This window comes from Humulus lupulus, chromosome 5 (assembly GCF_963169125.1).
Source record: "Humulus lupulus chromosome 5, drHumLupu1.1, whole genome shotgun sequence".
Taxonomy (NCBI): domain Eukaryota; kingdom Viridiplantae; phylum Streptophyta; class Magnoliopsida; order Rosales; family Cannabaceae; genus Humulus; species Humulus lupulus.
Window position 1 is genome coordinate 55,891,595 of NC_084797.1, and position 72,089 is coordinate 55,963,683.

General features: G+C 39.8%; 1 protein-coding gene across 2 annotated transcripts; it reads right to left on the reverse strand.

Annotated features, from left to right (window-relative positions):
* Positions 1-26,544: 26,544 nt before the first annotated feature.
* LOC133834840 (probable polyamine transporter At1g31830) lies at positions 26,545-51,830 on the reverse strand. 2 transcript variants are annotated; one of them, XM_062264596.1, is made up of 2 exons: positions 51,462-51,830; positions 26,545-28,415 (listed from the first exon to the last, which is right to left on the reverse strand). In XM_062264596.1, the coding sequence occupies exons 1-2, from the start codon at positions 51,663-51,665 to the stop codon at positions 26,940-26,942; spliced, it is 1,680 nt and encodes a 559-aa protein (XP_062120580.1). In that variant the 5' UTR covers positions 51,666-51,830; the 3' UTR covers positions 26,545-26,939. The 2 variants fall into 2 exon arrangements, with proteins under 2 accessions (XP_062120580.1, XP_062120581.1); XM_062264597.1 differs by lacking the exon at positions 51,462-51,830 and adding an exon at positions 28,951-29,153.
* Between the last annotated feature and the right edge of the window lie 20,259 nt (positions 51,831-72,089).

Here is a 72,089-nt window from a genome sequence, read left to right on the forward strand (position 1 = left end):
TCGGTGTGCACTTTATATACGGAGAAATACCTTTCTCCTTTCTTTTTCTTTCCCCCTTCAGCCTCGGGGTTATTTCCCTCGCTCTTTTTCCTCTTGGAGGGATTCTCCGAGGTTGGCTGTGGAGCTGCTGGGTCAGCCAAGGTTGAGGCGGAGTTAATGTTTATCATTGTAGTCTCGGTTTGCGAGGTCGCTTTGAGCGTTGACCTCGCCTCCTCTACATTGACAAATCTCTGCGCCCGTCTGTTAAACTCGGTTATTGACCTCACCGGTTTCCCTTGCATGTCATCCCAAAGGGCACTTCCGGGTAAAACACCAGCTCGGATAGCCATCAAGTGCCCACTGTCATCCACATCTCGAGCTCGGGTGACCTCTAGATTAAATCTTGTCAGGTAGCTTTTCAGTGTTTCGCCCGGCTGTTGTCGGACGTTAGTCAAAGTGGATGCCTCTGGTCTGACTCCCATCATAGCTCGGAACTGCTTCTTGAAGTCTCTAGACAACTGATCCCATGAAGTTATCGAGTGTCTCTTGTACTTTTCGAACCAACTCTTGGCAGGTCCGGCCAATGATGTTGGAAACAACATGCATCTGAGCTCGTAACCTACGTTACTAGCTCTCATAATAGTGTTGAATGTACTCAGGTGACTGCATGGGTCGGTTTTTCCTTCAAACGCTGGGACGTGAGGAATCTGGAACCCTTGAGGAAACTGAGTGTTAGAAATATGTGGAGCAAACGGCTCGAGCTCCTCGTCAGAGTCCTCATATCGACCATTCCCTCGTTCATTCTTTAAAAGCCTAAAGGCTTTTTCGAGCTGGTCGATCCTTTCTTGGACTGGGTCCTTAGGTGGTGTCTGGAATTGACAGTCATTGATCATGATTCCAGGCTCGCATCTCCGTGAGGGATCTCTACGCCCATTCAGGTGATTCCTTCGGTCCGGATTTGTCTGATCTCCCTTCCCCCTGCTCTGATTCAGATGGTTTCGCAGGTCAGGACGATTCTTGCGGCTTCCAGTATTTTTATGACCTCGGTCGTGTTTACTGACGGACCTGGTCTCTCCGGACTCGTCACTGGTGAAACTCATCGATCGTTCATTTCGCGATGGGTTCTTCCCATGTCGCCTTGTCTCCGCGGTGCGAGACCGGGACGTCTGACTTTTCTCAGATTGTGCGCCTCTCCGCTCCTGGAAAGTCTCCCTGTGTCCTTGTCTATCCCCCGTACGCCCTTGATCCTGATCTCGAATAGGTTGAGCGTTTCTGCGGGGAGGTGAAGGATATCTTATGGGAGACGGAGGGAACGGTATAGGCGACGGTGGCTGCCGCCCTTGCCTCGGCCTAGAGGGTCCAGAATTTGCCCGAGATGGGTCAGTCGCATTCGGTGCACTACCAGGAACCTGAGTCCGAGCCTCGATAGGATCTCGGTTATTCTCAGTTCCTGTAGGCACTTCCACAGGTGGATTAGGCGGGACCCGAGCTCGGGTACTCCTCTGGGGCCTAGGAGGAGCAGATGGCTCTGCTGGTGCCGGAGGTTGAGTCGGCCTCCTTGTGGAAGCATCTTTTCGTGGACGTCCACGGGGCCTCCGGGGAGGAACATGCACGTCCCTTGGAGGAGGGACTTGGTTTTCGCGCGGAGGCGGGGGCTGAGCCACCTGCGCCTCTGTGGCCATCCTAGTCAACTCCTCATTCCGTTTGTTGGCTTCTGCCAACAGCTATTTCAATTGCCGGTTTTCCAATTCTACAATAGGAACGTAACGCTCAGGATTGTAGTACATATCCTCATCCCTCGGTGGAGGCGGTGGTCCCCAGGAATCGGAGGACCCACTTCTCTCCTCAGCATCCGGGTTCTCCATTGGTTGTTTTCCAGGACGCCTTGGGTAGCTTTCATCAGGGGTGTTCTGATTGTTTGTAGCCATGAATCTCTCAGGGATGAATGCTTAAGGCTCTCAATGAAAGCACCAAACTATTGACGCCATTTTTCGTCAAACACTGAAAGAAGAGCACGTAAACAATGAATGGCAATGGCTAAATGAAATAAAACGAATCAAACACGCTATTTTTACGTGGTTCAGCAGTTAATCTGCCTAGTCCACGAGTCTCTGTTATTAATCTCAAGATTGTCTCTGAAAATTCTTAAGCATGAATTCTTCAGAGTTTTCTCTCAAGGATCAGAATTTCGGTCCATTACAATGGTGCATGGCTTCTCTATTTATAGAGAAGGATGCAGAATACTATCCCACATATTTTGGGTAGTTACTCTTTTGTGAATAAAATAAATGGCTTTAAATGTCTATAATCAGATATAAAAGGAAACGCCCCTGAAGACCAGGAAACGCATAACTGACCTAATAATATCCCACGATTCTTGGGGATTTACATTAATAAATGAGGATTACATCTCATATTTATAATACTTGTAGATATTCAAGGTGGTTATCGCGTATCTCTAAGGCTTTAGCATTCCGAGATCACGTGTCTTTCGAGATCGTACGTACATCGAGCTCGAGACCCCTGATCCGAAGTCGTCCCCGAGGATGAGTGTGTTCTCGGAGCTACCCTTCGAGATCGAGATCGTTTCGAGGTCACCATATTCGAGGTCATATATCGTACTTTGCAGGCTCGATATACAATCCTGGAACATACTCTAATCCTTACGAGACCATTCGTTGCGAATCCATCTTTCGAGGTCACATTTACCATGGCTCGAAATCTAGGTATAATAGGTATTATGCCATGGGACATGTGATAAACGGCCTAAGAGTGCCAAAATCAATATTTGCGCACAGGGCGCGGCTTGGCCACTGGTAGCTGAGGATAGCTTAATATTCACTAAGCTCGGTTTAAGCAGGCCGGAATTAGTGGGGTAAATAGGGGGTGCGACCTAAGGGCGTCGACCCTGTTTATTATGTGAATTGGTTATAAACATTTAGAGATGAGTTTGGTATGCTGAATATCTATTTGTATGAACACTATGGATTGTTGAGTATATGGCTATGCTTTATGAGTTAGTTGATTACTGATTTGCAAATTGATTGGTTAATGATTATGCTCTGTTATCTAGTTTCTTGTTGGGCCTCGGCTCACGGGTGCTACGTGGTGCAGGTAAAGGCAAGGGAAAAGTGGACTAGTCCTGAGGTGGAGAGCTTTGGGGCTGAATGTACATAGTCAGCTGGTCGGCCGCCACGGCCTAGGAGTGATTCAGGACGAGAAGAGCCTAATTTTCTGTTTTTCCCTTAGATTGGCTAGTAACCGTATTTTAATCCTGTAATTTTGTAAAGTGTCTTTTAACGCTACTACTTTTGGGATCCCATATAAAAATGTTTGATAATAAGAAATGAAACTTTTGAGACCAAAATCTTTTAACCCTAATTCAACTGTAGTTTTAGTAACACGTTTCTAACTAAATGACTTGATTAGCAAGTCTTGCACCTTCATAAACACATAGTGTAACGGTCTTGGCTATCCAGGGAGTTACACATGGCCAAGCCTTACAGCTGCCCATTGTACATTAGCACAGACTGGTCCGCGTACGCTTCTAAGGGGATCCTAGGGACAGGATCTGTCAGAGTAGTGGCAATACTGTTTCCTAGGAATAGTGTACATTCCATGCATACCCTCTTCTGTAGGTTAGTTGAGGGGACCAACTACCAGATTTCATGGGGACAGGTCAACATCGGGGAAAGCTAGGCTTGCCCTATCCGGACGTTTGGTCTGGGTTCGTTTAATAATGTCCCGGTTCACTTACTGGAGTCTTGGTTCGTTCACTAGGACTCCAGTTCATTTTCCAAAATGGACATCGTGACACTGAGTATCTCCCCTGGATTCTTGATAAGGTCGATCTCCATCGACTAGTTAGTCTGCCACCTCAATTGGCATCCCGGAGGATGTAGGTTGGTCGAGACCGGGAAGATGAGTCACGCTTGGATCTTAGTCCTGGTTCCTTTTTTATGCTCACGCCCATTGAATGTTGTTGGGCTTGATTGTGCTTGGGCTATTAGGGTTTCCTCCTTCCCCGTTCACCAGGTTAAAGATGGGCCCAGATCTCTTAAGAGGGCCATAAGACCCATTGGGTCATGCCACGTGTCACAGGTGGACAACAAGGATAACATTTACCCCCCAAGTATTCATCTGTGTTCGCATGATAGAGACTTGCCTCACTCTCCCAAATCAATATCAAATATCATGGTTCGTTTACCAAGAGCCGCGTTCATTTACTTGGGGACCATTTGGGTGATCCCCATCCTTTCAAATTCCCAACAACTCAAACATATGTCTCCAGGTTGATGTTGTGTCTGTGCCACTCGCACCATAAGATCTGGAAAGAATCTTTTATTGCCCAAGTGACCGATGGGTGTCAACGCAATTCTCAAGACGTCTCGTATGTACAAAAAAGGTTTATTGGGTACTCGAGTGGGCTGTTTAATACTTCTGTACTATCCAGAACCGTTGGATGGGGGTAGTCCTGAGATCTTTAACATGGACCATTTGATGAGGTAGGTGCGGATCAAGGATTGACAAATCCACGATTTAGTATTTGATTAGGCCAATTAATGCACCTGCATCATCTGGGACCGTCAGATGGGGATAATCCTGGTATCCCCACTATGGACCGTTAAATCAAATAGTGGATTTTTACCCTATAAATACCTCTACATGCTCATTTCCAAACTTTACTCATCCCATATATTCAAACTAGAAAGCAGAGAAAGCTTCGTATGTCCAACATTGCCGACGAGATTCTCCGGCGACTGATACACCCTCTTGTCCACTTATTTTCGACGAGACCTATTTGTGTTCAACCAGCAGACAATCTCGTCTCGGTTCACACATCTGGGAGTGCCAATGAACTACTACATCATCTTCTCAGGTTCAAGACCGAGATTCTGCAGACGTTGTCGCCTGAGATTCTACAAATTTCAAATCCAATACTTCACAGTAGGTTTTCTGGTCATTTCCTCAACTTCCTTTTTAGTTGTGTTTTATTGTCATGTTATTTCTGCATCCATAAAATTGTTAGGGTCGTGACCACCGTGTAGGGTGGTTCTAGGTAGGATATTGGTAGACATGAACCATATATTTTCTAGGTGATAACTGATATTCGTCTGTTTATCCCGGATCAATTCGAACGCCTCAAGACTGTTAGGGGTGAGTTAGGAAAACATTTGACTTTTAGTTCCTAACTTAAGATTATGGGATCTCTATTGGTCCAGGATCTGGGTTCGAAGGGGACCTCTCCAAGGAGTTTTAGGAGAACCCCCGTACCTCAACCAGTTTTCTTCTGTTTTGGTGCTAACTGCTTGGTTCTCGTTTTCTTTGTCGCTTACAGGTCCCTGATCATGAGTCGCGGTGTGACTTTTTACGCGGAGTACGTTGTCCAGGCGGGCCATATAATCCTCCCACTGGCAACACGTGGGAAATGGATGGGGAGAAGAATGAGTTTCAAAATTACAGAAAGTTACACCAGCTGGAGAAAGCCCTCGGAGTGGAGTTGACTCCGGGACAATTCTACAATCGGCTAGCCCGGGAGGAGGAGAAGGCCCATACTGGTGTGGGCATGTTTGGGGCCTGGAGCATAGGCCATATCAGCGCGGGAGCTACTCTCCTGCTCCACAACTATTTTGCGCGATTTTTCAAGTTTATGGGGATTGTGCCCTTCCAGCTTCTCCCCTAGGTGTACAAACTGCTTGCGGATGGCGCATATTCTCTGCATTGAAGAAGATCCTAGCGCCCACTCCCACGGAAGTGTTGAACTTTTAAAAGTTGGAGCCATAATTTAACTCAAAAGACAAAACGCGGGACGAGTTTTACAGACTGAAAGCCTGCGGCATCACTCTGGCTCCATTCAGCACATGGAAGCACCCCCCGGATGTCAGGCACTATTGGTTCATGACATCCAGGTTCCTCCTAGAGAAGAATCCCACTTTGGTGCTGGACTTCCAGCGTGTGGGTAAGTCATTTTTCTTCAATTTCAATCCAGCCTTTTGTTTTGTTTATTGGAGACTCACAATCCTGGAAAACAGGTCCATATGCTCTGACCCGGCTCCGCGAATCGATCTTGGAGCGAAAAAAATTCTATGCCACTCTGAGTGCCGAAGAGCTGGACATGGGGGCTTCATCACTACGAAGAACCTTCAGATGGTTAGGTTGATTATCGTGAACCAGTTAATAGATGCTCCTAGCTTCTAGGGGCTGTAGTGCGAGAGGGATCCTGCCCTGAGGGAGTAGTTGGCCCTCATCCACATCGAGGCAGTGGAGGCCATAGCCAAGGAGGACGCGAAGAAGGTGAAGAAGGAGCAGGCCCATCAGGCAAAGAGGGTAAAGTCCAAAGAACTAGACACCCTTCTCGAGGGAAGGCAGCCTAACACCGAAGCTCCCGAGGCTAGCATTTCGGGGCAAGGTAAATCGCCTCCGATTTTAACTTATGCCCCTCATTTTGAGGGCTTAGTTAGGAATAGGCAACAGTACCGGGATTATTTGACCAGGATTGTTAGCAACATGGGGCTTCCTTGCCCCATTGCTATAGACACTCTGACCCTCATGCACTCGTCCTGTTTCCTCCAATACGGTAGCTTTTTGGACCTGGATGACATGGGGGACTGAATTCATTCTTTCGCCATTGGAGAGTTGAGTCGTGCCCATTCCATAGATGAGGGTTCGTCTCGGAGGACTTTAGACTTAAATGTTCCTTTTATTTTTTACTGTTACCCCCCCCCCCCCCAATTCATTTATTTTATTGATCAGTTTTCTTTTTCTATCTATCTCAGGTGATCCAGAGATGTCCAATCTTGTAGCCAAGATGAAGGAGATGATTGATGCTAGGGCGGCCGTAGCCAAGGCTTCGGCGAAGAGGGCCGCCTAGGGCCCGGCCAAGAAGAAGGTCATGGAGTTGATCCTCGGGGATTCAGAGCTAGTCCTGGAGGCTTCCAATAAGGATCCAGCTTCAGGTCCTGTCCCGATGGCACACATCAAAACGACCCCGCCCCAACCTGGTCCTCTCCAAGTTATTAACTTGGAGCAAGAGCCTTCTGAAGGAGGTGGGACGGACAAGAGGAAAGCGGACTTAGTCACCATGGAGTCCTTGAAGCGGGCCAAGAGGGCCAAGACCAAAGATCCAGCACTAGCTGAGGAGCATTCCTCCAGGGAAAGCCTCATTGTTATGCAGGATGTCCCAGAGGCTCCAGGGCTTCTTGTCAACCCAATCCTCCCCAAGGAACGGGACCTGGTCCACCAGGAGGAGAGGATGAAGATGGTGTCCCAGGCTTGGGATGACGGATGGGACAAACAGGACAAGGTGGCTCGGGCCCTGATCATCCGGCAGAAGGTGGAGTTTTCCGTTCGTCTGGAGGCCTTCAATGCTCTCCAACAGATCATGGACCAACTTGTAGCTGAGGTTGGGTTCCGGCCTAAGTTGGGTCAGGACACGGCTCCGCTTGCTGCAAATTTTTTGGCCCAGGTGGGGGCTACCATGTCCACCCTTCAGCTCAAGCGATATGCCACCTTAGCCAGCCAGGATGCCCTTTTTATCTCCCAGTCCATTCTTCATTAGGCCACAGCAGTAAGCCATATGCCCGTCAAGTCTTTTATTTTACCATATTATTCCTTGTAAATTTTCTAACTTTGATTTGTTCCAGGATGCCTTGTTGGCCCATAGGAAGGCGAATCAGGTGGTCAAGATGGCAGTGAAGCTGGAGACGGCCTAGATGGGGCTGGAGGGGGTCGTTAATCAGCGGGAAACTGCTAGGGAGGCCCTTGCCATGGAGGCTGCACGGATTGAGGCTGAGTGTGAGGAGGCTTCCCAGGTTGGGCTCAGCACAAGGAAGTTTTGTCCAGGAAGGACGTCGAACAAAAGAAGTCGGTGGACAACCTGGAACCAAGCTTTGGAGGGCATGGTCTAGCTGGAGATGAAGCAGAGCGAGGAGGCTCGCCAAGAAAGGGATCAAGCTGATGAGATGTTGGCAGTCACTTTTGATGAGGCCATTTACATGGCATGGCTCCAGGACAAGAACATGAATCTCCTCCTCTATCCGGATCCGGCTTCAAAGAGAGCTGAATTCGAAGCCAAAGAGAAAGTTGATGCAGCGCTCCTAGCTGAGGACCAACAGGGTGAGAATGCTCTAGATGTCCCAGATCAAAACAAAGCCTAGTCCTGGGCCTTTGTATTTTAGTTAGGGCTTCCTTTCTGTTTTTGTAGTTGTATTAGTTTTATGGACACTAATGCGTCCAAGAAATTTTTTATTATTTGTATTGTTATATATTGGTTTTTCTCTACATAATGGTTCCCACTTTGTATTCGTTTATTTCTTTCTTCTAAATTCACTAAGTGTTTTATCATTCTGCATGAATCCAAGTTGAATATTGGGTCCTGGTTCCAATTTCTAGGACCACTAGGAGGAATATTGTAGAAGGTATTTAACCACCACTAGGAGGAATATTGTAGAAGGTATTTAACCTATCCTAAGACCCACATTCGGGTCTTGATGGCCTGGACCGTCTTTGACTTAACCAAAATAACTTAACTGATTTATCCCGACTCTATGATTCAGGTTCCAACGACCTAGACCATTAAGGAGTTAATAACTATCATCCAATTTATTTGTCCTGACTCTGGTGTTTAGGTTTCAATGGTTTGGACCATCAGAGATTATTTGATTAGCTTATTTCGAAGCTGAGGTTTAGGTTCCAATGGTCTGGGTCATTTATAAGACAAACTTTAACCAATTTAATATTCATGTTTCAATGGTTCTGGGCTATTGTAAGGAGGACATGAATATGGATTCGTTAATCTGGGACCATGTTAGGTCTAGACCAATTTTTAGGAGTTGGGTTTTGAACCTCCGGACCATATAGGTCCGAGGTAGGATTGGGCTTTGAGCCTTGCATCTTGTTTTGGTTGAACCCACCGATTTTTGCACCCCCAGTCTATACGAGTCCGGAACAGGACTAAGCTCTGAGCTTTGCATCATTTATTGTCTTTATTCTTGGACTTGTGTAAATGGCCTTACCCCCCAAGTGACCAAATAGTGTAGTCTTAGGTCACTTGTCTATGTAAAAATTGAAGACGGACGCGAACTTTTTTCTTTCCTTACAACATTTCTTATGGTGTTTTGTATCCACCACTTCCATTAAAAAAAATCTGCCTAGGGCATACATTGCTAGGAAAAAAAAGTTAGAAAGAAACAGAATTAGATCCTCCCAACTACTGATAGTACTGTCGGAGGTGTTCTGCATTTCAGGCCCTTTGGACCTCCGTTCTGTCTAGTCGCCTTAAGCGATATGTTCCCGGACATATTTTATTTTGGATTTCATAGGGTCCTTCCCAGTTTGGTCCCAGAACCCCCACTCCTGGATCTTGAGTTGCAGGGAAGACTCTTATAAGGACTAGATCACTAGTTTCAAACCTCCTACTCTTAACTTTAGAGTTAAAGTGCCTAGCGATCTTTCCCTGATACATCTTCAGCTGCACCTGTGATTCCTCCCAGATCTCTTCGGTGAGATAAAGAGATTCTTGGAGTAAGGCGTGATTCTGGACGGGATCGTATGTGTCCCGTCTGTGAGATGGGACCGCCATTTCTACTGGGATGACTACTTCACATCTGTACACCATTGAGTAGGGAGTATGTTTGGTTGATGTTCTTTCTGTGGTCTGGTAGGCCCATAGGATGGGGGTAATTCTTCCGGCCACTTGCTCTTGCAGGCTTGTAGCTTTTTTTTTAATGTTCCCTTCAAAATATTGTTCATGGCATTCATTTGCCCATTTTCTTGAGGCCTTGCGACCGGGAAGAAGCTTTTGATGATGTCATGTCTTTCACAAAAGTTGGTGAAGTGGACGCTATCAAATTGCTTCCCGTTTTCGGATATTATTTTGTGAGGGAGGTTGTATCGGCACACAATGTTGTTGATGATGAAGTCCAAAGCCTTTTTGGAGGTGATAGTGCTCATTGGTTCATTCGACCCACTTGGTGTAATAGTCGACGGCTACAATGGCATACTTTATTCCACCATTCCCAGTCGGGAGGGAACCTACTAAATTAATTCCACAAACTTTAAAAGGCCAGGCACTGGTCATCAGGGTTATTTTCGTTGGAAGGGCTCGCGGGATCTACGCATACCTTTGGCACTGTTCACATTTGCGGACATAATCAACACAATTTTTCTTCATCGTTGGCCAGAAATATCCTTGCCTTAGGATTTTCTTGGACAAGTTGAGTCCGGCTACATGATCTCCGCAAAAACCTTCGTGCACTTCGTGCATGATTGTAGTCATTTCTGTCCCGGATATGCATCGAAGATAGGGCATGGAAAACCCCATGCGATAAAATTTTCCATCCATCATGATGAATTTGGGAGCCTGGTTCTAAAGTTTCCTAGCGGCAGCCCTATCCGCGGGCAATTCCCCAATGGTTAAGTGTTGGATGAGAGGGCCCATCCAAGACGTAGAGTAATCAATGGCATTGATGATTGCGAAGGCTTGAATACTAGGCGTGGGTAGATGGTCGATCGGGACCACCCCAGAGAGTTCTACTTCAACATCCGTGGCCAATTTTGCCAATGTGTCTACAAACACATTCTGTTCCCTGGGGATTTGGCGAATGAAGTATTTCTGGAAGGATTGGAGTAACTCTCAGGTTCACATCACATAGGTGGCCATCTTCTCCCCCTTCGTTTAGTATTCCCCTGAAATATGTCTGACCACCAGTTGGGAGTCGCTATAGACTTCTATATTTGCTACTCCTACCTCCTGGGCCAAGCGTAGTCCAGCCAGAATGGCCTCGTGCTCAGCCTCGTTGTTTGATGCTTCGAACTGGAAGCGTAGGTCACTTTGCAACTGGTGACCTTGAGGGGATATCAAGATGATCCCGGCCCCAGACCCATTTTCATTTGAGGCTCCATGTACGAATATTTTCTACAAAGGCATTATAGGGTCAACGAGTTCTTAATCTTCAATTATCCCAGTGCATTCTAAGATGAAGTCGGTCAGAGCCTATCCCTTGATAGAAATCCTGGGGATGATTCAGGTTTCTATAGCACTTGTCGTAGGGGATGGTTCATTAGTACCTTAATGGCGTTGGCCTGAACATAAGGAATCAGCTTCCTGGAGGCTGTTAGTAAGCAAAATGTCAGCTTCTTGATTAATGGGTATCTGGACTCCGTGCCCAGCAACCTTTTTCTTATGTAATAGACCAGGAGCTGGACCTTTCCCTCTTCTCGCACTAAAGCGGCGCTGATGGCATGTTCCAACACTGCCAAATATAGGTACAATGGCTCCCCATCCACTGGTTTCGACAAGATTGGCGCTTGGGCCAAATGTTCCTTCAATTTTCGGAAGGCCTCTTCACACTGGCCGTCCATTCAAACCTTTGCCTTCCGCGAAGTATATTGAAGAATGGGATGCACTTATTCGTGGAATTTGAGACGAAGCGGCTCAAAGATGCTATTCTTCTCGTCAAGCTTTGAACATCTTTGTGCTTCCAAGGTGATGGAATCTTAATCAATGCTCTGATCTTGTCCGGGTTGGCTTCTATTCCTCTCAAGCTTACTATGAAGCCCAGAAACTTCTTGGAGGCCACGCCAAAAGTGCACTTTTTTTGGTTTAGCTTCATTCCATACTTCCGCATAATGGCAAATGCTTCTGCCAAGTCATCTGCGTGTTCGGCCAAGGTCTTGGACTTGACCAACATGTTGTCTATATAGACTTCCATGTTCTTCCCCAGTTGGTTCTAGAACATCTTATTGACCAGCCTCTAATAGGTGGCCCCAACATTCTTAAGCTCGAAGGGCATGAGGACGTAGCAGTATACACCATTTTCTGTCTAAAAGCTAGTGTGTTCCTGGTCTACTACATGCATTGCGATCTGGTTGTAGCCGGAGTAGGCATCCATGAACCTCAATAACTCATACCCGGATGTAGCATCCACCACTGGTCAATTCGGGGCAGAGGGAAACAATCTTTTGGGTAGGCCTTGTTAAGATCGGTGAAATCGATGCAAGTCCTCCACGTCCCATTTGGCTTCGGTACCAACAGCAGATTGCCCAGCCAAACAGGATACAGGGCCTCCTGGATGAAGTTGATCGAGGACAACTTCTCGACTTCTAACTTGAGGGCCTCTGCCCTCTCCACCCCTAGGGGCCTCCGCTTTTTCCGGAAGAGAGTTGCATTTTCGTCAATGTTTAGGGTGTGACATATGACGTTGCGGTCGATCTCGATCATATCTGAATGAGACCAGGCCAAGACATCCAGGTTCTCCTTCACCTGGGCGATTATGGTATCCCTGACCTCCGAGTTCAAATTTCTCCCAACTCGTAATAAGGATATTAGTTATAATCAACATGAGGGAGGTCCTTCCATCGTACGCGAGGTCAGGAATGTCCCACCTAACTAAACTCGAACATGGAGGGACAACAACCCATCAAACGTGTACAATAGGATGGGAGCTGTTGAACAGCCCCTAGCTAACCTAGGGACCAAGGACCTAACCCTTGAGAGAGTGGATTTGATGGAGGAACAGATAAAGAGAAGCTTATCTGGAAAAGGAATGGACAATTGCGACTTAGATGAGGAGCTCGAACCTTTCACTCCAAACATTGCAGTAGCTACATATCTTATTGGCTTTAGGATGCCGAACATACTGACATTTGATGGAAACATTGATCCATCTGATCACCTCGAGAACATCACAATGATGATGGCACACAATATCGAGCTCGATCTAAGATGTATCCTGTTCCCTGCAACTCTGGTTATACTTGCCAAACAATGGTTTAAACAATACAAGAAGCATTCGATAAGCTCATGGAAGAAGTTGTCTTTCGAGTTTAAGAGAGCATTCTGAGCTTCATAGGCAACTCGTGTAGAGGCTGATTCATAGGCTAATGTAAAACAGCAACCTGGTGAATCACTGAAAGCATATCTGAACAGATTCGCCAGTGTTGCAGCACGAGCTAGGGACGCTGATGATAGCTCCAAGCTCATGGCGATGAGGACAGGAATCCTGGTGGGAGGCGACCTATGGCAAGAACTCCAACGAAAAGGAGTTAAAAGTGTATATGAGTTCTTGGTGCGAGCTCAGGAGTGGATAGACCTGGAAGAGGCGCGATCTGTTGTCACAGGAACCAGCCAGGCCCCTATCTAACCCGCTGGAGCGGTGACAGATGTTGCAGCTACGACTCAACCTGGTACCCAGAATAACCAAATGGGAAACAACAAAAGGGGAATGGTGAGGGCGACCAAAACAGTATGAAGAATAATAAGTCTATGGAGAAATTGAAGCCCGTTTATGCCACCTACACTGACCTAATGGACACCTGGGAACATATCTTCCTAGCAAATTCTAATCGCCTCCCATGGAAGAAGCCAGAACCTTTAAGTTATCAGAGGGTGAAGAGAGACCCCTCAAAGCTCTGTCGATTCCACAATGACATCGATCATAACACCGATGATTGCCGACGGCTGAAGAATGAGATTGAGACTCTCATTCGGGCTAGACCATTAGCCTAGTACGCCCGAAATCAGGTAATTCCCAATCAACCTGCCGAGCAGAATCCTTATCCAACTATGGAAGCATTGACAGGTCAACCTGGAGCTCAAACGAATTTGGTCAACCCTCCTCCGATAGTAGGAGGAGATATAACTACTATTGCCAGAGGACCTCATTTGGCGGGCACGAGAAGCGAGGCCCAGAAGAGGTATATTAATGATTTGAAAACTCATAACGGTGTGGAGTTTTTCCCAGAGCAGTGATTATCGAAACAACAGTGGTTGGAAAAAAACCAATCATTTTCATGGAAGAGGATGCTAGCCACGTTCAATTCCCACATAAGAACCCGCTGGTGGTAATTGTGCAGCTCGCTAACCGAAGGGTACGGAGGATACTGGTGGATAATGGAAGTTCTGTAAATGTGCTTTTCAGGTCGACCCTAGAAAAGATGGGATTGTCTGTAACTGATTTGAAGGCAACCTCAATGACTCTATACGCATTTTTAGGTGAAGGAACGACGGCCATAGGGGGATCGGATTAGTGGTTACGCTGGGAGAAGAGGCACAAACTGTCTCTAAAATACTTGAGTTTGTGGTAATCAATTGTCCGTCTGCGTATAACGCAATTTTGGGACGTCCCAAGCTAATGGCTTTTGAGGCCATCACCTCGATCTGACACTTGGCAATGAAATTCACCTCAACCTCGGGGATATGCACAGTAAGAGGAGACTGGCTCACCACCAGAGAATGCTACAGCATTTCTATGAAGGGAAAATCATAACCCGGGCAGTAGATGATGGTTATAGAAGAAGGAATCGATGAGGTTGTTCAACGGGATGACATTAATCTACGGGTACGTGAAGACATGCCTGAGCTTAAAGCAATAGAAGAGCTCGAGGAAATAAACATCGACCCTGGGTCGAACCTTTAAGAGTTGTCAAAATTGGAAAAAATCTTGAAGCTAAAAGGAAGAAGGAGTTGGTCGAGTTCCTAAGGAAGAACCTGGATGTCTTCATCTGGTCACATGAGGATATGGTGGGATCCGAGTATAATAATGCATACCTTAAACTTGGATAAGAATGTGCCTGCAAAGTCCCAAAAATAGAGGCTTTTGGGGACAATACGATCTAAAGTGCTAGAAGAAGAAGTAGCTCGCCTACTTAAATGCGGATTTGTCAGGCAGGCAAAATACCCAATCTGGGTTGCTAACCCTGTGTTGGTCCCGAAGCCAAACGGGAAGTGGAGAACTTGTACCGATTTCTCCGACCTCAACAAGGCTTGTCCCAAGGATTGTTTCCCTCTACCAAGAATTGATCAATTGGTAGACCCCACGGCCGGTCACGAGCTCATGTCTTTCATGGACGCGTACTCTAGATATAACCAGATTGCGATGAACCCTGCAGACCAAGAGCATACCAGTTTCATGACCGAGCATAATGTATATTGCTACAAAATTATGCCATTTGGGCTGAAAAACGCCGGAGCTACATACCAACTGTTGGTCAAGAAAATGTTCGCTAACCAGATCGGGAGAAACATGGAGGTGTATGTCGATGATATGCTCGTCAAGTCAAAGACTGCTAGTAACCATGTGTACGACCTGGAAGAATGTTTTGGCATATTGAGGAAGTACAACATGAATTTGAATCCCCAGAAGTGCACTTGCAGAGTTGTGCCGGGAAATTTTCTAGGCTTTATAGTCAACACAAGGGGGATAGAGGCGAATTCAGAAAAAAAATCAGGTCACTGCTAGAATGCCTTCGCCCAAGTTGTGTAAGGAAGTATAAAGCCTAACTGGAAAGGTGGCTGCTTTAAACCGCTTCTTTTCAAACTCCACTGACAAGTGTCTACCATTCTACAACTTGCTCAGGGGAAACAAGAAATTTGAATTGGCGGAAGAATGCGAACAGGCATTTCGCGATCTGAAAACACACCTAGCTTAACCCCTCGTACTGTCAAAACTGACATCCAGAGAATGTTTGTTTCTTTACCTGGTCATGATAGAAAACACAGTCAGTGTTGTGTTAGTTTGAGAAAAAAAATCGGGCGTAGAAACTCGTATATTATGTAAATAAGAGGCTTCTCGGAGCTGAATCACGGTACCCATTGATAGAAAACTTGTGTTATGTCTCATTTTGGCTTCAAGGAATCTCAAGCCATACTTCCAGTCCCATTCTATTCACGTCTTAACCGACCAATCTTTAAGGCAGGTTTTGCAAAAGCCTGAAACGTCAGAACATCTATTAAAATGGGCCATCAAACTTAGCCACTTCGAGATATTATACATGCCACGGACGACAATCAAGAGCCAAGCCCTTGTTGATTTTGTGGCTGAGTGCACAAGTTTTGAGGACGAGCTGATAAGGGAGCTGGCGCAGAAATTATGGAAAATCTTCGTTGATAGAATGTCAAATGAAAACGGATCAGGAGCTGGGATAATCTTAATCTCACCTGAAGGACATCGGTTCCATACAGCTCTCAGGTTTGGATTGGAAGCATCTAATAATGAAGCGGAATATGAGGCCTTATTGGCGGGGCTAAGGATGGTGAAAGAGCTCAAGGAAAAAGCCATCCAATGTTATAGTGACTCCTAGCTCGTGGTAAATCAGATATTGGGGGAATGCCAAGCTCGAGGCATCAAGATGGCGGCCTATTTGACAAAGGTAAAGGGTGAGTTATCTGAGTTTGAGTTTAGCTTCGTTGAGCAAGTACCCCACGAGCAGAATTTCAACGTTGATGCTCTGGCTCGACTCGCTACCTCCAAAGAGATAGATACATTGAATGTAGTTCCAGTGGAGTTCTTGGAAAGCCCAAGTATAACAGCAAAAATGGTTGATGTCAGAATGATTGACATAAAACCGACCTGGATGACTCCCATAGTGGAGTACCTCACAGCTGGAAGGTTACCTGATGATAGGAACGACACAAGAAAGTTGTTGTATCAAGCTCCGTGGTATGTTATGATTGAGGGGATCCTATATCGATGAGGGCATTAGTTGCCCCTCCTACGATGTTTTCTGTCCGAGGAAGCACAAACTATTTTGCAAGAAATACATGAAGGCTTCTACAGAGACCATGCTGGGGGGAAAACCTAGCTCTAGAGGTGCTGAGACAAGGCTATTTTTTGCCCACTTTGATAAAGGATCTCGATCTCGTATGTGCAAAAGTGGGACAAATGCCAACGCTTCTCCATAGTTGCCCAATCTGCTCCAGTTGAGCTAACCATGATCTCATCCCCTTGGCCATTTGTAGCATGGATAATTGACTTAATTGGTTCCATGCCAACAGGAAAATGAGGAGTTCGTTATGCAGTAGTCACAATCGATTATTTCACAAAGTGGGTAGAGGCTGAACCTTTGGCAACCATCACCTCGAAGAGAGTCCTGGATTTTATTGTGAAGAATATCATATATCGATTGGACTCCCTAAAAAGATCGTATTAGACAAAGGAACTCGGTTCGATAGTGATCTATTCACAGACTTTTGTGAAAATAGGGCATAACCAAGAGTTTCTCATCGGTAGCATACCCACAAGCCAATGGGCAGGTCGAAGCCGTAAACAAAACCTTGAAGGCAAGCTTGAAGAAAAGACTAGATAAGGCCAAGGGATTATGGCCCGAGAAGCTCCCACAAGTACTCTGGGCCTACTAGATCTCACATAGAACCTCCACGGGACATACCCATTTTTCCCTAACCTTTGGAAGCGAGGTTATGCTCCCAATTGAGGCGATGGTGACAATCCACAGACAAAAGACCTTTGATCAGGATCATAACCACGAGCTACTTAGTGCATCCCTCAATCTAATCAAAAATGAGAGGCGTCACAATTACAGCTCCCCCATTATCAACAGAAGATCACTCGTTATTTCAATTCAAAGGTTAAGGGTCGCAGACTCGGATTAGGCGATCTGGTTCTCTAAATGTTCTTTTTGGCAAATAAAAATCCCAAGGATGGTGTGTTAGGGCTGAACTGGGAAGGACTGTATCAAATCGTAGAGGTTCTGCATGAAGGAACTTTCAAGCTAGCCCGGCTAAGTGGGGAAATAGTGCCACGAACCTGGAATGCCCTACACTTAAAAAAGTATTATCAATAGTTTCGCTATCTTTAATGTTTTTAGAATTACCATTTATATAAGGCTTAATTATAAAAGCCATTTAAGTTCAATAAATAACAATTTTTATCATTTTTATTATCACGAGCTCATTTTGAAAAGCATCCAAGAACATTTATATGTTCCGGTTGCTTGGGGGGCACATAACCGAAGAGAGCTTTGAAGAGAGTTCAACTTATTCGGATAAATATTAAAACCTAGATGTTGGGAAAAATTGATTATTCAACGACCCTTTGAAGCTCGAATTTTCAAAACTCCTAACGCGAACTAAGTTTGAGAAACCTTTAACAATAAAACCCTGGATACAACCAGGTCCGAGGCCTGATTCCTAACAGGTACAATGCTATTAAGAAAATTAAAAAATCCTGGATATAACTAGGTCCGAGCCCTAATTCCTAACAGGTATAATGCTACTAAGCCAACTAAAAACCCTGGATATAACCAGGTTCGAGGCCTCATTCCTAATAGGTATGACGCAAATAAGCGAGCAAAATCTTAGGATACAACTAAGATGTTGATAAAATCTATCTCGATCTAAAGTCAACCCCTAAGATTTCGAATGTACAAGAATCTAAGTATTCATAAACATGAGAAAATAATTGACTAAGGGAAATACAAATATATCACAAGTTAGCTGTATATTCAAAAAAAATATTGTCATCTCAAGGAGAAAAACCTCAACTTGAGCCCAAAGACAATTGTTTTGGTCCCAAGGGACTTAATTACAGAAGCTAAAAATAAAAATAATGAGCCATTGAGGTATGTCATCTCACTCCAATGAAGTCACTTCCTCACCATCTCCCTCAACAGCTTCAAAGGCTTCGGCGGTCTCCGATGGTTCCTGTGAGAACCGAATCTTGAACCTGGCAAGATATGGTTCCCACAACTCGGGCAACATAAAGGTGAAGTTCCTATCTTTGTTGATAGCCTAGCAATGCTAAAGCATCTCCTCCATTTGAGTCAATGATTCCACAACTTCCTCCTTGGCCTTGGCCTCGACCTCGATCAGCTTTTTCTTGAGTTCTTCATTCTCGGCTTGAAGCTAGTCCACGTGACAGCTTACATCCACGACCTGATTTTGGGAGGCAGACGGGATGGCTTTCGCAGACCGCTCGCTCTCTTAGGAAGAAACCAGAGCAACTTTAGCAGTCTGTTCGCCCTCTTGAGCCGCACTCAAGGTAGCTCGGAGATCCTCTTCCCTGCCCTTAACCTGAGCAATTCCTCAAAATTGAGTCAGGACAAACTGCGGAAGAATAAGATTTGAGGACATCCTCAGGAGTATGCTCTTCTATAGCCCTTAATTCTCTGGCGTGGGCTCTGTAAGCATAGGCGGCCATATGGCTTGCCACCTCGTACACAGTACCCCGAAAAGCCTCGAGGATCTTGTCCAGGTTGAGTGGCTTAACCAGAATCTAGACAGTGGGAGCCTTGCCTTGGATTACTTGAGGATTTGAGGGAGGTACGTGTCAAGGAAGGGGAGGAGGAGTTTGTTGAACCGTGATTGTTGTTACCGGAGCTGAGGGGAGTTTCTTCAGTGGTTGTTCTTGGCTGGATCTGGTAACTTTGTCTTTAGCTAGAGACTCGGTGGTGCCCCCAATCTTCGGAGCTATTTTCTTTGTCACTCTGGTCCTCTTCACCACGGGACCAGCTCCGGCCCCGCCGGCCTTAAAAGTACCCCTCAAACTCGGGGCTTCTGGCAACTCCATCTCTTCTCCTGAAAAAGAACGAACGAGGATTCAGATTAAAGAAGTAACTATTCAAAGTATTATAAACACAAGAGAAAGAGCAAGAACCCTACCCGTCGAGCTAGGGGGAATCTATTACAATCAACTCGGGGTTATCAATCGAGGTGGGCACAACCTCTAACTCTTAGATTAATGGAGGTGGGGGAGAATCTAAAATTATGACCTCCTGGGTCCTAGGGTGTTCAGGTCCTTCCTCGGGGCTGGACTCATCTACGTATTGCCTAAAACTAGGGGCATATACACTCTGACACAGGGAAGATCAAGTCCTACGGTTTGTACCATACTCTTCAAAAATGGTGGACCTAAAATTGAGAGTGTTGTCAACCACGATGGTACCTTTGGGGTAGCTGTGGTCATAGCGTACCACCAAATGGTCCACACACTGGAGGAGGGTTGTGTTTATGTAACGACCCAAATTCGCTAATAAGGCTTAAGGGCCTTGATTAGCGTGCCAGGAGGGCATGATGGGATTTATGTGTGATTTTATGAGTTAAATGCATGGTTATGATTTAAAGCATGTTATATGACTAATTGAACATTCGAGATGCGTGACTACGTGGTTAGTATGCATGTTAGGTGAAATAATTATGCATGTAGACCCCGTTTGCATGATAGGGGTAAACTGGTAATTTTAGCCCGCTGAGGGCATATATGTGATAATTGTATTCTGTAATTTGTACCACGTGAGTGTGGTATTATTATTGTGATGCACGTGCCGAGACGGTCCTAGAGAGCTAGTTTACTTAAGAGTCACAACGGGATTTCTATACCCGGCTCGGGAGGAGCCTAGGGGTACCTTGGGAATTTTATGTTTAAGTTGAGGTTTAGCGGGTATTGGTTATTGGTGATTGAGTAACCTGGGTAACCGTTAGTTACTGCTGAGAGTAACAAGTTTAGGTGAAAGAAATGGTAGAATTGCAATATAGGAGAAATGACTAGTGTGCCCTTGAGGTTTAGTTAGCAAAGGGTTTTGATGAAGGGGTAAAATGGTCATTTGGCAAGGGGTTTAGACAAATTTGAGCTGTGTTATAGGGGTACACGGTTTGGGCTTGGCATATATGTTGGGTTTTGATAAAATTAGAAAAGAAGAAAAGAAAAGCTAGAAGAAGAAGAAGAAGAAGAAGAGAAGGAGCTGAAATTTGGAGACTTGGAGATGGATCTAGGAAGCAAAGAATGAATTCTCCACTTGAGGTAAGAAGTTTTATGCAAATTTAGGGCTTGTTTCTGTTTTGATTTGAGAAATCTAAAGCTTGAGTTGAGTTTCTAGGTTTTGTATGAGTTGCTGAATTTAGGAATCTAAGGGGCGGATTTTGAGAGAGATTGTGTTCTTGAGCTGGGTTATGATGTTTATGGGATGATTGAATGGTCTACTTGGGGTTTTGATATGGTTTTGGGGCTTAGGTTTGAGTTTGGGATGATTTGAGATTGTTTTAGTTCGGAAAAAACGCAAGAGAAAACCCAGAAAATCTGGGTTCGCGTATGAGCGTCGCGGCCCTGTTCTTGGGCGCCGCGGCGCGAGGTTGCATCAGGAGGAGGTCAGGCTGCTGGGCGCCGCGGCCCTTGAGGGGAGTGTCGCGGCCCTAGGCCATTTTGGCAGGCAAAAATTCTGGTTTTTAGGGCTTTTGCCCGGGGACTCGGGGGATGGTTCCAATGTATTGTTTTAGGGATTTAGAGGTCCCGAGAGTGCGGGATTGGTCCCGGGAAGTGGTTTTGGGTTGGTTAGTATTAAAGATTGTTTTGTGTGTGTTGTGACTAGGATTTCGGTGAGGCTCGTGCTAGAGGACCGTGCTTGTGGCCTTGGTGCATCGGAAAGCTCAGAATACAGGTAAGAAAACTATAACACCCGTAGGATGGGGCATGGGCCCATAGTGTGATTGCGGGGCACGGCCCTATATTGCATGTTGCATGATGAGATGATTGCAGGGCACGGCCCTATATTGCATTACATGTTAGGGTGCAGATTTAAATGAATTGATATTTGTTTGAATGTTGTTTGATTTATGCTATATATGTGATTATAGTGAAATGAACGGCTATGGCCGAGGGCGGCAAGGCCGAGATCGACAGCGGGGCCGGAAGTAACACCTAGCACATAGGATGCTATGGTCAGGGTAGGACCCAGGGGATACGGGTGGTATCCCTACGGTGAAGACTGAGACCCCAGGCTTCGGTAAGGCTTCGGGGGCGGCATGGCCGTATTTGTTTAGTCTAATGGTTGACTTGTTTATATGTGGATTATCTGTTATGATAAACTGTATAAATTGCATATGTTATGCTCTGCATGAGTTTTCTTGCTGGGCTTCGGCTCACGGGTGCTCTGTGTTGCAGGTAAGGGCAATGGTTGAGTCAACCAACCATGAGTACGGAGAGCGTGAAGCGACGCGTACATGTTTGGCCTGCCCGACTGCTTTGGTTGGGGGTTTATTTGAAAATGGCTGTAATAATCTATGATTTTGGAACTGATCAACTGTAAACTTATTTCAAGATGTAAATAGTTTTCAAATCTTACTTTGGGATCCCAATTGTTTAATGCTAGAATTTTTTATTAATTCAACGCATTTTCAAAGATTACAGCCTTAACTTTTATTAGTCACACTTTTGTTTCAAAACCTCGGTTAGCGAGTTCATTGCACTGTTTTGTCTTAAAACTCACTTAGTAACGGCTCTAAGGAAGTAGGGCGTTACAGTTTAGGTCAGGATCGGTAGGATGATGACTAACGAGTTGATTAGGGTTGAATCGAATTATTCTATAACTGGCAGCAGCCCGATCTAACTCTCTGTATGAGTATGGGTATCCTTGGCCGAAGGGGTCGGCTGCTGCCCCGGACACAGCTCATTCTGGGTTAGGCTCCTGATTATCCTCAGGAGCTCACCTTTTTTGCACCAGCGGTGCCACGTCTTCCTCCTCCTCAATGTCTTCATTAGCTGAAAAGGCTTCTTGAGGATGGGGGAGCTCGGGGATGACTGAAAGAGGAACTCGGGTCCTGAGAGCCAGCGTCTGGACCTTTCTGATCAGGTTGCGGGCCACCATGGTGGTGTCATTCTTAACCTGACGGTGGTCTTTCTCTGACAGAGGAAGACTAGACAAGGTCTCATATTGACCCCCAAGGGTCTCAGATTGCCCTGTCCTTGAAAATATAGCTACACAAGGAAAGAACTTAATCAGAATAAAAAATGTGTGTGAAAGTGATAAAAAGTTCACGTTCTAAATTCATAAAGATAGAAGACTTACGGGGATGGTTGAAGTATTAGTGTTCGCAATTCTTGAACCCATTTGACATAAAGAACAAGTCTTTATAGTCATTTGGGTGGCTGGGGAGGTCGATGACGGATGCTGAGTTGGGAAAACAAGTGAGGTAGTAAAAATCGTCACCTCGCCCTTTCTGGTCGGGACTAGCCTTGAGGAAAAAGAAATACATAATATCCGCTGGAGTGGGGACCTCCCACTCGTGCCTTAGAAACAAATATTTTAACCCCGCCAAAAGTCTGTATGAGTTTGGTGGGAGCTAGAATGGAGCTAGGTTGACATAGTTCAGGAAGTCTACAAAATACTGGTCCAAGGGGAGGAAGACACCTGCCTTCAGGTGTTCGTCACTCCAAGCTCCATAGTTATCTTTGAGAGGGGCGCATCTCTGCTCTCCTTCCAGCACAGGCCGAGCATGGAGGCCATCAGCTTCCGTCTCAATCCCATGACTCAGTAGGATCTTTTTAACTTTCCCCTGAGTCGTGATCCGAGATACTATGTGCTCAGCCTCGAAGAATGCGTTGGGGTCGACCATGATTTCCCTCTCCATCACGACGTCGAAATGAGGGATGGGAGAGCCAGAGGTAACCTACTTGCCTTTGTCTTGGCTCCGAGCAGAGTAGCTCGCGGTATTTTTTTTTTTTTTTTTTGCGGGGGCTATAATTTAGATCGCCTGATGATAAAGCGGCCTATTAGTGGCGACCTAAGATGATTACTAGCTATGGTTGTGGAGGTATGGAAGTCTGAGGGTTTAAGTGGTTTACTTTTGGGATCTGACAATTTATACGAGCTAAGATGAGTCCTAGCCTCAACATGTGGTTTCATGCTTGGTCCTAGGCCACGCGTTTTGATTTCTTAAAATGCCCTGATACTCCGGGATTCGTGTGTAAGACTCGTCAAACCTACTACTTTTCTTTTGAAAGAAGTTTAATGCAAAACTGCTTAAGGAATCATAACCTTTAAGCTACCCAGGACCAAACCTAAAAACCCTTCAGCTTCTACACCCCAAATAGGTATTCAAATCGATTTACCAATAGAATTTTCTTTGAAAAACCCAGAAAATTTGCGCAGTTTGATGAAATCCTTATTTCTAAATTAGCCTAGTATCGTTCATTTAGCCTAAACCGAACCATATTTCCTATTTACACTCAGACGTAACCTAATCGACATTGAGCAAAGGATATTTTTCACAGTAAAAAAAAACTCATTGGAAAGCAAAGAATTGAAAAATTCATACCAGGTGAGGAAATACTTACAGTCTATATGATCAGATTAAAGAAAGTGTCGATACGTCCACAAGAAGCTCCCTGAAAGCTTCTAAAAATCTGAAAGGCAATGAAGGGATTTTGGGAGAAGTTGGAGAAGAAAAGGGAAACTTTGTTTTTGAAAAAGGAAACTTTTTGAATGCAAAGGTGGTGAGGGTTCAGGTCTGATCACCCTATTTATACATAAACTACATGAATCAATTGGCCATCCGATTGGGTTAGCTCGAGATCCAAAGGCCAAGATTAAATGAACCATACGACAGCAAAAAGTTGACAGGTTAGTTGTCATAGTCCTTGAAACCCGAACGGACGCCAATTACAAACATACTCAGGAAATCCCCCTATAAATATCAGGAATAGTGGACATGGAAAGGGACAGTCTTTTTGTATTATTGAAACTCTACAAAAATTGTGAGAGAAAATCAATAATACTGTCTCGTGGACTAGGTGGATTTTAACCACTGAACCACATAAAAGTTATGTGTGGACGAAGTGGTTCTTATTTTGTATTATGGTTTACAATTTAGTACTAATATCCCTATTAGATTTCTTAATCTACTGTTGGTGAAAAACTGCATCAACAATATATAAATTTAAATGAGTCATATAGCTTTTTAATATTGAGTGTATTTTATGTAAATAATTTATTAATTATTCATGTTTAATATAAGATTTTTTACAACTAAATTGCCAAAAAAATCCATATAAAGTATAACTATTTTAAAAATAATTCAAGCAAAACTTACCCATATGAGAAAGCCATATTTTTATACATTATTTTTTTAAAAGCCATATTTTTAAAAACTTTCCTTAAGCCATATGTATTTGGTTATCAACTGAGTATGATAATGGTAGGGAAACTCTCTCAAATAACCTTCATTTAACCTTATAATATAACCATATACCCTTCTAAAAAAAAAATCATGTGAAAAATTCTCAATGCCCTTAGGAGAAATAATCACTTGTTCTCTTCTCCTCTCACGATTTTGCACCCACTCCCACCATATTTTTTATTCTTTCTTTCTCCTCACCTCACTCATGAATTGCAACTAATATCTTTATCTATTTCAAATTTTTTAAATTTCTCCTCAAAAGTTATCATAGTTGAAGGAAAAAAAATTGATAATGGGTAAGTGTTATTATTGTGTATAAGTTATTGGTGTGTTATATAATGATTTATAGTTGTTTTTCGAACTATTAGGGTTTAAAAATTTGTCAAAAAATGAATTTTATGTTGAGATAACAAATTTCTAAGTGAATTATGCGAAGTGGGATTTTTATGTTCGGACATCATTCGCACATGGTTCGGACATCATTCACACATGATTCCGACATCATTCGCACATGGTTTCGACATCGTTCACACATGGTTCGAATATGGTTCAGACATCGTTCACATATTGTTCATACATCGTTCGCATATGGTTCGGAAATATGTTCCACATGGTTCGGACATCGTTCGTCGTTCGGACATGTGTCCAATGTCCGAACCATGTGCGAAGCATGTCCGAACATAAAAATCCCAGTTCGCAGAAAGCACTTAAAAATTTGTCATCTCAACATAAAATTCATTTTTTTGACAAATTTTTAAACCCAGAATATTTCGAAAAACAACTATAAACTATTATATAACACTCATAACATATACACAACAATAACACTTACCCATTATCAAAAACTATTTTTTCCTTCAACTTTGATAACTTTTGAAGAGAAATGTTAACATTTTAAATAGATAAAGATGTTAGTTGCAATTGGTGAGAGAGGTGATGAGAAGAAATAATACAAAAATTGATAATGGGTGTGGGTGCAAAATCATGAGAGAGGAGAAGAGAAAGATAGATTATTTCTCCTAAGGGCATTGAGGACTTTTCACATGGGTATAAGGTTAGTTTTGTGAAAAGCTTTTAAGATGGTATATGGTTATATTATAATGTTAAAGGAAGGTTATTTGGTGGAGTTTCACTAATGATATCTTCTCTTTGGAATCTAATCTATTGCAAACTTTCACATAAAAAATGTCTACTTATCAGTATCAGATACTAGCTCAACTGATCTATAAACTTTGATGAAAAGTCGTTTCATTTAATTCCTTTCTATAATCCTCATCATTCTTCAAGTGAACAAGTAGCTAGTGGCCGCATGACTAGGCAGCATAGTCATGGAGCAGTAGCCACTACCATAGTACCATATGACCTTATTTCTTATGCAATTTGAATTTGGAAAACTAAAATAAAGTACTCTACAAGTTGGGGGTTAGTATCAAACGCAACTCTACACAGTTTCCTTTGCCAAGGTGCCTCTGTATCAACACTGATATTTTATTCAGGAAAAAAAAAAAAAACTCCTTTGTATTAATATAAAAAAGTATCAACACTGATATTACCTAACACTCTTATGTCACTCTTACTACAAAAAATTTATCTTTTGTAAATGATTTTTCGGGTAATAAAAATTATGGACATATAAAATACATTACTTGACAAACTTGTGAATTTTGTCGAGGATATCCTTTTGTATCGACGAGGTTAGACTGTTCATAAAGGACGACCTTGTTTGATGACACATCATCAACAACTATAATTGAGGAATAATTTATTTCTCCATATGGTCAGACTCAGACTGTTCTTTCTATAATTGAGGAAGTCGTAATAATCCAATCTAGGTGGAAGTTGCTTGTAAACTTTAACTAGTAATAAAGTAGGGAACAAAGTTACTTAACTGAGCTGCATTAAAGCTCTTTCATGATGAACGACCGTATTAAAAGGTTACATATTACAGATCTGTGCCAGTTATAAAATCTAATGTACATATTTGACCCAAGGCAAAGCATCACTCCACTAAAAACAAGTTCACAACACTACACCATCACCATGGTATCATGGTGCTGATTTTCAAATGTTTCACAAATATTTCTATTTATCATCAATCTAAAAACTAAGATGACAAACAGGTTTATCATCATTCTAAATGCTAGGACGACAAACAGCTTTATAATACAGACCTGTAACTCCGTACTTGTTTACTAATTTGATCACTTAAAGAAAAGCTGCCGTAGATTGCTTCCGGAGGGAAGTGACACCAAAGTAGTCTTAAGGTGTCACATTTTCATGGTCTAAGAACTTGGTCATCTATTAAGGAGTCACTCTCTTGACGAGCAACATTCAGATCTGGAAGATCAGTGCTGGTGGAGAACTTCAGCCATCCCTTTTTCTCAGTATGTTTGAGACAGGGCTCAATCATAAAGCCTATAGCTATAGCACCCAGGCTTACCAACAACACCTTGACTGAAGAAAGAACCAACACAACACAGATTAAAATGGTTGGAGGAACACACATAAGAATGGCTCCCACAGTTCCCACTGGTATTTTGAAAGGACGGGCTGCAGCTGGGTGTTTTATTCTTAACCACACAAACGCTATGAACTCCAAAATCATTCCAAAGCAGTACAAGAAGTTTTCTGCTGCTATAATCTCTTGAAAGCTCAGCCAAGATAACAAAAGGACCCCAGAAGCTGAGAACAATATGCCAACCAGTGGGGTTCCGTAACGAGACCTCTGGGCAAAGAACTCAGGCAGCATCCCTCTTTCTGCCATTCCTAAAAGTTGGAATGAGTCACTGCTCATTTCAGCGACAAACATCCCCATATTTGACATTGCTGCAGCCCCCTGGATCCACCATCTCAACCAAACTCCCCCAATGATTTTAGCAATATCAGAGAAGTACCCATCAGTCCATGAATGACGATCAACAGGAACAGCCCCAGTACCAATTAAGAGGGGGAAGAAGTAGGCAAGAACTACCAAGATCAAAGCATAAAACAAAGCCTTTGGCAGAGTTTTCTTTGGATTATGTACTTCACCTGCAAGTGTACTTATTGAATCCCAATAATTAAGATTCCAAAACAGAGTGTTCAGATACAAGTTCCAGTTCACATTGTGTAGATCTACCTCCAGCCATCTTGAAGGCTCCAACTTTGGGATCCCTATAACTCCCATGACCACAAAAGGAAGGATTGAAAAGATCCCCAAGAGAACAGCTACCCATCCCACAATGGTTAAACCCCTAAAGTTCATGTAGGTAAGAATCACTGTCAAAATTAACACTGCTATGATTCTCGGAAAACCGCCACTTATAGCCGGGATTGCATACTTCAAATAGTCCAGAAACAGAACTGGGTACAAAGCATTATCTATAACACCACTTAACCATTTCATCCAACCTTGCTGAAAACCCCAGAAGGGGCCCAGGGCAGATGATACCCAGACCACATAACCCCCATTCTCAGGGAACATGGTACCCATCTCTGCAGTGATCAACGCCTCTGGGATACTCCATATTAATGGGAAGACCAAGAAACCAACAAGAGCTAGAAGAGGCCCAGCTGCCCCAACACTGTCCTCGACCCCGAATGGCCCTCCAGAAACCTCATAGAATATCAGGAAAACCAGAGGCAAAACTGAGACTTTCTTGATATTATTACTCCTAGGGGAATGTGCTTCTCCTCCAACAGAAACATATTCAGCATCACTAATCTCTCCCATTGAAACTGAAGTTTGCCTGTTCTCTGGGCTCTTCAATTTCTGCATTTAGAATCAAGTTTTGAACATGATACGTAACTGGAATTTTTCTAGTTCAGTTTTACAATAAGGGTAATTGATAAAAGGAAAGAAGTAACTTCAAGACAAGATCTTTACAAGTCAGTTTGACTTTAACATGTTCGTTTTCATCCTAAACTTGAGAGTACTCAAAAAATTACTGGAAATATAATTTGAGGGTTTGTTGGCTCAAATCAAAACACAATGAGTTTAATGTACTCAAAAGAAAAAAGAAATCATGATTATGATCCACAACATTAACCTAAATCTCAAAATTGTACTCAACTTAAACATAAAACAAGATCAGATGGGAAAATAAAAAAGACTATGAAAAACCAGACACAAATATGAGTCACCATTAAACCGCAATAAAAGTAAGATATTTGAACAAATACTTCAAAACGAGATAGCAAGCAAAGTAATCCCTCAAGAAAGAAAGAAAAAAAATAATCAAAGAAAGGAACACAAACGAGTCTGGATTGAGAATTGTCTAAGGGAGACTGGAAAATAGAGGACAAACCACGCAAAGGCAGCGATTATTGGAGTGCGTTAGTCTGGGTTAGATAATCTCCGCCATTGGAGGACCAGGGAAAGCTCGTAATATTCCCGAGAGACAGTTGTATACTCGGTAAAGGTTCATTACATATATTCTTCAAATAACGGTCTTCTTTTTTCTTTTTCTTTTTTCTTTTTGAGTGAAAAAGCTTCCTTTAAGTTTGTTGCAGAATGATTTATAAATATCATAAATATAAATAATAACAATACAGAAGAAAAGAAAAAGTCTCACGTGCCGATTTATTTAATATAGAAAATATTGTGTTAGGTACAATCTATCTATATATAAAAATTACAATATATGCTGTCCACATATTTTATATGGTAGTGTTGTTGTATTTTTCTTAAATATAAATAATAGCGTTTCATTGGATTTGTTACCCCTAATATTATATACAGTAAAGTGTTACTTTTTTTTTAAATAATAGGTATTAATTTTAATAAATATAATTGATTAAGTCAAATTATTATCAATGTGTATAATATTTTTATGCATATTTTATATGCATATATCATTACTCATACAAAATATAGTGATCACGTGATCAAACATCATTTATAAATGTAATAATGTTGAATGCCCTAACAACTAATACCATAACTTACAAGCTTGAAATTGGTAGTATTTACTTACTCATATTAAAATAATATATTTTAGATGCATATATCATTACTCATACAAACTATAGTGATCACGTGCTTTAACTTATGATCAAACATCATTTATAAATGTAATAATGTTGAATGCCCTAACAACTAATACCATCTTGAAATTGGTAGGAGTAAATAATATATTTCCTTAGAAAAATGAAATAAAAAATAATTAAATAATTTAGCAATGCAATAAAGTCTAAAACTAAGAATTTTTACTTTTATGACAGTTGCGTTTGGGAGAATTTATATAGCAAGAAACTTAGCTGGATCACACAACTATATCATTCTTTATTTCCTCACATGTAGAAGCTATTGCTCTTCTAACAAAATAGTTTTGTGAGATTCACAGGGATGGATCTAGTTTTGGAAAACGTACAAAATTATTTAGATTAAATAGGTTGTTAATCAGATCTTGAAATTCCTTTCCAAAAAAAAAAATTATTCTGATCTTGAAATAGATACTCATGACTTTATATCCTAAATTTAATTACCATGACTCATGTGCCCTTGTAGCACTAATTAGATGAGCATCATAACAAGCCCTTCCACAGAAAATAACAAATTATAACTAATTAATTAAAAAATATAAAAAGAAGACTTTCTACTCTTCATTTGAAGATCATAACTAAGTTTTTTTTTCCTCGAAACCTAAAGTTAGGAGTTAGGAATAGGGATGGCCGCCTTCAAATCCTCCATAAAATATATAAATATTTATATTAAACAAAAAAAAACATATATATGTTTTCTTTTTAAATATATATGAGAAGCAATTGTAGTATGCTCTTTTTTTTTTTGATACACCGTTGTGTCTTTTTTTTTTTTTTTTTTATATAATGATGTATATTGTAGTTATTTAAAACATTTTACAAATTTTTAAAAAATTAAGATAATATATTTTATAAGTGTTTTTTTTGCTCCATATTTATTTTTATATATATATATATTTCAGGATGAATTATAATATATAACACTTTTATTTGAGTGTGCCTTGTCAAAAGTTATATTTAATAATTAAAAGCCAAGTTTTGTGCACCACTATCACTTTTTATCATAATATTAGAAAAACCTAATATTTTATAGGGGAATTTTCCTAAAGGGGTTTCACTTTAAGCCCTACCGGTAGAGCTCTCAGTGTTCTTAACCCGTGAACAGTTTTTCGGCGCGATTTTTTTTTATGACCATGTATATTGTAGCTATTTAGAGCATCCTGCAAATTTTCAGAAAATTCTAGATAGTTTACAGTACCGAAAACTAAGTTCAAACATGTTGTCACACGCGTGATTAATTTTTTTTATGCATGTAGAAAACAATATGTTTGAACATAGTTTTCAATACTGTAAACTATTTGAAATTTTCTGAAAATTTGCAGAATGCTCTAAATAGCTACAATATATACGGTCATAAAAAAAAATCGCGCCGAAAACTGTTGACGGGTCAAAAAACACTGAGAGTCCTACCGATAGGGTTTAAAGTGAAGCCCTAAAGAAGAATTGCCCATATTTTATATTTCATGACAAATTTTTACTGCCGTTTTATATTTATTAACATTTTTTTTCTATTGTTTACATGTGACCACTTACTAGAAATATATATTTTTTAAGGTATAGAATTTTATTCACCTGGTTTGCTTAAATACACCTACACTTTTTTTCAAAAAATAAAATAAAAACCTTAATGTTTTTTTTCAGCAAAAAACCTTAATGGTTTTAATATTACCAAATTACACTTAATTCTATTACAAAATAGTCCCTTAAAAAAAGTTTTGGACAAATTTAATTTTAATACGAAAATAATATTCCTCAACTATTTTATATTGTTTGGTAAAATACAAAAGTATAATTTAGTATTATTGAAACTATAAAAGTATAAGTGGGTGTATAAACAAAACCAAAAAAGTAAAATTGCATATGCTATTTTTTTTTAAATTATTTTTTTTTGTTGAAGAATTTTCAATAGTTTGAGTTTTATGTCAAGTTTTTTTTAATTCAAATTTTTTACTTTTCACTAAACACGTATACGTTGAATATGATGAATGAATCTAGATCTTTTCTCACTAAGCTGTAACACGTGCCTTATTTAAGATTTGATAGGGATGAAGGTTAGGATGTAGCACTTTCAATGGGTACTTTTCTATATTACTCAAACAATCTCATAAAAACACTACTTTATTTATTTTACCTCACACTCTTACATTATAATATACATTAATTTATATATTTTTTTATTTATATCCTTTATATATATTATATATTTTTAATATATTTATTATTTTAAATATTTTCTTCAACTATTAATAATATTATTATACTTTTTAATATTTATAATATTTGCCTATATATTGTATCAAACCATTAATATTGTAATATTATTATAATATAAATTATTTATATATTACCTAAAGTATATATAATTGGTAATCAAATCCAATTAAAAAAATAATAATATATTACAAATTATTATTTAGTGTTATTTATATGGAGAAAAAGAGAATATATTATTGTATATATGAAAAAAAATATATATTTATATATATCCAAAAAGAAAGTGAGTGAGAATAAAAATATTATTTATATATATGTGGTGAAAGAAAGAAAAAATATTAAAATATTTTTTTATGAGCTCTAAAGCTTAGTTTCATGTGAGACGTGCTATGATGAGGTATTATAACTCATCTAATTCTGAGTTATTTTAAGAGTTTTGAGCTATTATAGCTCTTCAATTGGGAGTGCTCAAGAGAAGAGTTTAGAGATTTGGAGAAGGAAATGTTACACTGGTATAGAGTGAGGGCTTTAGTAAGGCAAATGAGGTTTCATCTCAAAATTAATTAATGATAAATGAAGTAATTCATAGTCTCATATTATTTCAGTGAGCAAGAGAGTGTAGAAATAAAGAGAATCTAGAGAGAAGAGAATGGTGGAAAATGTGCTCTACTCACTCAATGAGCAAAGAGCTTAACTTCATATACATAGAGATTGATACATTACAGTAAGGTGTTAGAGTAATAACGGAATAATAACAAACTAACCAAATTATATTATAGGTCCTAACAACTTATCTCTAACAGCCCCCCTCAAGTTACACTGTGGTATACAGAGTATTAACTTGTCCCAGTCGCATCTCTTGATTCTGAAGCATGAATTGTACTTCTTGGATGGTGATGGAGTCAGCACGTGAGGTTAGATTAACAACCACAGATTCATACTCAGGTCTGAGACCTCCAAGTATGTAAAGAGCTAATTCTTCTTCAGAAATACGTTGTCCAGCGACAGATAAAGAATCGGCAATATTCTTCATCTTCAAGATGTATTTATCAATGCTCATAGATCATTTCTTAGTAGTTTGAATCATGAAATGCAGTTGAAGAGTTCTGTCCTTTGATCGAACAACAAATAGACTCGCAAACACATTCCACATCTCATAAGCAGATTCACAGTGAACAACATGTCCGATCATAGCCTCAGAAAGTGAATTCATTAGCCAACTCATTAGGAACTGATCACATCGAATCCAATGATCATAAGCAGGATTAACGGAAGTGGTACCTTCAAGAAGACGAGATGGACGAGGCATGGTGCCAAGCAAAATGCCATCCAAGTTATGAGCACGAACATCCGAAAGAACGGAAGATCGCCAATACGAGTAATTAGTCCGATCCAAGCGGAGATTCAGCGGAAGGAGATTGGCAGCGAACGGTAACGGAGCAGCGATTGGTGCAGAAGAAACACCAACCATCAGTGGAGCGGCAGTCGCCTGAGCAAGTGAAGATGATGGTGCAGAAGAATTGAACTCCATGGGCTCTGATACCATGATTCAGTGAGCAAGAGAGTGTAGAAATAAAGAGAATCTAGAGAGATGAGAATGGTGGAAAATGTGCTCTACTCACTCAATGAGCAAAGAGCTGAACTTTATATATATAAAGATTGATACATTACAGTAAGTTGTTAGAGTAATAACGGAATAATAACAAACTAACCAAATTCTGTTATAGGTCCTGACAACTTATCTCTAACACATATGTTGGTTGATATCCTTAAATCTATTCAATGTGAGACACTCTAATACTTTACGTTGAATAAAATAAAGAAAACGCCGTGATGGAGGGAAAAAGAGAAATTGTTTAAACACATAAGGGTGTGATTGATTCTCAACCCAAATACAATTTTAAGTTTTTGAACACTATAATATAAATGTGCCCACATATTATTTGATTGGTAGACTACTTTTAAAAACAAATCTAAAACAAGTTTTTGAAAATAAAAAAAGCATTTGCACATAAAATCATAAAATAAAATTTTTATTGTTTTTTACAAATCCACAACTTTTTGACTAAAATAAATGAGGCCCACTTTTATTTTAGATATAAAATAACAAATCAATCAAAAACTTCAAAATTTTAAATACTAATTTTAAAATAGAATTTTTCAATACTATAAAATAAACTATTCAATTTTTTTTTTTTAAAGTGAGACTCATTATTCTTAAGTGTAGTTTAAGATACATGATATATTATTGTGTATACTTAGAATGTGCAAAATAAATACGTGGCCATCATTTCTCTTTTCTAAATATATTATCATTACTCTTTTATAAATATATTATATGGGTACTTCGATTAAAAAAAGGGAAATTTTAATTTATATGCTTGATAAAAGTTATAATTACAAAACAAATGCTAGGTATATTAAAATTTTCAAAATAATGCTAATTTTTTGTACTTTACCCAAAATGTCATTACCATTTCTTACTCATTTTTCACTCCTCATTTCTCTCTTCTCTCTCTCTCTCTCTCTCTCTTATTTCACTCTCTCTCACCTCACACCACCACCAACACCACCACCACACTAAATATTATATTTCGAACAAATTTGGACATGATTTTTGGGTTTTTTTGGCGATTTTTTTTCAGATCTGGAACTCTGAAATCTGCAGAAAATCGACATTGCTCGATGGCGGTTCGATGGTGCTCGATGGGACCTTCAAAATCATGATTTTTCATGAAAAAATGACTTAGCTCGATAGTGGTTCGATGGTAGCTCGATGGTGCTCGATGCAATTCTTGCAAGAGACATAATTTTTCACTCGGGTGTCCGTTTGGGGTGATTTTTTTTTATTTTGGGTATTTTTTCAAGATCTACACGTTTAACATGTTAATATGCACATTTGTGAAGTGTAACACTTGTAAAAAAATACAAAAGTGCAAACATACCTCATGTTTAAGACATCTTTTGGTATATTTTTAAGTTTTGAACTTCCCAAATGTACATATGAGCATGTTAAACGTGTAGATCTTGAAAAAATACCCAAAATAAAAAAAAATCACCCAAAACGGACACCCGAGTGAAAAATTATGTCTCTTGCAAGAATTCCATCAAGCATCATTGAGCCATTATCGAGCTACCATCGAGCTAAGTCATTTTTTCATGAATATCTTGATCTTGAAGGCCCCAGCGAATGGTGGCTCGATGCCAACTCGATGAGACCTTCAAAATCATGATTTTTCATGAAAAAATGACTTAGCTCGATGGTGGTTCGATGGTTGCTCGATATTGGCTCGATGGTGCTCGATGCAATTCTTGTAAAATACATCATTTTTCACTCGGGTGTCCGTTTGGGGTGATTTTTTTTTTATTTTAGGTATTTTTTTCAAGATCTACACGTTTGACATGTTAATATGCACATTTGGGAAGTTTAAAACTTAAAAATATACCAAAAGATGTTTTAAACATGAGGTATGTTTGCACTTTTGTATTTTTTTACAAGTGTTACACTTTACAAATGTGCATATTAACATGTCAAACATGTAGATCTTGAAAAAATACTCAAAATAAAAAAAAATCACCTCAAACGGGCACCCGAGTGAAAAATTATGTTTCTTACAAGAATTGCATCGAGCACCATCAAACCATTATCGAGCTACCATCGAACCACCATCGAGCTAAGTCATTTTTTCATGAAAATCATGATTTTGAAGGTCTCATCGAGCTGGCATCGAGCACCATCGAACCACCATCGAGCAAAGTCATTTTTTCATGAAAAATCATGATTTTGAAGGTCTCATCGAGCTGGCATCGAGCACCATCGAGCAAGGTCAATTTTTTGCAGATTTCAGAGTTTCAGGTCTGAAAAAAATCACAAAACAAACCCAAAAATCATGTCCAAATCTATTCGAAATATAATATTTAGTGTGGTGGTGGTGGTGTAAAGTGAGAGAGAGTGAAATAAGAGAGAGAGAGGGAAGAGAGAAGAGAGAAATGAGAAGTGAGGAGGAAGTAGAAAGTGCATTTTGGGTAAAATGCCAAAAAATAGCATTATTTTATAATTTTTAATATACATAGCATTTTTTTGTAATTATAAAAATAATCAAGCATACAAATTGAAATTTCCCTAAAAAAAAAAAAAAAAAAAAAAAAAAAAGCTAAAGTTGGGTAGATAATTAAAACACGTTTTTGTGTAGTCAAAATAAATGAATTGTGGGCAAACAATCACGTTGGCGGTTGGATATTATGTTACAACTACGCCATCCAATCTTCTGTGAAATAATTAAAGCTCCTTTCCAAAATATCTCACATTTCAAAACATTTTCAGCCACAGTCGAAAACGATTGTACAAAAAACTACATGTCCTTTTTCTTTTATAAATTCTTCTGCTTTATTATACTTTTACAGTCTTTTTGTTTGATAAAATATAAAATTACTGCTTCAGATTTGACAATTCAGTACAAAGCCATACACTTAAAAATAATTTTAATTAAATTTATCTTCAATATCAAAATATTCTTATTTAAAAAATATATAACTTTAATAATAATTTCTTAAAAACTAAAATATGTTGTAAAACTAACAACACAAGACTCAAAAGTTTCTTAGGATTAAAGTACCAAACAGTTTATATGCAAATAAAATCATAGTATAAAATGCAGAAATTAAAAGGAGAACAAGTGCACAAAATCATATTCTGGTTCGGCCAAACAATGAACCTACTTCCAGCTCTCTCCAACAAGGATTTCTTCTCTTATATCATGTGATTAAAGCACCGATATTCAGTAGAGTACACCTAGAAACATTAGAGAGAAGAGTTTTCTTTCACACTACACAAGAATAACAATCTTGGTTGCAAAACTCACACACTCTCTAACTTTCTCAACAATCCCTAAATCACAGTCTCTCTCAACTTCCCCTTTCACAAAACTTGCTCACTCCTTGAATAATGAGTTGCAGAGGTATTTATAGACAATCACACAAGTCTAATTGAATACTCAAAGCTTAGGTGTACTCTAACTAACTTAATTGACTTATACAGAGATAACTTAATTTACCACACAAAGAAAGCTAACATGGTGGCACATGCCTTGAGTCAGAAAGGTCAGGGACAACTATTTAGTTTGAAACAAATATCAAAAAAGTTGGCAGAAGAGATGACTAGAGCAGATATAGAGTTAGTGGTGGGTTAGTTAGCTAACATCACCTCGCAGTCTACTATTCTGGAGAGAATTAGGGAAGGACACATAAATGACCCTCAATTGATGAGGCACAAAGAGGATGTCCTACTAGGGACTACACCATTTCAGAGACGGGTCTACTGAGATATATGGGGCGGATTTGTGTTTTGATGGACTCTGCTATCAGACGAGATATTCTGGATGAATCTCATACCACGCCGTACTCGCTCTATCCATACACCACGAAGATGTATCAACATTTGAAATCGCTAGGTGGCCTAGGATGAAGAAATATGTAATTGAATATGTGGCTAAGTGTCTAACGTGTCAGCAGGTGAAAGCTTAACACCAGAGACCAGCAGGGCTATTACGGTCTTTGGGTATCCCTGAGAGGAAATGTGAGGACATTACTATGGACTTCGTAGTGGGATTACCTAGGACCGAGGGTCAGTATGATTCAGTTTGGGTGATTGTGGATCGGTATACCGAATCTGCTCATTTCTTGCCAGTGAGGACGAACTTTACAGTGGATCAATACGTTGATCTTTATTTAAAGGAGATAGTACGCCTTCATGGGACTCCTAGGTCAATTGTGTCAGACCGAGACCCCATCTTTACTTCCATGTTTTGGGGACGTCTGCAGAAGGTTATGGGTACACATTTGAAGTTTAATATCGCCTATCATCCTCAGGCAGATGGACAATCTGAGAGGATGATACAAATATTAGATAACATGTTGCTTGGTACCCTATGTTTTATCAAAATAAAAACTTGGTACCCTCTGTTTCTGTAATTAACAATCGATGCCCTTTGTTTGCAAAAGCTACATAGTTTAGTACCCTCCGTGTGTTTAAATTTTTTATATTCTGATAATATCTCTCATTTAATGATTTATTTGATTTTCAATTGTGTTTATTATTTTTGAATGATTTAAATATAATTTCAGAATTCATAAAATAAAATAAGTATTTAATTAAAACTTTAAAATTATTTTTTAAAAAAATTTAATTAACTAAAAAAATGGAACTAAAAAATAAAAAAAAAACTAATTAAAATCTTATTAATTAAGTTTAAATAAACTAAAATTTTAATTTAATTAACAAATCAATCTAACTTTGAAACAAAAAAATATGGGTGAGATTGGGAGGGTGGGGAATTGAGACGGTGTGGGTGAGATTGGATGAAATATGAGTTTTTTTTATTAATTAAATTAAAAATTATGTTTATTTAAAGTTAATTAGTAAGATTTTAATTAGCTTTTTAATACTTTAATCCTAATTTTTGTTTGTTTTTAATTAATTAAATTTTTTTATAAAAATTATTTTAAAGTTGAAATTAAACATTTATTTTATTTTATGAATTATGGAAATATATTTAAATCATCTAAAAATAATAAAACAAATAAAAATAAAATAAATCACTAAAATAAGAGGAAATTTGAGAATATTAAAAATTTAAATGCATGGAGTATATCAAATTATGTAGTTTTTACAAACAGAGAGTATCATTTGATAATTATCATAAATGAAAATGTACTAAGTTTGTATTTCGATAAAACACAAAAGACCGAATGAGTATTTAACCAAAAAAATCATAATTATGTTGATATTACTTTATAAATATAATTTGACAAAATTAATTGTTTATAAGATAAATGAATAAAAGAAATTGGAATTGTATTGTAATATATCGTTCATAATATTACGGAGACATTTGTTAACAATTAGAAGGAAAAAAAAAGACTTAATTTAGCAATAGTTCTAAAGTAATGGTCTTTGTAGTACTTTAACCCACGAATTATAGTATACATATTTTTTAATTTTGACCTCTGAGATTGTAAATATAAAATCAATATTTACGAATTAATTATTATGCCCTTTGAAATCTATTACTTTTTGTCTGAAGAACTAATAAGAAAAATGTGCCAAGAAAGTAAGTTGTTAGTTTAGAAAGCAAAGTGGTACAGCTATAATTATGTAGCTCTTCGTGGCATTAATTATAGTGGTACAGCTATAGTTTAGAAAGCAAAGTTGTTTATGAGAGATATGTTGTTTGTCAAAAGGGAGAGTAAAAAAATTAGGAAATAGATTTGAGAAAGTTTTAAAATAGTCAAAAGTAAATTAATACTGAAAATCAAATTTTTAATTCCTTTTAGCTTTATATGTATAAAGTTGATTTCAAAGAGAAAACTAATTCAAATAGTTAAAATAGCCGGAAGGTTGAACAAGAAAAGGAGCATTGCTATATCACATTTGGTATCTAATACCACCTAACATTTTGAATAATGTAATTTAATATTAAATTTCATATATTATATTTTAAATTAAATATGTTCATCTTAATACTAAATTACACGATAATAATTTGTTGGGTAAGTGATATTGGACATCATTAATGTCCTTTAGCAACTCTCTAACAAAAATGGAAATTACGTAATAAAATAAATAAATAAAATGTTAAATACACTCTCTTTAAGTACTTTTTTTAATCAATAAATAGAAAATGTATATAGGTCTTGAAAAGATAGTGCAATATCGAAATTGTACTTAGCACACCTCTAAAATAAAAATGATTGGTGACAGATAAAACAAAATAGTAGTTAAATGATAGTGATAAAGGTTGATGGGATGGCACGTGAGTCTATCAAGAAATCAATTATGAAAATGGAGTCGATATGCCCATTAATTTTGAATATCCCAACAATAAAAGCATCATTTTTAACAAGTTTTGTTAAATGTGTTACATTCTTGCACAATGCACACCACTGATAACATTCCCATAAAAAGTTAAGTTCGGTTTGAAAAAAAATCACCTGTCCCAAATTCTTTGCCTCCTCCATGTCCCACCAATTATTTTAAAACACTATATTTATGTATAGTTAGGAAAAGAGAAAATTGTAAATAATTTAAATATATATTAAATAAATAAATGATGTGTCTTTAAATAATTGATGGGACATGGAGAAGACAAGAAATTTGGGGACGGGTGATTTTTTTTCGTTTAGTTTAGCTTTATCACACTTTTAACCTGAATGAGTAATGATATATGCAACTAAAATATAAAGGAAAACATTACGTACAATTATATAGGATTGCTTTTTTAATCAGAAAAATCTAATTTTGATAAATGTATTTTGTTAGACTAAACTACAATTGTGTATAATGTTTAGGTACATATTTTTTATACAAATATCATTATGTTTGTGTATATTAACAAAGAGAGACTGATTATTTCAAAAAGTGATGAAACGCAGCCTTCATTTGACTAATTGCCTTGTTACTAAGGCTATGTTTAGTAGGAAGAAGGTGGAGCAGGATTGATGAGGAGTTTATGAATGATGAAGATTATGATAGATAGAAATAATAGTAACTCTCATTTATGTTGTTTGGTATGGATGATGAAGTTGGAGGGATGGAGAGAAGATTAATTATTCAAATTACTATATTATTCTTTGTAGCATAAATATTTGTTACTTTTTTAAAAAGTATAATAATAGTATTTTACATATTTAAGTTGTCTTTTTCTTGAATTGTTCCAAAAATAGAATGATTGAATTTTAATGACATAGAGGGAGACCCTCTCCGTCCATCTCTTCTCACTCTTCATCTCTCACTCTTACTAATCAAGGAATTCTCCCTTTCCCTTCATCTCTCTCCCTATTCACCCTTATTCAACCCTATTCTCCAACCCTGCCCAGTCCAAAAGGCATTGGCGAAGAAAGCAAAGTTCCACATATTTTAGGGTTTATACTGTTTTAGATTTTATATTTTGTCTCATTACTTGTTTGGGTCTTGTGTTTTGACAAATTATTTTTTAGACCTTGTATTTTGTAAAATAATTCAAATAGACCCATAAACTCGATTTTGATTAATTTTTTGTAGCTAAAATTACAAATAATTCATTAAATTAACTACTCAGAAAGAAAAAAAACACAATCATTCTGTCTACAACTTTGTTATTGTTGGAAAAAATTGAGTGAATGAGAAATTGATGCCTAAAATGGAAATGATTAAGCAAATCACATTGATTAAAGATGATATTATATGAATATTATGTGATTTATTCTGATTGATTTTGGCAAATCACTGTGATCAAAATTAAGATATCAGAATATTGTGTGATTAATTCTGATTGATTATCAGAAAATCACTTTGGGTAATTGCTGATATTACCAGTATAAGGGTATTTAATTCTGATTGATTTTCAGATATTAAGATACCAGATTTGTGGGATATTTGAGCATTAATGCATTTGATTCACACATTTTTCAACTCTCCATGAAGCCTATAAAAAGAGGCTTCTCCTTTCATTATAGACACACTGATACAGAATATCACACACTTAGTCTTATTCTCTCTTTAGTCTCTGTAGTATATTTTAGTGATAGAGGGAAGGTTTGTTTCGAGTTCGCCTAAGCAGACACATTGGTGCATTCGTCCTGCTTGATAGTTGTTGTATCCTGGAAAGTGATTGCTCACGAATTCTCTAGCACCGTTCAGGTAGAAGGGGCAAATATGCTTTAAGGAAAGCGTGTTTCACGTGCCTCGGCTTTGGTTTATTCTTTCTATTGTATTGTTTTTCATTTCTGTTCTTCAATTAAATATATTAATATATATTTTGTTCTTCTCTACTATATTATTTCTAACAATCTTAAAGCAGATTTCGACTCTTTTTGAGAAGACGAACAGGTTGAAGGACGGAAGAAAATTTTAGAATTTTTCTTTTAATTCTAGTTTTTGTAGTTTAATCGGTGCTAATAACTTCTACTCATATATGTTATATGTGCACTAATCAATTTTTTTTGGTACAAATTTCCTTCTGTTACGTTAGTTTTTTTTTTCCCTAACGTTCTTTTAGTTCCAATTTTTATATTTAGTTATTTAATCGTATATGATTATATGCCTATTCTTTGTTCCTTTATCATTTAAGTGGACCACATATTATATATACATATAATATATATATATATGCATAGTCCTATGTAATTGTATTTACTTTTTCGGTACTAATTTCTTATTATATGCATGAAATATATATATATATATACGCACATATTTTGCATATATAATATGTCTTTTACATTGATCAGTTTTGTCATTAAAAATATTTAAATATTTATGTGTAGAATATATTATTAGCTTGACAATTATATAGATCATTATTTATACATAAGTATATTTATATATATATAAAAAGGAAGAGTGTTACGGTTTCCTTATTTATACATAAATATACAATTTGGTAAATGTTTGCTCCTGATTCTTTGCCAAGATTATTTATTTTAATTTCGATATTTACAATACATTTTATATGAAATGTTTCCTTGATTCATTGTTAACATATATTTGTGTATACAATATATAACTGAATAATATGTATGCAATATTTTTTGAATGAAGACGTGTACAATATGTCTACATACTATATGGTTTTATTTACTTGTTTCCTTATTTTATTCATGTTAATAAATGAGATTAATATATATGGAAGCACGTGTATAAAAGAATCTAATTTTTCTTCTACTGCATCAATTATATAATTATGCACATAGAATATATATAGTTATAGTCATATAGATGATATATGCATATATTACAAAATTGATAAGCGTAATATTTCAGTATAAATTAATCTATTTATAATGTACGTTTTTAATTAATATGTTGATAATGCATGTTTTATTTTTTTTTTCTATATATATGTATATATATTTGTAAGTTGATTTTTAAATTGTCATATCAATGTATTTAAATGCATAGTATATATACATATTATGGTTAATGGATATTTAGTTTCCATATGAAAATTTATATTGTTTTACTATATAAATTTATATGTACTTATTTCTTCAAATATTATAGCACCGTTCAGATATGGCTGAAAATATGGATGTTATTCCTACTGAAAGCACTGATGGATCTCCTCGAACTCCGGCTTCGACCACAAAGAACCAATCCTCAAGGGACCAGCCTCTGCAAGTTTCGATTCCAACGGTTCCTGTGAACCATAATGAGAAACCTGAAAAATTCACTAGTGTGAATTTTAAGACCTGGCAGCAGAAAATGCTATTCTACTTAACAACATTGAATCTTGTGAGATTCTTGAAAGAGGTTCCTCCCACTGTTGGAGAGGACAAAGTAGATGTGCAAACTCAACATGCAGTTGAGGCATGGAAGCATGCTGAATTCCTTTGTAGGAATTACATTCTGAATGGCTTGTCTGACTCGCTGTATAGTGTGTACAGTGTGAAGAAAACGGCTAAGGAACTGTGGGAGTCTTTGGACCACAAGTACAAAGTCGAAGATGATGGAGCCAAGAAATTCTTGGTTGGCCAATTCTTGAACTTCAAGATGGTGGATTCCAAAAATGTGATAAGCCAAGTGCAAGATCTTCAATTGATTATCCATGGAATACATGCTGAAGGAATGGTCTTGAGTGAGTCTTTCCAAGTAGCTGCTATTATAGAGAAGCTACCCCCTGCATGGCTAGACTTCAAAAATTATTTGAAGCACAAGCGAAAGGAAATGAGTGTTGAAGACCTCATTCGTAGACTTCACATTGAAGAGGATAACAAAAATGCTGAGAAGCGATCCTCAAATCCCAATGCTGCCAAGGCTAATATGGTGGAGCATGACAAAGGATCCAAGGGGAAGAAGCTTAAGGCCAAGCCATGGTCCAAACTAGGACCAAAGGTGGAGTTTCAAAGAAGCCAAAATTCCAAGGGAAGTGCTTTAACTGCAACAAGACAGGACATAAATCGTCAGATTGTAGACTACCGAAAAAGAAAGGAAATGAGGCTAATGCTGTGGAAGCCATGTCCTAAGAGATCGCTGACCTAGACCTATGTGTTGTGGTCTCTGAAATAAACATGGTCGATGCTAATCTAAAAGAATGGTGGCTCGATACTGGAGCTACTCGTCATGTCTGTGCGAACAAGTCTGCCTTCTCCGACCTTACTTTGGTGGAAAATGGGGATAAGATCTACATAGGAAACTCGACAACCTCTGAGATAAAGGGGCAGGGTACTGTGTACTTGAAGATGACATCTGGAAAGATTGTCAAGCAACAGAATGTATTGTATGTGCCTGACATTCGCAGGAATCTGATCTCTGGAATGCTGCTGAGCGTACATGGGTTCAAGATGGTTTTTGAGTCCCAGAAAATTGTACTAACTAAAGCTGGTGTTCTTATTGGGAAGGGTTAGGTGAAAGAGGGAATGTGGAAGATGAATGTAATGGCTGTTAAGCCAAAGACTATTAATAATAATACTACTACTACTTCTTCCATTTACTTGCTTGAGTCGTCAAATTTATGGCATGGTAGACTAGGTCATATTAATTATGATATTTTGCGTAGACTGATTAACTTAAATCACATACCCGCATTTAATATTGATTCCAAACATAAGTGTGAAACTTGTGTAGAGGCAAAACTAACCAGGTCATCGTTCCAAACAGTTGAAAGAAACACTGAACCCCTTGATTTAATTCACAGTGACATTTGTGATTTAAAGTTTGCTCAAACAAGAGGAGGTAACAAGTACTTCATTACTTTCATTGATGATAGTACAAAGTATTGTTATGTATACTTGCTAAAAAGCAAGGATGAAGCTATAGAGAAATTTACTCTCTATAAGCGAGAGGTTGAAAATCAACTTAATAAGAAAATTAAGAAGATAAGAAGTGTCCGTGGTGGTGAATACGTACAACCTTTTGGTGAATTCTGTGCACAACACGGAATTATTCACGAAGTCACGCCACCTTATTCTCCTCAATCCAATGGAGTAGCAGAACAAAAAAATCGCACTCTAAAGGACATGATGAATGATATGTTAATAAGTTCTAGATTGCCACAGAACATGTGGGGTGAAGTCGTTTTGTCGGCTAACTATCTTTTAAATAACATTCCCAAAAAGAAATAACAAAAGACGCCCTATGAACTTTGGAAAGGTAGGCTACCTTCTTACAAGTACTTAAAAGTGTGAGGGTGTCTTTCAAATGTTGTAGTACCATTGTCAAAGAAGATGAAAATAGGTCCTAAAACAGTTGACTGTATTTTCATTGGCTATGCACAAAATAGCAATGCATATCGATTCCTTGTACACGAGTCTAAAAACCTTGACATCCACAAGAATACGATAATGAAATCCAAAAAAATATTTTGTATAACGGTAAGTCTAGACACATACGTCGACGACATAATTCCGTTAGACAACTGATCTCAACTGGAGTTATCTCGATTGATTATGTGAAATCAAAAGATAACATTGCGAATCCGCTAACCAAAGGGTTAAACAGCAAGTTGAAAATACATCAGAAGGAATGGGACTTAAGTCCAAAGGAAATTAAGGTCGATATAAAGGAAACCCAACCTAGTTGACTGGAGATCCCAATATCTAGGTTCAATGGGACAACCTAGTTATTGAGACTGAGTATGATCACTGTGGGGGATTACCCCTACCCATTCCAATGCTGAAACAGTGATGCCCATTGTAAAAGAGGCTAAGCTCAAGCTTTTAATGACCCTTACACATCGGAAGTCTGAGTAGAGTAATGCGGGATTGCTCTTAGATAAGAGGTCACCTATGTGAGAGAGAAGTGGGGCCGCTTTGAAGGAGAATTGTGGGGGCTCAATTCTCTAAAACCTCTCACAGAACCAGGCAGATGTTCACGGCCAAAATGAACATAACCATGAGAACCGAAACTATGCCGGAAAGATATCTGTGTGAGATATATCATCATTTACACAAATGACAAAACAGTTCAAAGACATCGCATCTACTGACTAGTTAGTAAAGTAAATATATTCTCACAAGGGAACGTTCAAAGGCTAACACCCACCTATCCTATGCAGGTATCAATCAGAGAACTCTATCACCTTGTTGTGTTGAGTCATGTCGAGTCTTTGTTTCTTAATGTTGATCAATTTCATTCATGTGGAGGATTGTTGGAAAAAATTGAGTGAATGAGAAATTGATGCCTAAAATGGAAATGATTCAGCAAATCACCTTGATTAAAGATGATATTATATGAATATTATGTGATTTATTCTGATCGATTTTGGCAAATCACTTTGGTCAAAATTAAGATATCAAAATATTGTGTGATTAATTCTGATTGATTATCAGAAAATCACTTTGGGTAATTGCTGATATTACCAGTATAAGGGTATTTAATTCAGATTGATTTTCAGATATTAAGATACTAGATTTGTTGGATATTTGGGCATTAATGCATTTGATTCACACATTTTTCAACTCTCCATGAAGCCTATAAAAATAGGCTTCTCCTTTCATTCTAGACACACTGATACAGAATATCACACACTTAGTCTTATTCTCTCTTTAGTCTCTGTAGTATTTTTTAGTGATAGATGGAAGGTTTGTTTCGAGTTTGCCTAAGCAGACGCATTGGTGCATTCGTCCTGCTTGATAGCTGTTGTATCCTGGGAAGTGGTTGCTCACGAATTCTCTAGCACCGTTCAGGTAGAGGGGGCAAATATGCTTTAAGGAAAGCGTGTTTCACATGCCTCGGCTTTAGTTTATTCTTTCTATTGTATTGTTTTTCATTTCAGTTCTTCAATTAAATATATTAATATATATTTTGTTCTTCTCCACTATATTATTTCTAACAGTTATTATATTCAATTTTGTGTTCATCAAAATCGGGTTTAAGAGTCTATTTGAACTATTTTACAAAATATAATGTCTAAAAAATAATTTATCAAAATACATGGTCTAAACAGTTAATAAAACAAAATACAGATTCTAAAAAATGTATAAACTCTTTTTTTTTAATAAGATTTCCATATTTTATTTAATAATTTATTTGGGAAGACAACAAAGAATGTACTGTTTTAAGAATGGCGTGTTTGATTCGTTTATGTTGTGTTTTGACTATAGAAATGGTCTAATTCTCTACCAAATGAGTAAACGTTCCATCTATTTTTTTTTTAAAAAAATTAAATTTAAATTGTATTTATTTATATATAATAGGTTGTGTATTGTTTCGGAATGTAAAGTTATTTATAAAAAAAAACTAGCATCTTACATAATATGTATAGACAATTGGCTATATACAAAAACAACTTTATCATTTTTAAAACTTAAAAGTGTAGGGCCACGTAAAATAATTGATTGAGTGGCTGTTATTATTATCTGAATTTTATGCTTAAAAAAATGAAAATAAAAATTTCATATATTTTTTTAGTATCCGTAAAGCCTCTTCAAATATTTACTTATATTTTCATGTTAACATTTTTTTTTGACAAAATTTTTTCATGTAACATTACGAACCAATACACAAATTCAACTTTAAAAAACTTATCAACAATAAATAACAGTCAATCACATTTTTAAACTAATTTTTTACATGCCAAATTCAATTTTTTTTTAATATTCACTATTTTCAAAAGAAAAAATTATAATTACAAATCAATCTGTCCTTGAAGTAATTTTGAACAGTTACAATGATATAAAGTAAGAGTTAAACAAAATTGTGTCGGGATTTTATTGTCTGGGCAAAGAAAATAGGGAATGAATTATGGTAGGGGGGTTTGGGTCCCAAATGTTCATCAGTTCAGTATTAGTTTCAAAATATATAATTTTCTAGAAAGCTTTTTAAAATAAATAGAGAAATAAATAATAATTAATGATCATTTTATTTGGCACTCAACACTGTGTGTTAATGCGCAAAGACAGGCAATCAGACACTCAAAAATCTGACCCACCTCAAGGAAAACATCACAAACAAACAAACGGTGGACAATTAATAATGAAAGGCGTGAGATAAGTTAATTAACTAAGCCTATTATGTTTTTAGATAATAACTTCCTTGATATCTAGGAAGATAAATTAGTAGGATTGTACCTAAAACCATAATGATTTCTCTTTCAAACGACATGATCTTTACCCAAAACGAGTCATAATTCACCAAAATGATAATGTTCAGTTTAAGCATGACATTAGAAACATATGACGGCTCTGTCCAATTTTTCATTTTACTAATAAAGTACAGAACTTTTCGTTAGGCTAAAGAAAAGAAACAATTTTGTATAAAAAAAAAAAAAAGAAAGAAACAATTCTCTATTTATTTAGTATCAAACAAATATAGTTCTTCCATGTAGATAATAGAAAGGGTTGATTTTAACATATTTTTATTTTTTTTTCGTTAACTTTAAATGAATATTTTTTATATATAACAGAATATTTTTATATTTAAAGGTATATTGTAAATATGATTTACAATTAAATTAAATTAAATTAATAAATAATTAAACAAATTAAAATAAAATATTTTAACATATTTTACAATGACAATTATTTAAAAATAATAAAAACTATAAATTTTACAAGCTAAATAAAATTTAATTATACTTAAACTTCAAGTATTAGAATAATATCATATTAACATATAACATAATATAATCTACTATCAACTAGAAACAAACTTCTTTAAAAAAAAAAATTAGCAACAAACTTAAATTTAAAATTCATGTATAATATTAATATTATATTAAACATATAATATATAATTTGTTGTTCTCATTGTCAAATTCAAAAACTAAAACAAACATAAACTTAAACAAAAATAAATTAATTAATTAAAATAAAATATTTTATGATAATTTAAATAATTAAAATATATTTATTTAAAAATAATAAAGTCATACATATAATTTTTTTATCTTATAAATTTGTGTGATAGTTTATTTTTTTATCAAGTGATTGAAGCTCTTTTTCTTCATCAAATTCACCAAATGACATTGCGAGTTATATTAAAAATTAAAAATAGTTGATGTATGTATATTACTCTACACTATAACTTTTTCTATTATTATTTTATTCTATTATTAATTTATTTTTAAATATTATTGTAATTTATATATATGTCATGTATCCATGTAAATATATATATCTATGTTAATGTTGTGTTTAGATATCATATATGTAGAGATTATTGATATAAATATTTATATATATTTTAGAATTGTAATTCATTCTATTATATATTGAAAAAATGAACATATTTTTATTAAAATTACAGACAATATTTTGCCTTAATTTTTTAATACATTTATGTCATACATTATATTAAACATATTATATTTATATTTATGATATTGTTTATTTATTTAAAATTTATATGATAATTAAAAAATAATAAAAATAAATATATGTTTGAATAAGCTTGTTTATAACTTTAAAACCAAACAAGCGTACCTAGTATATTTAAATACCAGATACAAGCAACGTGTAATATGCACGTTTGCTTAGTTTTATTTATAGAATTTATTAACTATTTTTATTAAATTTATATTAATGTCATATAAATTTCAAATAAATATTATATTTTAATTAAATAATTTATTTATTTTTGTTTAAGTTTATGTTTGTTCTAGTTTTTGAATTTGGGAGTAACAACAAGAGATTATATATTATATATTTAATGTAATATTAAATATTATAGGTGGATTTTAAATTTAAGTTTCTTGCTAATTTAAAAAAAAAAAAACAATTTGTTACTAATTGACAGTAGATTATATTATATATTTAATATGATATTATTCTAATAAGTGAATTTAAGTTTATTTAAGGTATAAAATGATTTTATTATTTTTAAATAATTATCATTGTAAAATATCTCACAAATATCATATTTTAATTTGTTTAATTATTTATTATTTTTAAATAATTATCATGTAAAAAATCTAAAAATATTTTATTTTAATTTGTTTAATTATTTATTATTTTTAAATAATAATCATTGTAAAATATCTCAAAAATATCATATTTTAATTTTTTTAATTAATTATTTTATTTTATTTAAGTTTAAGTGTTTACAAACTACCGTTAAAATATAAGAATATTATGTTAAATATACGAATATTCCGTTAAAGTTAACATTAAAAAAATAAAAAATCGTTAAAATCAAGAATTTCTATTATCTACACATTTATTATCTAATAAGTGAGTTTAAGTTTAAGTTTAATTAAATTTTATTTAAGTTATAAAATGATTTTATTATTTTTAAATAATTATATTGTAAAATATTTCAAAAATATCATATTTTAATTTGTTTAATTATTTATTATTTTAAAATAATTATCATGTAAAAAATCTAAAAATAGTCTATTTTAATTTGTTTAATTATTTATTATTTTTAAATAATGATCATTGTAAAATATCTTATTTTAAAATTTTAATTTATTTTTATTTAAGTTTAAGTGTTTACAAACTATCGTTAAATGTAAGAATATTCTGTTAAATATAAGAATATTCTGTTATAGTTAACATTAAAAAAATAAAAAATGGTTAAAATAATTTTTTTTTGTTATTTATATATTTATTATATAGAAGAGATATATATTATATAAAGTCAAGCTTCGTTTGTCTTGTTGAATGAAATGATATGAATTATATTCAAAATTTTAATAAAACTTTTCTATGATCAATTCATGCATACAATTTGCGTGCAAGATATTTCTTGCTATTCTTGCCTTCTATTAATTTTCTAAAACAAAAACCTTCCTAAAACAAATTGTTCTATTTGTTTAGAATGAGTCATATATAGGAAGAATAACACTTTTAAGAGAACTATTTAAGAAAATAAAAAGTAACTGATAAAAATTTCCCTATTAATTGGACATAAGTACTATATAAGAATACTTTTGTTCTCAAGTAAGATATAATTTTGTTCTCAAGTAAGATGCTAATTAATTTGGTAATTTGAATTGTGAAAATAAAAGGATATTTCCACATTCAATGTAGTAATATTTTACGTTTTTGTGGATTTGGAGGGAATTAAATTTAATAAATTCTGATTACTCACAAGGCATGGGCATTAGCCATACATTTAGATATTATATTTATCATTTCGCTGTCTATATCCACACTTATTCACCGAATCAGAGCATTGCCATTATTTTTAAAATACGTCAACTCAAAATTCTGACATATTAAATAATTAATTTGCTAAATATTTTAGGAAAAATTATACTACGGATGTGGTGGACATTTTAAGGACTGTTATTGGACATTAGATGAGCATACCGTAATTATCGTGGACAAGGATATAGTGGACCAAAGTTTAGTTACTTAGCAGAAGAGTAACTCAACTACAGTTTATGATCTGGATTAGTCATTTGATGCTAATGTAGCCATGTGTCTCTCTCTATACTCTATATCACCCTAATAAAATAAAAAAATTAATTACGTTTGGCTACCGTTTCATGATCTCCTAATAAAATAAAATAAAACTTTTTTTTATCCATACACAAAATGGATACATAATTTTAAATGATTATTAAGAGACTTTTAGTGAGATTATTATATGAAAATATTATGGGGCTTTGAGCTGAGAGAAATTGTTAATGTAAAGTCGTACCTGGTCACCACCATCACAGTGATTAGGAAGCTTAGGAGTAGTGCCACAATTCTCAACCTGCGATGGCTTCGATACATCCACACCAGCGCATTCAACGTGAGCCGGAGCCGCCGTCGCCGTCGCCACCGCCCGATCCCCTACTTCTCGGCCTTCCGTAACTACTTCTGCACCGATTTTTTCATCTGAACCTTCCGTTTGCGCCATCAAAACAACTAATTTTTTCCTTTGATTTTGTGATCTTTTAGGGACCAAAGATCAATGAAACAGACCTAACTCTGATAGAAGAGGCTTTTGTGTGTGTGTTGTAGGCTTTGGAGGTAGGGGGTGGGGAAAGAGAGGAAAAGGGATTAGGAAACAAGCAAGGGGACCGGAAGTGATATTGGGTCACTACAAGTCCTATTATTATAAATTGAGAAATTTAATATAATTAATTAAAAAAAATTGATATTAAAAAAAATAATTAATTTTGATATTTTAAATAGTTAAAATGGAGATAGCATCGAGTAGTAGTACTTTAGTAGTGGTAGAACAAGTGAGACTCATATATGAGTGTGAAGAATGGGAAATGCGAAGCGGGATGGGTTGGTTGGTTGGTTGGTTTAGCACACAATGCCGGCAACAGCAATGAGTAGGACTGCTTTCATCACACACAAAAGATGAATTTGTGGGGCGAAACTTTGACAATGCCTTAGCTAGCAATGCATGCAAGTGAGTCAATAAAGGAAAATATGATCTTTAACGCGCATGCTCTATTCAATACCTTCTTTTTCATCATTTCTTAAAAGTCACTTACTTTTATTGTTTCCTTCCTCCTTTTCTTTTTTTATTTCTATCTTTCTTTCCTTCTCCCAAAGAAAAAAAAAGTAGATAATGAAAATTACACACAAAGAGGAGAGTTACAACCAATCAACACGGAATACCGATTAAATAAGCAAGGTTACACAAGAGAAGGAAAGAGGATTCCAAACTCAAAATTACTTGTAAATAACCCAAGAATAAAGAAGAAGAACCACTCAAGCCTTGAACAAGTCTCAAAGGACTTTATTCAAAAAGTTATTTCCACCTTCTCAAGAACACTAAGGAGAACTCTCAAAGAAATACTTTCGGGATTAAATGATGAATGTGTAAAGTGCTCACATGAACAAAATCACCACTATTTATAGAGTTCAAACGGTCATTTGAAGTTGAAAACATACACCAACCTCTTAGTTATTACAAGACCTTTATTGGGTATCTATGGACACAAATAAAAGGTTTGGAGGTTACAAGACCAATTAAAGCCGACCAATACGTGACAAAATAGTTCCAAAATAGTTCGAGTTGTTATGTACCATGTGATACATCGCCTAGTGGTGTTTCTGTGGTGACCCGTCGCCTGTTCCCATAAGTAGCTATTCTTTTTTGGTATTTTAAAAGTGCCAAAATGTCCCAAAACTTCCAAAATATAATTTCTATTATTTATACACATTATAAAAGATATAATATGATGTATAACAACTATATACATCATAATTTACATTTGTTTCAAAATAAAATCAAATGTGGAACTCATTTACATATTTAAGAGTGTAAGTTACAAATTTATAACCATAAGTTACCGGATTTGTAACTCCTCCATATAAGTTACAAATTGTTTTGTAACTTCTCAAATTTGATTTATTTAATCAAATAATGATATAATTTTTGAAATAATATAACATTCTCCTACTTGATTGAATAAAATCATCACTCTTTTCATAATGACCAATCTTTAAATACATAAAGTAAAGTATTTTTTAACTTCAACTTTACCATTTTAGTGTAATTAATTACTACAAAGTTTCACAAAAATCTCAGGCTGTTTCAAGTCTTGAACCACTTATTTCATAATAATGAAACCACTGATATCACACATATATCAACAATATTCACATGAGCACTATGAATATCGGTTTGCGCCATTAAGGCCATGTACATAATAATTTCATAAACTTTCTCTTGAGAGAGTACTCCAATCTCTCATGAGAGATTGTACCACCCCTAAGTCTGTATAAGTAGAAGTTTTACAATTGTTACCTTTAAAATGCTTGTCACACATGATTGAATTCTATTAAAAAAAACCGTTAGTTTTAACCCTTCAATGGTTACAATAAGCACTAATCATCACATATGTGACTCACATACCATTGGCTTATTTTAACTTTTAAACTACTTAATACTAACCGTTGGCTAGTATTAATTAAGTTAGTTTACCATTCAATGATGAATCTATTTTGAAGTTTAGACTCATCCATCCGGATGTTATCCTTATCAAGTCTCTTGTAAAAGATTTAGCTTGAAGGATTTATCAAGTTTCCACTTGTATAAGGTTGAAATGACATCAATTTGAAACATTTCCTTTTACTTGATATGTTTAGTCAAAAACCCTTGCATGCATAATATAGTTGAGCCACCTCTCTCACGTTAATTTCTTCAAGTTTTATGTTGGCTTTAAGCTTGATCATATAGAAATATTTGCATACTTAATCTTAGAAAGATTAAGTGTACCAACATTTCCCTCAATATAGTGGGTTTAACCTAACACAAGATTCCCCACTATTTTCCAACCCCCACCATTTTCATAATTTATACCTAAAATAATAATAATAATAATAATAATAATAATAATAATAATAATAATAATAATAATAATAATAATAAAATTATTGCTTTAATATAGAAATATCTTCATTTCTATTAAATTAATTCTTCATATTATCCTCAAAGATAACATATAACTTATGTTGACCACCGTTTTGGCCAACGACGAGTAGACGCACAAAACGACAAAAACTAAAATAGCACTGAATAGAAAATAAACGACACAAGAGTTTCATAATGGTTCAGCCTCAGAGAATTGGTAATAACATAATCCACTTGATGTTTTTATATATATCAACCTACACTTAAGATCAGATGAACCTTGGCCAACTGAGTTTCTCAAGTGCAAGCAGGGAATGTTTCGACAGAGTTTCTCTAGATAGTCAAGTTTCCAAATCCCAACCAAAAGTCCCCCAAATGAAGCCATGAGCCTTGTATTTATAGGCTCATGGATCGTACAAAATGGACCCTGAGTCTTAACTCAGTCATCAACAATTTCAACTACATTTAATTAATAAAATAATTTGAAATATTAATCAAATTCAAAGCACAACAAAATAGGCTATTATTTCGGGATATCTGAGAAACATCATTCGGCAGTTACAGAAAATTCTGGTCAAGGATGTTCCTGAGATTCTATTAGAGAAGTTACTGGTCAGTAAGTTCCTGAAATGTTGCTAGGGTACTTACTGATTGGTGTTGACGGTGAGAACTCGTCAACTAAGTTGAGTTGGAAATAATTATCAAGTAAAGATCGTCAATAAAAAAGCTGTAGAAATTTAAGTTATAACTCAAGAACAATGACAGAACAACAATGGAGAAATCAATCTTTCATTCACTCTCAAGCACTTGCTACAGTAAATTTTTCAACCCCCCTTCAGGTGGTGTTAGAGTTCATTTTATAGTAGGCTCTAATGGCCTTGGATACATGGTGGTCCAGGAGACCAAGTGGTACATAAGTACTATGTCAGGGGAGTGGCTTCAGAGGTTGTGGTCGTACATCCAATACAGGAGCAGGTGTCAGGAGGATGTCTCCACTACTTGTCCGTACCCATGTCTGATGAGTGGTGGCAGGCATAGTGGCGCAGGTGGTAGTGGTGTCGACTCTGGCTCCTGGCCGTAGACGTACGGGCCATAACTCTTATTCTAGCATCCCCACTGGTATAGGCGTCCGTACCCAGTACTAGATCGTACAAGGATGTTCCATTCGACTCGTACTGGAGCCCCTAAGCATTGGGGTCTCAAAGTGTAAGGCATGTGACCCTTGGTGAGTATAATGGTCGTGGCGTGAGGTGGGGGGCTCGGGCCCTTGACATGAGGTGCCTGAAGCACCCCGACGTCACCCATGAGCATAGGCGATAGGCATGTGGCCTTGACAGATGTCAAAGGATGCGTGGCGAGACGCCCTCCTTGCGACCCCCTTGGTGGTGCAGCTCCCTTGGTGCATGGCTCCACTCACGTGGCCACCAGGTGGCATGGCTCACATTCCTTCGCGTGGCCCCCTTGGAAGGCCTATTGATGGCGCGGCTCTCTGGCTGTTCACGAGGCCCTCCTCCTCACGCGTGGCCATGTGATGGTACGATTCGCTCGGGGTGCGAGGCCGAGTGTGCTGCGGATGTGGTCCCCATGAGGCCATGGGCGCCGAGGCTCGATGATGAGGCTACCTCGGCGAGGCCACTCCGGGGCCATGGGCGAGGCCACTTGGGCCTAGATGGCAAGGCCACTCCGGGGCCATGGGCGAGGCCACTTGGTATAGATGGCAAGGCCACTCCGAGGCCATGGGCGATGTAACGCCCTACTACCTTAGAGCCGTTACTAAGTGAGTTTAAAACTGAAATTGTGCGTTTAATTGACTCAAAGTGGTTTCTAAAACCAAAAGTGTGATTAAACCAGAGTTTAAGGCTGTATTCTTTTAAAATGGTCAACTTCATTGAAAACGTTAAATATAAAACATCTGGGATCCCAAAATAAGGTTTACAAAATGTTTACAACACCAAAATAGATTTACACTTGATCATCTATCAAAAGAATGGTTAAATACAGCCATATACAAAATGCCCCCAACCAAAGCAGTCGGGCAGACCGAACATGTACGCGCCGCCCCCACGCTCTCCATACTCATGGCCGGTTGACTGACTCCTTGCTTTTACCTGCCACACGGAGCACCCGTGAGCCGAAGCCCAGCAAGAAAACCCAAATAACACATAACATATGCAAAACAAATAGCTGGCAATAATTCACTGATACATAGGAAAACCACCATAATAAACAAGTACGGCCATGCCGCTCCCAAGGCCTTACCAAAGCCTGGAGTTTCGGTTCTCACCGTGAGGATAACTCATGTATCCCTTGGGTCCCACCCTGAATATAAGCATCCCATGTGCTGTGTTACTTTCGGCCCACGGCCGCCCCGGCCTATGCCGTACCCGGCCTCTGCCGCTCGTTTCATCATAATAACACATATAGTACATTCAAAATAAACATTCACACACATCATGGTTCATTTAAGGTTAAGCATTTGCACGTAATACAATCCGGGGCCACGCCCTACAATCACACAGTGGGGCCATGCCCTAAACTCGGGTGTTACGGTTTTCTTACCTTTAGATTAAGTAGCCTTGATCAACCTGACTCCTTGAGCACGATCTTACCCGAGCCTTAGCGCTTACCTAAGCAAAATCCACAAGTCAAAGTCATCACCAATGCTCAAGTCCAAAACCTAGCCTCGGGACAAATCCCGAGCCCCCCGGGAAGTCCTAAATCCCCAAAACAAAGTGGCGGAATCGAGCCCCGAACCCTAGGTCAAAATCCCTTCACAAAAGCCCAAAAATCCCCTCTGTGAACAGTGCAGCGCTACAGCGCCCCCTGCCTAGCGCTGTAGCGCTAGTTGCAGCACAGCAAAACCAAAAATCGCATCTTGCGATTTTCTTCCCCCATTTCGAACCCAAACTTGTCCAACTCTTTCCCAAGCCCAAAAAACAAACATATATACACCACACACTCATCCCAAGCACCCCAAGAACTCAATCCCAAGCTCAAGCAACCCACAACTCAAAATCTAACCCAATGAACCCCAAAACCAGAAAAAATCAATCAAACAACAAGGATAGGGTCTTAGAAATCATACCGTGGGTGGAATTTCGACCTTGAACTGCACCCTAGACCTCCTTGGCTTGCACCTTTACAACCTTGACCTGTTTTCCCCAAAAACCCCATCCATTTAGCTCAAAAACACAGTTCAAAACCAGCAAAACCCTAAAACCGAAAACCTCAAGAACTTACCTCAAATCTCTGATTTGATCTTGCTAATCTCTTGCAAATCCACAAACCTAGCTTACCACTGAGCTTCACCTCAAGAAAAATCAAAGAAAAAGGGTGGGAGAACCACAAACCAAATCTTCAAAGCCAACCCTTCAGCTTTCCCTCTCTTCTTTTCTCTTCTTTCTTTCTTTCTTTCTTTTCAGCCTAAAATTTTCTCTACTAAATCCACTAAGTATAAAGGCCTCCTTTATTTTATCTCTTGCAAGCCTAATGACCAAAATACCCTCTCTTATCAATTCTAAGCCTTTATGTCCATAAAGGGCATTTTAGTCATAATACCCAAATTCCCACTAATTCCTCAAGTGTTCCTAATAATTCCCGTTCGCTACCCAAAGCCTAATAAATCACCAAATACATTCCCAAATTCTCGATTAACTCCCCAGGCTTAACCCAAGCCTGGTACAGGTTCCCGCTTTGACTTCCCGCTAACCCGCTCGTTCTAGGATCGTCTCGAGTCATAGATCACAGGTATCAACATAGTCATGCCCAACATGGCCAAATTACAAATATGCTCAATCAGGTCTACATGCATATTAATTCACATAATCATGCACCACAATTATTCACATAATCATAAAACGTGCACTAAATCATAATCATGCATAAAACCCATTAAAGACCCACACAGAATTCCATTATGCCCTCCAGGCACGCTATCTCAGGCCCTAAGCCTTAATACCGAATTTGGGGTCGTTACAGGCGAGGCCACTCCGGGGCGATGGGCGCCGAGGCTCGACCGAGCAAGGCCATGGAGACGCGCGTGTGAGGAGGGCCTCGCGCCTGGGGCACGGCCGAGCGACGCCAGGGAGACGCGCGCACGAGGAGGGCCTCGCGCCTGGGGCACGGCCGAGCAACGCCAGGGAGACGCGCGCGCGAGGAGGGCCTCGCGCCTGGGGCACGGCCGAGCGACGGGTTGATCCGAAATTGCCGTCAAAGGACAATGGGCCTTCACAGGATCTTTTATGGGCGCAGAATATTGAGCGTCCACACTTGCCCCCCAGTATAGGAGAGGACCTTTAGGTGCTCTTGTAGACTATTCACCTTGATTCTTATAAATAGGCCCTCATGCATGGCCTACTATTTTCACCTTACTCCTTTGGCTTAGTGGTTTGGAGAGCCCTTCCTTTTTCAAGAGGTAAGGGGTTCAATCCCTCACAACCTCATTTTTGCCATAGTTCTTTTTATTTTACTTTCCCACTTCTTATTTATTTATTTTATTATTTATTTTTTTTACATATGGGCTAATTTTTTGGAGAAATCTATTTGGTGGCTAACACATCTTTTGGGTCCATTCTTGCAGACGCGCATTTTCGACCCTTTGGTGCTTTTCGCCCTTCGACCTCCTTTTGACCCCAACTTCGCTCTCTCAACCGCTTGAGGTATATTTTATCTCCCTCTGCCCTCTTTTTTTTTATCGGGTCCAAACTAGCATTACTCGGGATGGGGTACCGTAGCTTGAGCTTGTAGTGAGTTTGACCATACACATGCCCCTCTTTTTTTTTTTATACCCTGTAGTGGGCCATTTAGGACACTTGCATCTAGAGATATTAAGCCTATTCCTTTGTGTTTTGTAGCCATCCCCTCATTTATACGCGAACCCCTTTTCGCTTTCGGGACAAGGTCTCATGGCCAGTGACGGCCCATCTGACATACCTCCGGGGGCTGAATTTATTGACCTGTCCTCAGACTCAGAGTCCTCTGAGGGCAATCCTCACCAAGACTATGACTCCTTAAGGCAAGCCCGCATCCGCCACCTTGAGTACATTGCTGAACTTAGGCACAAAATTTGGGTAGTGGAGAGCGAAATTGACTCGGTGTTGAGAGGAGACGGAGGACCTTCACCCCCAGACCTTAGTGACCATATAGCGCGTCTTAGGATGACCCTTTTTGAATTGCGGTGGGAGTTAGAGTTTATGGAGGGACACCTTCCGCCAGAGCCTCCCAACCCTTCCTCGCCTGATGTTGGTCATGGGGCTGTTACCGCCTCTCCTCAGCCCCTAGTCTCAGTTTTTCCTAGCTTAGCACTTCCTCCATCGCTCCCTCGATGGAAAACTCTTGCTAGGAAGAAAAAATGGAGGGTCAAGTGTCCTGTCTCTTCCTCACATTTTTCTTTTGATTTTGCAGATATGCCGAGGGCACGCCGACAGGTATCCGTCCAGGAAGAGGATGACGCCCCTTTACTGGCGTCCAGTCTGGTGTCGCATGTGTCTTCGAACAAGTTGAAGGAAATAGTGAAGCACTATCGTGTTCCCCCGGAATACGCCTTATATGCTCCTTAGGAGGCATGCCGGTCCGACCGCCGTAGGAAGGGCCTTGTGGCTTTGAGTGAACACATTTTGAAGGCGGGTGGCACCATTCCCTTGCACCCATTTTTCGTAGTAGTTCTCAACTATTTCGACCTGGCCCCTCTTCAGCTGTCACCCAACAGTTGGTTGACCCTAAGTTGTCTTTTTGTTTGGTTCAAGGAACGGGCTGAACACGCCCCAACGGCACAGGAGGTGCACTTCCTGTACAACCTCATGGGATCCCCCAAGTCCAAGGGCTTCTACTATCTGCAGAAGGCCAACAACGAGCTCCCCTTGATAGAGGGCTCGGTGTCCAATCCAGGGGCTTGGAAGCAAGACTTTTTCTTCGTAGAGGGCCCTCTCTCTGTCCGTGAAGATTTCCGCGCCGGCCCCAGTAAGTACCCTGGTCCTCCTTTTTTTTTTTCTTGTTAGAACTTACTGTTTTGTACTCATGCTTGTGCTAACACTGACGTGGACCATGCAGAGCAATTTGTTGTTCCTTCGGTCATCGGATTGGAGGCGAAGGCCATGGATGACCTCATTAATGCAGACTCCGCCATGAAGAAGGCAACATTCTTGTTCACCGTGGCAAATCTCAACCGCCACCAGTTGTCCCCGGTCTCAGACCCCAAGCTCCTGTGGTCGGTTACTGTGTCTAAGAAGACAATGGCTACGCCGGCCGAGCCGTTCCTAGACGGTGGTGAGGCCGAGGGGGAGCCGGAGGAAGCCCCCTTTGAATGTGGGGGATCTCACCAACGCCCCCTGTCCCCCGGGGGGTGCCCCCCTTACGGCTCCTACGACCAGGACATGGCCTTCCAACCTCAGGACCAACACGTCGCACCAGGATGTTATGCTTCCCCTGGCCTTGATGGCTGCGACGCCTTCCCTCAGGTTCCTCATGACATTGGATCACCAGGGGCTGATTTCGTCGACCTTGCGGAGCCCCCCTCTAATCTACCATGGTCTCAGTTTTTCCCCTTCACTGTGCCCCCTCCTGCTTCGGCGAGCGGGTCGTCTATCCTCCTTCAACCAGGTGCCCCCAGTACGGAGGGGGAGCCTTGGGTGACTCGGATGGCATCATCCTATGGACATCGATACACTCAAATTGCCTCAAGCCTCCCTGTATCCGACTGGAACGGTCTTGGGAACGTGACTCAGTCAGACCTTGGGGACACCCTAAGGCGCGCCGCGGCCTGGGTGAGTTTCTGCACCTTGCGTCGGTTATTATTATGTATGAATGTACATGCGTTTTTCTTTTCGTTACTTATTGTTGATGCTGTTAACTTTCTTGTGTAGACCTACACCGTGTCTCTACGGTATGCCGACTCGTCCAGCAACCTCTCCGCGTCTACTGCTGAGAGGGACTGTCTTGCAGCTCGGGTCCAGGAGCTCGAGAGAGAGCTTAATGAAACTACAGCTAAGTTGTCGAAGGTCCAGACCAAATTTTCCGACTTGATACTAAGGAGGAAGGAAGCAAAGGCCAAGACCAAGGGGCTGAAGGACAAGGTTAAACGCGTGAGGCGTGAACTCCAGGAGGCCAAGGCCACTGCGGCCGCATCGCAGCAGAGAGTTACTCAGTTGGAGGCCGAAGTTGAGGCCCTCAGGACTGAACTACAGTCGACGCAGGGGAGGAATACCACATTGGAGGCGGAGAGGGCTTCCTTGGAGGCGGCAAGGGCTTCCTTGGAGACGGAGAGGGTCACCACCGAGCGCAGGTCCATAGATCGTGCCCTTTACAATGTGTGGAGGCAGGATCCTAATTTCGACTTCTCCTCTTTCGGTGAACATGCCGTTGCTCGAGCGGCCCTGTGGAGTGCCCACATTAGGAGGCCCTGAAGTAGTCTTTCTTTTCTTTTTTTTTTTTTTTTACTTCGAGCCTTTGTAATATGACTGTCACTACTATTTTCCTTTGGTAATTCAAGACCTTCTTTTTCAATGTATATATACGTGTGTTGCTATTTATCTCTTATTCGACTGCATTTGAGGCCCTTTTAAGCCTGTAAGATGGGGTTTGGTTGGTTCCCCTCTTTTATTTACCAGGCTAGAGGTCCTTTGGAGCCCATGTGAAAGGGTTCTCTGGGACCTCTTTTGGTGCCTCTTGGTTGCTTTTATAAGGATATTTTGACCCCTTGGGTCCTAGCTATCCTTTTATATATTCTTGCGCGCGCTTATTATTTCTTTGTGAGAAGCGTCCTTCTCGTCGTTATTCATAGTACTATTTTTGTAAGGGTTTCTTTTGGGACCCTTTTTGGCTAGGTGGCTTGGTGGCCGCTCTAGACTTATTATTGTCGTTACCATATATTGGCTAGACGGCTTGGTGGCCGCTCTAGACTTATTATTGTTGTTACCATATATATATATATATTTTAAGTCCTTATGGCCTCCTTGATGTTCACAAGGGTAGCTAATCCTTGTGATCTCAAGAGATGCCTCGTAAGGATTCCGCTTAAGGCCCTGATATAGGGGGTCCCTCTGGGATCTCTGCTAAAGGGTCCTTTTTAGGGTCCTCCTGATGGAGGGTTTGTTTTTAGGATCCTCCTGGTAGAGAGTCCCTTTTAGGAGTCTCCTTTTTAGGAGGGCTTGGGGTCCTCTTGGTAGAGGGTCCCTTAAAGGGGCCTCCTTTTTAGGAGGGCAAGGGGTCCTTTTTAGGATCCTTCGTTAGAGGGCCCTTTTTAGGTTCCCCTTGCTATCCGCATGCTGTCGCCTCCTATCCTGCCCCCCAAGTGCTTGGTGAAATTTATTTCGGCAGACACTTTTGCTGATGCTCGTGCAGCGAAGAAAATAAACACAGGAAGTAGCAAACGGTTTCATTCATAGCACGCGGTTTACAGCCAACTTTGTAAATAAAAAGGGGGGTTACATCTAACTAGGAGGCTACCTAGGGTAGCCTCTTTGATTCTTACTTAAGCTGAAAAAATGAAGAACAAGCTAAACATAGGTTCTTTTGGCACTAAGAGCCGAAGCCTTGCTGGTAGCACTTCTTGAGAGGCTCCGTAACCTTTGGGTCCAATCTTGTGCGGATCTAACTTGTGTGGGTCGCTCCTTCATGCACAGCCATTGTCATTGTCATGGATGGTTTGGTGGCCACGCGGAGGGACATGTTATAGCATTCCCTCGCTTCCTTCTGCTCTCCTTTCACACATGATACTCCCCCAGGGGTAGGGAATTTCATAGCTAGGTGATACACAGAAGTTATCACCTTCAATTCTCTCAGAGAGGGTCTCCCTAATACCGCATTGAAGGCTAAGGTGCAATCTACCATGACGAAGTTAGCCATTACGGTGGTTTGCCTGGGTTGCTCCCCCATGGTGAGGGCTAATTCGATTGTCCCTAGGGGTTGCGTCGAATCTCCCGTAAACCCATACAAAGTCGTAGTGAAAGGCTTTAGGTGACAGAGGCTCAATCCCATCTTTTCTAGCGCCTGTCGATACAAGATGTCCACAGAGCTCCCGTTATCCACCATGACCCGATGTACCCTCATGTTTGCAAGCTGGGCGGTTAGCACCAGGGGGTCATTGTGAGGAAAGTGCACCCCCTGCGCATCTTCTTCAGTGAAAGTTATTGAGTCACTCTCTCCCTTGAAGCTCTTCGGGGGGCGTTGCTCCAAGTCTTAAAACGCAATGTGGTGGACTTCGTCGGGCCTCATTGGCATACTTGTCTCGCCCTTTCCTAGAATCGCCTCCGAATCCTGGTCCTCCAAAGATGGTCCTGACCTCTCCTTGCACTTCCGGGGCCACCTCACATGCCTGGCGGGGACACTCCTCCTTCTGGCCTCTGGTTATCCTTGTGCACATACCTGCCCAAATGTCCCCTGCGGATGAGTTCCTCAATTTCTTCCTTCAAATGGATACACTCTGCCGTGGTGTGACCGGTATCCTTGTGGTACTGGCAGTATCTACTAGGGTCCCTTTTGGACCGGTCCTTTCTCATCGGTGGGGGCCTTTTGAGAGGAACTCGATCTTCATTGGTGAGGTAAATGTGCTCTCTGGTATCTGTGAGGTTCGTGTAGTAAGTGTAAGCCGCTTGCCGGTGATCATTCCCCTGTTTGGTTTTCCTCTGGTGGTCATCTCTTGATCCATCGTATGCCCTTTTCTTCTTTGCTACATTCGACCCGTCGTTAGTTGGGACCTTCGCGTGGGGCTCCTCCTTTCCTGCCTTTAGGTTTGCGTGGCCATCCTCCACACGTATATACTTCTGCGCTCTCTCGTAGAAGTCATCTAAGTCAGTGACTTCCCTCTTCAGCATGTTGTCCCACAACTTGCTTCCTGGGAGTACTTCGGCTGTAATGGCCATTTTTAACTCTCGGCGAGTCAGGCTCCCCACTTTCGCGGCCTCCATATTGAACCGGTGAATGTAGCTCTTCAGGCTCTCATTCTTCCCTTGCTTCACGTTGGCCAAGCTGGTACCTGGCATTGTGTAATCCCTCATGGCATGATGCTGTTGGAGGAATTCGTCAGAAAACTGCTGCCAGGACTTGATGGACCCTGGCCGTAATCTCTTCAACCACTTATAGGCGGGTCCTTTCAAAGTGATGGCGAAGCAGTGGCATCTAGCTCCACTTCCAATCCCTCGCAGTCTCATCAGATCGTTAAATGCATCTAGGTGGTACTTTGGATCCGTGTTCCCTTCGTAGGGGGTCATATTAGGTTCCTTAAAGTTGGAAGGGAGCCGGATGGCCTGAATCTCCTTCACGAAGGGCGACTCATGGTCGAATTCTTCCTCATAGACCTGGACGCCTGATGCGGTGACGATCTTGCTTCGCAGGCTCTTCATCTCCGTGTCCAGGTCCTGCCTCCTCTTGCTTAGAGTGTCCCTCAAAGAGGACGGGCTAAGATCCGCCTTTCCCTTGCCCTCCCGAGGGGCCATAGGGGGCGTGGTCCCTTTGCCCACCCTCTTTTTATTGAGCTCCTCCCTTAAATCTGAGGGCGCTCTTTTAGAGGTGACTTCGTCCTCGTTGCGAGGGGCAACATTGGTCCTTGGCGCTGGCTTCTGGGCCTGCTTAGGTGGTTCAGGGTGCTCGCGTTGCTTCGCTCGGGGGGTGTTACTGGTAGAGTGTCGGGTTCTCCCATCATCTACCGGTACAGTGGTCTCAACCCCACCCTGGCCCTTCTCCTTCCTTTTAGGCAAGGTCACACTCGATTTACCCTGCAGCAGGCCATTCAGGACCTCTTGCATGTTCTCCAAGGTTTTCTCCAACCTTTGGTTCTTACGGTGGAGCTCACGTATTTCCTCTTCGTAGAATCGAGATTTCGAACTCGAGCTCACGGAATGGACCCGGGGATGCTTATCATGTCTCCGGATAGAAGGGCCCGGTCCTGCCGGCCGGAGTTCGGTGCCTGTGGTGGTTTCAGAGGAGGGAATTCATTGACATTTCCCGATGGTGCTCTTGGAGGACTTTCTCCAGGTGGAGCGGCCGGTGACGAGGCCACTCTATCACCTCCGTGAACCTCAGGGTCTTTCGGGGGTTCCACGTCTCTGGGTGGAGGAGCGTCCTTCATGGAGGCCTTCAGCTGGACTCCGTTCAGGTGAACCTCTACCTCCCGTGGCTCCCTCAGTCGCTTTGAATGTCTTGGCATTTTCTTCTTGCCGGAAACAATGGTGGAATAGTAGCTTGAAACTAACCTTTCCAGAGACGGCGCCAAACTGTTGACGGTGAGAACTCGTCAACTAAGTTGAGTTGGAAATAATTATCAAGTAAAGATCGTCAATAAAAAAGCTGTAGAAATTTAAGTTATAACTCAAGAACAATGACAGAACAACAATGGAGAAATCAATCTTTCATTCACTCTCAAGCACTTGCTATAGTAAATTTTTCAACCCCCCTTCAGGTGGTGTTAGAGTTCATTTTATAGTAGGCTCTAATGGCCTTGGATACATGGTGGTCCAGGAGACCAAGTGGTACATAAGTACTATGTCAGGGGAGTGGCTTCAGAGGTTGTGGTCGTACATCCAATACAGGAGCAGGTGTCAGGAGGATGTCTCCACTACTTGTCCGTACCCATGTCTGATGAGTGGTGGCAGGCATAGTGGCGCAGGTGGTAGTGGTGTCGACTCTGGCTCCTGGCCGTAGACGTACGGGCCATAACTCTTATTCTAGCATCCCCACTGGTATAGGCGTCCGTACCCAGTACTAGATCGTACAAGGATGTTCCATTCGACTCGTACTGGAGCCCCTAAGCATTGGGGTCTCAAAGTGTAAGGCATGTGACCCTTGGTGAGTATAATGGTCGTGGCGTGAGGTGGGGGGCTCGGGCCCTTGACATGAGGTGCCTGAAGCACCCCGACGTCACCCATGAGCATAGGCGATAGGCATGTGGCCTTGACAGATGTCAAAGGATGCGTGGCGAGACGCCCTCCTTGCGACCCCCTTGGTGGTGCAGCTCCCTTGGTGCATGGCTCCACTCACGTGGCCACCAGGTGGCGTGGCTCACATTCCTTCGCGTGGCCCCCTTGGAAGGCCTATTGATGGCGCGGCTCTCTGGCTGTTCACGAGGCCCTCCTCCTCACGCGTGGCCATGTGATGGTACGATTCGCTCGGGGTGCGAGGCCGAGTGTGCTGCGGATGTGGTCCCCATGAGGCCATGGGCGCCGAGGCTCGATGATGAGGCTACCTCGGCGAGGCCACTCCGGGGCCATGGGCGAGGCCACTCCGGCCTAGATGGCGAGGCCACTCCGGGGCCATGGGCGAGGCCACTTGGGATAGATGGCAAGGCCACTCCGATGCCATGGGTGAGGCCACTCGGCATACATGGCGAGGCCACTCCGAGGCCATGGGCGAGGCCACTCGGGCCTAGATGGCGAGGCCACTCCGGGGCCATGAGCGTCGAGGCTCGGCCGAGCGAGGCCATGGAGATGCGCGCGCGAGGAGGGCCTCGCGCCTGGGGCACGGCCGAGCGACGCCAGGGAGACGCGCGCGAGGAGGGCCTCGCGCCTGGGGAACGGCCGAGCGACGGGTTGATCCGAAGTTGCCGTCAAAGGACAATGGGCCTTCACGGGATCTTTTATGGGCGCAGAATATTGAGCGTCCACAATTGGTAAGTTCTTGAAATGCTGTTAGGGAACTTACTGCTCAGTAAGTTCCTGAAGTGATGCTAGAGAACTTACTTGTCAGTAAGTTCCTGAGATGTTGCTATTTAACTTACTGGCCTTTAAGTTAACGTACTGGCCCATAAGTTAACTTACTGGTCAGTAAGTTGCTAAACTGCTGCTAGAGAACTTACTACACAATAAGTTCCTGAGATGCTCATTTGCAGTCTCTGGTCGACATGTTTTCTGAGATGCTCTTTTGAAGTCTCTGGTCGGCATGTTCCCGGCCAGAGGTAACCACTCCTACAATCACTGGCCAGTAACTTTCTGACCAGTAATAAATTATAAGCTTTGCCCAGTAGGCCATTTCCTACTCCTTTACACTCCCTCTGGTTGACTCATTTTTTTTATCATCAATGCGCCACCTTGTATAAATGCATTGCCACTTGTCACCTCAAATTGCCACATCATCATATTGATTTTTCGGGGATAACATTTGCCTCCCAAGTTTATCATATGTATTTAACATATGATGAACTTTTTACTGGGCAGTAATTATCCGAGTAGTCCAAGAACATTGTGTCTGACCAACAGCTTTCAAAAGCGCTGAATGTCCGAGAAGCAGTCTTCATGAAAAATTCTCCACATGGTCACTCCCCATTAATTTTGGTACCTTTTGTGTTCTAAATTCCAAAAAATGGCTCTTGTTATTCTCCCACCTTTTTAATAACCCATGATTGCATTTTTCGGTCATGAAAATGGTAGCTTCACGTTTCCTAAATCACAGGAAAATGTGAGAGAGAAGATGAAAAACTAGTATATTTTTCCCTTTTTATCTATAAATAGGTCCTTATATACTCACGACTCCCCACTTCTCTTTTATCTTCTGTTGGAAACACATATTGCAGGATCTTTATTTATTTTCATGTAATTTACATACTACCAATCAAACATGTAAATTCTTAGAACATGCTCCTATGAAATTGATACAAAATAGAGTCAAGTACAGAAACTTACATATACGCAATGGAACTGGAACAACTCCTTCCTTCAATCTCTCTCACCCTTGATTCCTTTATGTACCAGAGTATTATCAAGAGATTGAACTAGATCAGCAACACAGTCTTCCTCACCAAGCCTTTGATCAACCTAGAACTAGCGTGGGAGGGTTCTCAACACATGAGATGGAGATCAAGAAGAGAAGAAGAAGAGTGAGTGGCCAAGAAAGGAATAAACTGTCTCGATTTTCACTTACCCAATGAATCAATTGAGACTGACTTCCTTATGAAAACCCTAAATATCATATTCTTTATATAGGCAAATTAATGGGCCTTATATAAATTTAAATTAATTAAAATAATAAACAAAAAGATAAAAGCCTTGGGCTCTCACAAATGAACTTGGGCCCAATCTCTTTATTTTAAATTTAAATCCCAATTGGGCCTAAATTCAAAACCTTTTATTTTTTTAATTAATTAATTAAATCCTTATTCAAACTAACTAATTATAATTTGAAACTTGATTTAATATTATTTATTTATATTGACACCAATTTATCAATATTAATAAATTTACCCAAAGATTCTCTTTTATTCTCTAAATCTCATATTGTTGACCTGTGAAATTGGCCAACGGTCGTATGACAGAGTACGACAATATACGACACCTTTTGAACGGAATGAATACAAAATATGATAGAGTACAAGTATCTTAAACAAACACACAAGAATTTATAGTGGTTCAGCCTTGTTCTGATGAACAGTAATAACCTAATCCACTTAGTCTTTAGTATTGAATCACTCAATTGACAATTACAAATACGAACTGAAGAGTTCACTTGTTAAAAATATCGATCCCAAAAATTCCAGAAAAAGAGATCCGCGAAACGAAGCCTTGGGTCCTTTATTTATAGTACCCAGGGGCTGTTTACATGATTAGTAAGGGTGGGATCGTGGTTTGGTACACGATCATTGGGAGTGGAGATACGTGTCCACCTTCCCATGATTATGAGATCGTGGGTCTTCCCGTTGTTTCTCTGGATCATGGTTGATGATGCATAATTAAAATCTTTGGGAAAATGCAAAGTCTTGGTTGGTATATGAGACTTAGGTGCTAGGCCCGACGACCCTTTAGAGCTTGGGTGTTAGGCCTGATGACCCTCTCGGTGCTAGGCCTTGATCTTAGTTTGAACGAGCGTGAGTTTTTTCTAGTGAAGTGTCTCTGGGATTGTAGGTCAACCACCCTACGGAGGATAGGGTGGGCCGACCACCCTGAGGTGCTCTTGGGCATGCTTGGACTGACCATCCCTAGGGGTTGGGGTTAGGCCGACCACCCCTAGGGGACAATGCCAGGCCGACCACCCCTAGGGGTTTTAGGCCTGGTCCACTTTCTATAGATCTGGACCTATCTTTTTTGCTCATCGGTTTTTTTTCAATACTTTGTCGTTTTTCCCTGATTTGTGCTACTTTCTCATTCGCCACGTCATCTCTAGGTTTTTGAGGGACAACACACATCTCTATAAATTTTCCAAAATTGGCCTAGTCAACTTTAAAAATCCTAGTTGATAATTAAATCAATTAATTGAGACATTCTAGATGATTTACTCTAAGGTGATGTGGGGACCATGGATGTAATGCCCTGGATAGCCAAGATCGTTACACTGTGTGTTTATAAAGGTGCAAGACTTGCTAATCAAGTCGTTTAATTCAAAACATGTCACTCAAACTGTGGATGCTCAAATTCCACTAAGGGAAAATATGGAGGTTTACCCTCATTAGCCTCAGGAAATCCGAGCGACCCAGTATTTTTCCCCACAACCCATGTCTCATAGGAGGCCTTAATGAAGATGCCCCGAGAGACCCGAAAGCCTTGCCATGCGAGGGTACCCAACATGCACGAGTACCTGCCAATGCCACAATGGTCTCACTATACACGGCCGTCCATGACCCGCGTTCGTATGGAAACTTGGCTGCGCACCCCAGCCACGCACGCGAGGCCCCGCCTCGCGTCATCCGCACGCACCCGAGTGTCCCACGCGAGGCCCCACCTCGCCTCGTTCGCGTGCACCCGAGGGGCCATGGAGGCCTTTCCATCACCTCGCCCCTCGCCTCGCCCGCGCATCAGCCGCGCCAGGGGCCTCGCGAGACCATCGTCTTGCCCCTCGCCTCGCCCCGCGCATTAGCCGCGCCATGGGCCTCGCGAGAGATGCCCCCACCTCAGCTCGTCATATCCGTGCCACTAGGGGTCGCGTACATAGTGGGCCGAGTTGGAGGGGCCTAATCTCTCCCCTTGAGATAGGTGTTGGTGATGGGACACCACCCTTACTGTGGGTCTAACAAAAGGTAAGATCAAGGACCTCTTCAACACACCCTTAAGAACGAAGTGGGGAAGCCTCATAGCGATTCATGCAAAGTCAGAAGGAGTCAGAGTATGGACATAATATTCATGCCAGACAAGTAGTGGTCGTACAAATGAGGTACTTGTTGTGATCCTCACCAGCCCATTTTTGACACCCCTACAAGGCAAGTAGTGGAGGTATAATCGAGTACAAAAGTTGAGGTGCTCCCACAAACTCTGACCATGTACTAGAGCCAACACCACTACATCTGATACCACTCTCTTGATAATGTACTTGTGTACGATCTGGTCCCCTGGACCACAATGTATCAGGGGCCATTAGAGCCCCCTATAAAGGGAACCCCTCTTCAACATTGAAGGGGGTTGGAAAAATTACTGTTGCATTGCACCATAATCAATACAAACTGATTTCACCATTTTTCTTATGCAATTATTCTTGGAGTTTCTACTTAGATTTCTAAAGCTTTTCTTTTGATAATCTCTACGTTGCAATTTTTCTAACTTAACTTAGTTGACGAGTTCTCACCGTCAACAGTTTGGCGCCGTCTGTGGGAAGAATAGATTGCAAGTCACTGTTAATCTATTGATTTCGATAAGAAAAAATGCCGTGATGTTCGAAACGGTTGAGAGAGCCGTGCGAGGTGGAAGTCCACCTTGACGGAGATCAGCTAAAAGCCTCCATGAGGGATCCTCCTCCACCTGCAAACATGGAGGCCCCAAGGGAGCCTGAGGCGCCTAGAGACGAAAGGGAGGCCTCGTCCCCAGCGGTCCCACCTGAGGAGGATCGCCCAAGGTTGGCGATTGCCCCGGCAAGGGTCGCCGATGAGTTCCTGCCTCCAAAGCCGCCACAGGTGCCAAACCATGGTCGACAGGATCTAGGTCCATCGAAGCGCCGGGCTGACAATCACCCTCGGGTCCACTCCGTGAGCTCTAGTTCTAAGTCTCAATTCTACAAAGATGAGATACGAGAACTTCACCATAAGAATCAGAGGCTAGAAACCACCTTGGAGAACATGCAAGAGGTGCTAAATGGCCTGTTGCAAGGGAGATCACACGTGACACTCCCTAAGCGGAAAGAGAGAGGCCAGGGGGGAGTACAAACTACCGTCCCAGTAGATGATGGACGGACCCGACTCTTCACTAGTAACATCCCCCGGACGAAGCAGCATGAACGCCCTAGACCACCGAAGCAGCCCCAGGGGCCATGGCCGAAGACCAATGCTGCCCCTCGTAACGATGAAGAGGTCACCTCAAAGAGAGCACCCTCAGATCTACGGGAAGAGCTCAACAAAAAGAGGGCGGGTAAAAGGACCACACCTCCTATGGCACCACGAGAAGGCAAAGAAAAGGGGGATCCTAACCTGTCCACTTTGAAAGATTCCCTAAGCAAGAGAAGGCAAGACTTGGACACAGAAATGGGGAGCCTGCGAAGCAAAATCATCACCGCCTCTGGAGGTCAAGCCTTTGAGGAAGAGTTCGATCATGAGTCACCCTTCATCAAGGAGATCCAAGCCATCCGGCTCCCAACCAACTTTAAGGAGCCCCATATGACCCCCTACGAAGGAAGCACATATACAAAATACCATCTAGATACATTCAACGACCTAATGAAGCTGAGGGGAATTGGTAGCGGGGCGAGATGTCATTGCTTCGCTGTCACATTAAAAGGACCTGCGTACAAATGGTTCAAAAGACTTAGACCGGGGTCCATCAGATCTTGGTAACAGTTTTCTGATGAATTCCTTCAGCAGCACCACGCCGTGTGAGACTACACGATGCCAGGCACCAGCCTCGCAAATGTGAAGCAAGGAGAAAACGAGAGTTTGAAGAGCTACATTCACATGTTCAATATGGAGGCAGCTAAAGTAGGGAGCCTGACCCGCCGAGAGCTGAAAATGGCCATCACAGCTGGAGTACGCCCAGGAAGCAAGTTATGAGATAACATGCTCAAGAGGGTGGTTACAGACTTGGATGATTTCTACGAGCGGGCACAAAAATACATTCGCGTGGAGGATGATCA

Bases quoted from the DNA above. Each gene is read 5' to 3' on its own strand.
- LOC133834840 (XM_062264596.1), bottom strand. From the start codon at position 51,665: ATGGCGCAAACGGAAGGTTCAGATGAAAAAATCGGTGCAGAAGTAGTT. The intron at 28,416-51,461 runs GTACGACTTTAC...TTCTAAATGCAG, and splicing joins ACTGTGATGGTGGTGACCAG to AAATTGAAGAGCCCAGAGAA.